The sequence below is a fragment of the Rhinoderma darwinii genome, chromosome 5, assembly GCF_050947455.1.
Source record: "Rhinoderma darwinii isolate aRhiDar2 chromosome 5, aRhiDar2.hap1, whole genome shotgun sequence".
NCBI classification, from domain to species: domain Eukaryota; kingdom Metazoa; phylum Chordata; class Amphibia; order Anura; family Rhinodermatidae; genus Rhinoderma; species Rhinoderma darwinii.
The window spans coordinates 112,807,488-112,878,356 of record NC_134691.1 but is presented as its reverse complement, the minus strand read 5'-3'; the positions used below and the strand labels follow the sequence as shown (position 1 = coordinate 112,878,356).

General features: G+C 43.2%; 1 protein-coding gene across 1 annotated transcript; it reads left to right on the top strand.

Moving 5' to 3' along the window:
• Positions 1-16,400: 16,400 nt before the first annotated feature.
• Positions 16,401-69,322, top strand: LOC142651553 (acetyl-coenzyme A synthetase, cytoplasmic-like). Its single transcript, XM_075826416.1, has 18 exons — positions 16,401-16,764; positions 17,189-17,384; positions 36,218-36,309; positions 43,221-43,324; positions 46,985-47,057; positions 48,710-48,785; positions 50,395-50,473; positions 51,648-51,785; positions 54,766-54,936; positions 55,344-55,477; positions 55,738-55,870; positions 58,019-58,075; positions 60,315-60,395; positions 61,403-61,511; positions 64,463-64,531; positions 66,149-66,325; positions 66,693-66,767; positions 67,266-69,322. The coding sequence occupies exons 1-18, from the start codon at positions 16,611-16,613 to the stop codon at positions 67,379-67,381; spliced, it is 2,034 nt and encodes a 677-aa protein (XP_075682531.1). The 5' UTR covers positions 16,401-16,610; the 3' UTR covers positions 67,382-69,322.
• The last annotated feature ends 1,547 nt before the right edge of the window (positions 69,323-70,869 follow it).

Here is a 70,869-nt window from a genome sequence, read left to right as displayed (position 1 = left end):
CAGACAGGTGAGCCCTAATCTACCCGCCACTCAGTCCCTGCCTACTTGCAACGACCCGTCCTAGGCGACGGGGTACAACTGGGCGACGGTCCCTACGCTCAGTAAGTGCACGACAGACAAACAGACAAGGGTACACAGAAGCTAGGGAAACGGGGCAGCTGCCCACGGAGACACCGTGAGCAATGAGAGTAGTGAGCGAGCCGAGTCAAACCAGGAGTGCACGAGGTACAAAACGCTGAGCAGGAGAGTGGTCAGTAAGCCAAGGTCAATAACAAGCAGAGGATCAGTAGTTCAAGCAGCAGCAGAGCCAGGAAACAAGCAGAGCAGAATCACAGGCAAAGGAGGAACAGGAGAGGCAGGTATTAATAGACAGTGGGTGGGAGCTAGCTCCGTCTGGCCAGGCTGTGATAGGCTCTCCCACTCCTAAGCCTGCCATCCTGAGTGGTGGAAGATGGAGTCAGTCTCACAGACATAGGAGCAGGTGCAGACTGATTACCCACGGGCGTCGACACAGAAGCTGTGTCTGGCAGATCCTTTACAGTAAGACGCCTAAAGGGTTAAGAAACTTTCTAAATGCTGTTTTAAATACTTTGAGGGGTGCAGTTTTTAAAATTGGTGACTTATGTGGGTTTGTATTGTATAGGCCCTTCAAAGCCACTTCGCAACTGAACTGGTCCCTGAAAAAATAGCCTTTTTCAAATAAATATTGATCCCCTGGTGATAGGTCCTCTTTAACTGTTAGGGTTGAGTCCAGTGGCGTAGCTATAGGGGTCGCAGCGGTCGCAGTTGCGACCGGGCCAGTAAGCCAGGGGGGCCCGCAGGCCCCCCTCGCCACACTAACGCTGACTGCAGGGCCGGGCTGCCTATCTGGCAAATGCCAGATGCCGGTGTATGTAGTGGGCTGCTGCCCGCCCACATCTTTATCCCCAGCGGCGGGCCCTGCTCTGTAGTGTGACACATTTCCCCTCCCTGAGCAGTGCACAGCCCACTTGCTGGACGCTATACTAAGCAGCCTGCTGCAGTCCAGCCAATTAGTGTGGGTCATACTGATTGGCTGGGCTGCACTAGGCTGTGTACTACAGCAGCCAGCATGTAGACTGTGCACTGCATAGGGGGGAATTGTCGTGGTGCTAGCAGCAGGAGGTGCCTCATGAGTTGTTGTGGACTTAACTTTTCAACCCCCCCTCCCCCGGTCCCATCATATTGCATCACGGCTCACAGAGCTGAGCAGAGAAATAGTCAGACTCCAAGGTAAGAGCCAGGGAGCCCTGCAGCAGCTTATGAGAAAAAAGTGTCCCCAGTACTTTGCAAAGAAACTACTGTCTGTTATGCCCTTCCCCTGCATGGGGAACTATAACTCCAAGCATGCCATGATACCTGTAGGTTTTCAGGACCTGCTGTGAGTTGTAGTTCTCCTCAGCAATTGTATTCAACAATTATTTTATTACTTTCTTAAAGAGGTATTCCTATTTACAGTATATGCCATAAGTACCACCCACTTGCGTAGCTATAGGGGTCGCAGCGGTCGCAATTACGACCGGGCCCCGAAGCCTGGGGGCCCACAGCCCCCCTGCACCACATCAATAAAAAGTTACTATAGTAACTCGGGTCGCGGGCCCCTGTTACTATAGTAACAGACTGTACTTACCTTCCTGGTTCCGGATTGCAGCGGAGGCCCTGACGTCACAGCGCTATGCGCCGCGCACAGCATCGAGAGGACAGAACTACCGCCGCGGCTGAAGAGGAAGGTAAGATTAGCCCTGACTGGCGGGGTCCGACTCCCGGGACCCTCAATCAGCTGTTTTGAAGGGGCCGCAGCACTCGTACGAGAGCTGCTCCCGTTCATTCCGGTCACACTGTGAATCGGTGTCGGCGATTTACAGTGTGAGCGAGTAGTGAAATGGAGGGGAAGCAGCTCTCGTACGAGTGCTGCGGCCCCTTCAAAACAGCTGATTGGCGGGTCCCGGGAGACGGACGCCGACACATCAGCTATTGATTGCCTATCCTGAGGATAGGCCATCAATGTTTAGGGACTGCACAACCCCTAAGCCTACGATGTAGCAGGCTTAGGGGGCCCATGAGACAGGATCACAGATTGTGTGATGCTGTCTGCTGGGCCCTGTATCTAAGCCAATCACATGGTAGGCTTAGATACATGGCCCATGTGTGATCCTGTCTGATGGGCCCTGTATATAAGCCAATCACATGGTAGGCTTAGATACATGGCCCATGCGTGATCCTGTCTGCTGGGCCCTGTATCTAAGCCAATCACATGGTAGGCTTAGATACATGGCCCATGCGTGATCCTGTCTGCTGGGCCCTGTATATAAGCCTACCACACTGTAGGTTTAGATACAGAGTCCCAGCACACAGTAATCTTATACTGTATAAGATTACTGTCTGCTGGACCCTGTATCTAAGCCTACCTTGTGGTAGCCTTTGATACAGGGTCCCACAGACAGTATCACACATGGGCCCTGTATCTAAGCCTGTGTTACTAATTGTTTTTTTTGTGTGTTTTCTTACAGGTTCGGTCGTTGGACTACGTCGGATTCCAGGACTACTTCGATGACGGCTTTTCTTTTTATTATCAATAAAATGGTTAATGAGGGTTGTATGTGTTTTTTTTATTTCAATAAAATATTTTTTCTATGTCTTTGTGTTTTTTTTTAAACTATATTACTACCGCCTTAGTAATGGCCGCCGGCTGATTGACAGTATCCATTGCTAAGGCGGGGCTTAGTGTTAGCCGGTGCAGAGGCCAACACTAACCCCCTTTATTAGCCCGGTACCCACCGCCACAAGGGGTGCTGGGAAGAGCTGGGTACGATCCAGTACCTGACCATCTGTAGTGATGGTCGGCCACTGGGGTGGCCGCAGGCTGGTATGATCAGGAGGGGAAAAACCAAAAACAGTGGCCCTTCCAACCCTGGTAATGCTAGGCTGCTGCTGCTTTATTGTATCTGGCTGGTCATGAAAAATGGGGGGACCCCACATCATTTAAAAAAAATAAAATAAAAAATAATTGGAAAGAACGATGTCGGGTCCCCCCCAATTTTCATAACCAGCCAGATACAACACAGCAGCAGCAGGCAGCATTACCAGGGTGGTAGGTGCCACTGTTTTTGGCCTTGCCCAGCCTAATACTACCAGCCTGCAGCCGCCCCGGTGCCTGCCCGTCACTACAGATGGTCGGGTACTGGCTCGTACCCGGCTCTTCCCAGTACCCCTGGTGGCGGTGGGTACCGGGGTAATAATGGGGGTTAGTGTTGGCCTCTGCACCTGCTAACATTAAGCCCCGCCTTAGTAATGGAGGTTGTCAATCAGCCAGCGGCCATTACTAAGGCGGTGATAATAAAGTTTAAAAAGATACAAGCACATAGAAAAAATATTTTATTGAAATAAAAAACACAACCCTCATTAACCATTTTATTGAGAATAAAAAAACGCCGTCATTGAAGTCCTCGTATCCGAAGTCCAACAACCGAACCTGTAAAAAAAACACAAACACACAAAAATAATCAGTAACACATAAAGAAGCAAAATTATTATTCTTACCTTTCCTGGGTCCAGCGCTGGAGCCGCAATGTCAGCGAGCTGAGCCCTGTATCTAATCCAATCATGTGTGATACAGTCTGCTGAGCCGCTGTATCTAATCCTATCATGTGTGATACTGTCTGCTGAGCCACTGTATCTAATCCTATCTTGTGTGATACTGTCTGCTCAGCCACTGTATCTAATCCTATCATGTGTGATACTGTCTGCTGAGCTGTGTATCTAATCCTATCATGTGTGATACTGTCTGCTGGGCCCTGTATCTAATCGTATCATGTGTGATACTGTCTGCTGAGCCGCTGTATCTAATCCTATCATGTGTGATACTGTCTGCTCAGCCACTGTATATAATCCTATCATGTGTGATATTGTCTGCTGTGCCACTGTATCTAATCCTCTCATGTGTGATACTGTCTGCTCAGCCACTGTATCTAATCCTATCATGTGTGATACTGTCTGCTGAGCTGTGTATCTAATCCTATCATGTGTGATACTGTCTGCTGGGCCCTATATCTAATCGTATCATGTGTGATACTGTCTGCTCAGCCACTGTATCTAATCCTATCATGTGTGATACTGTCTGCTGAGCCACTGTATCTAATCCTATCCCTAGTATAGGGTCGTAGTGCTATAGATATGCTATTTCCCCTGACATTTTAAATCCTTAGTGACGCCCCCGGCTGCTAGTGCTGCATTGTTGTGTCACTTAGGAGACCCAGCGATGCAGCTGAAAGCTGCGGACCGTTGGCCATGAGAAGTTTGCGCGGGGGGGGCCCAATAAGAACTTTTGCATCGGGGCCCATGAGCCTTTAGCTACGCCCCTGGTTGAGTCTCTTGACAATGCCGGACATTACCCAAACTGAGGATAGGAAGGTCCAAATTTGACTGTATATCTGCCAAAATGACGATCCCTGCTGACAAAGGTGCAATCTGAGGTTCAATTTTCAGATTGCCTTATGGATTTGTACCTCTGATACCAATAATTTATGTCCCTGTTTTCATATTACATACTGTTATTATAGTGGCACCAGCCATGGACCGCCATTCATTTGCCATGTAATACTACATTTCCTGGTCCAACGATCAGCTGATCAGCTAAAAACCCGGTAACCAGCTGATTGTTGGGCCAGTTTCTTTTTAAGCAGGGTCTGTCTTTTAAAAAACGTCTTTATTCCATTAATTATTTTTATGCCAAAAATCCAGAAATGCTATTAATAGCTGTTTTAACCTATTAGTGACTGCCAATTCGCCTTTTCACGGTGGCCACTAATGAGCTTTATTCTTATGCATAAGCCTTTTCACGGCGCTGCATCAGAATAAACAGTTCAGGGAGCCATTAAATCTCCCTGCTCTCAGCTACCAGATGTAGCTGAGGGCATCCCTGCTGGAACAGGTGAGAACGATATTAGTATCGATCTCACCCGTTTAACCCATCAAATGCGGCGTTCAATAGCGAGCGCGCATCTGAGTGGTTTTGGAGAGAGGGAAGGAGCTCCCTCTCTCATTGCACCGACACCCGGCAATAAGATCGCCGGGTGTCGTGTCTTCTATGGCAGCCGGGGGCCTAATAAAGGCCTGTAAACTTCCTGTAGTGTATGCCTGCTAGGTCATGCCAGAGGCATGTCCTAGAAGATGCCTGTCCGTGTTAAACGGACAGGCAGTAATACATTGAAACACAAAAGTATTGCAGTGTATTATAATAGGGATCGGATGGTCGAATATTAAATTCCCCTAGTGGGACTAGTAAAAAAGTTTTAAAAAAAAGTTTAATATTAAAAAATAATTAAAAACCCACTTTTTCCCCTTACAAACTGCTTTACTATTAAAAAAACAAAACAAAGCAAAAATGTACACATATTTGGTATCGCCGCATCCGTAACGACCCCGACTATATAGCTATTACATTATTTAACACGCACGGTGAACGCCATAAAAAATACAATAAAAAACAATGGAAAAATTGTTTTCTGTGAATCTTGACTTAAAAAAAACGTGATAAAAAGTGATCAAGAAGTCGCATCTACTCCAAAATGGTACCAATAAAAACTACAAGTTGTCCCGCAAAAAAAAGCCCCCATACAACTGCATCGGCGGAACAATAAAAAAGTTATGGCTCTTCAGATATGGAGACACAAAAACAAATAATTTTAAAAAAAAAAGCGTTTTTACTGTGTAAAAGTAATAATACATATAAAATCGATACAAATTTGCTATCGTTGCAATCGTAACAACCCGCTAAATAAAGTTATTGTGTTATTTATACCACACGGTAAACGGCATAGATTTAGGACGCAGAAAAAGTGGCGAAATTTCCATTTTTTTCTATTCCTCCCCCCAAAAAAAAGTTAATAAAAGTTAATCAATAAATAATATGTACCCCAAAATGGTGCTATTAAAAAATACAACTTGTCCCGCAAAAAACAAGACCTTATACAGCCATGTCGACGCAAAAGTAAAAAAAAGTTATAGCTCTTGGAATGCGACGATGGAAAAACGTAAAAAATACCTTTGTCATTAAGGTCTAAAATAGGCTGGTCATTAAGGGGTTAAAGTACCAGTGTTACCAGCATACCTTTCTCATCTCTTTTTGCTTCCCTGTGTCCCCCTTGGTGCTAATCTGTGCTGCTATGGGAGAAACCTTGAGCAGAATCATTCTCCTTCCCTCTTTGACAGCTGACTTTCCCCGCAGATAGGTAACATGGGGTCCAGAGTAGTGAAGACATACACATGCACTCAGGGCCGCCATCAGGAATTTCAGGGCCCCCTACAGCGAAATTTTCTGGGCCCCCCTACCGTGGCATCGCCTGTTAACGGTATTCCGTCCAGCACTATATCATGGTACCCAGGGCCGCCATCAGGGGGGGTATTAGGGGTACTGATGTGAGAGGCCCGGCCAAACCTAATTGAAAGGGGGGCCCGGCAAACTGCCGCGACTTGCCTTTGGTAGAAAAAAAACAGGCCTCTGCAATGGGGCCCGTTTTTTTCACCAAAAGAATGTCATGAGCTGCGGGCCCCCCTTTCAATTAGGTTTGGCCGGGCCTCTCACATCAGTACCCCTAATACCCCCCCTGATATCGGCCCTGGGTGGCATGGGGGCCGTCAAACACCGCCGCCCGTGCGACCGATCGCGCGCACCCGCAAACTCTCGCGCATGCGCACCGGCGACCGCCTGGAACCGCGCACCGAATTTTGAGGCAGATTTTGACCTGCCCACACTATCTTGCCGCGTTTGTTGCCCGTGGCGATTGAGGACAGCAGACAGAAAACGCAGCGAAAAATGAATTTTCTGCCTCCCATTGATTTCGATGGGAGGTCAGAGGCGGAACCGCGGCAAGAAAGGACGTGCTGCTTTTTCTTTTTTCCGCGACTGGCTCCCATTGATTTCAGATTAAATCAATGGGAGGCGGTTTTGGAAGTTGTTTCGTGCTGATTCTGACGCAGCGTCCGAGTCAATATCAAGGCCCAAAAACTCTGTGAACTGGGCCTTATTGTTAGGGCTTATTCAGACGAATGTGTAATACGTCCGTGCAACGTGCGTGATTTTCACGCGCCTCGCACGGACCTGTGTTACTCTATGGGGTCGTGCAGACTGTCAGTGATTTTCATGCAGCGTGTGTCCGTGTGTCCGCTGCGTAAAACTGACGACATGTCCGATATTTGTGCATTGTTCGCGCATCACGCACCCATTGAAGTGAATGGGTGCGTGAAAATCCCGCCCAGCACTTCCGCAGCCGTATAAACTATGAATGAAAACAGAAAAGCACCACGTGCTACAAACATACAAACAGAGTGTCATAATGATGGCGGCTGCGCGAAACTCACGCAGCCGCGCATCATACGCTGCTGCCACACGGAGCTGTTATGGACCTTTTGCATGCGCAAAATGCCAAGTTTTTGCGCGCGCAAAAAGCACACGCTCGTGTAAATCCGGCCTTAGGGTAGGAACACACTAGGCATGAACGCTGCGGATTTTATGCAACACATTTTATTGTGGACAATCCGCAGCGTATCACAGTGGCGGCCGAGTGGAGGAGATATGAACAAATCTCATCCACACGCTGCAAAAAAAAATGGACCTGCAGTGTGGCTTTTTAAGCCGCAGCATGTCAATGTATTCTGTGGAATCGCTGCTCCTCTGTTGCGGAAATGCTGCGGTTCTGCCACAAAAATCACAAATGAGAAAAAAAAAAAGGCACTTTTTTAAATTTATAAAAAAGTCTAGACTTGCCCCGGCCGTAGTCCTGGTGACGCGATCCTCTATTCTTAGTGCAGCCCGGCCTCCTGTCATGACATTTCATACCATGTGACTGCTGCTGCGGTCACATGGTCTACAGCGTCGTCCCAGGAGGCGGGGCTACGTTCAGAAGAGAGAGACGCGTCGCCCTAAACTACGGCCGGGGCAAGTCTAAACTTTTTTTTCCCTGCAGGATTCCCGCAGCGGACAAGCCTCACGAAACCTGCGCCACTATTTGGTGCGGTTTTGCTGGCAGAATTCCCTGCGGCTACCAGGGCGGATAAGCTGTGTAGTTTTACTCAGCATATCCGCCTAGTGTGTCCCTTATGATGTCGCTCCTGGAGCTGCTGCCGGTCTCTAAATAGGCAGTTGGTCCAGTAGAATTTGGAATTATTTTTTTTTGTCAACCAGCTTAAAAAAATACAAAACTTTTGTGTTAGGGCCTGTTCACATCACCGTTCGCTTCCACTCAGGGGTTCCGTCTGAGGTTTCTGTCGGGTGAACCCCGCAACGGAAAGTGAAAGTGACAGCACAGCTTCCGTTTCCATCACCATTAGCGCAGTCGACTGCGATATTGATTCTGTCCGAAAACCAGCCGGAATGGTGACGAACGGAAACCATTAGCGATGTTTCCGTCACCATTGAGATCAATGGTGACTGAAACGGAAGCTGTGCTGTCACTTTCACTTTCCGTTGTGGGGTTCACCCGACAGAAACCTCAGACGGAACCCCGGAGCGGAAGCGAACGGTGATGTGAACAGGCCCTAACACAAAAGTTTTGTATTTTTTTAAGCTGGTTCACAAAAAAAAATAATTCCAAATTCTACTGGACCAACTGCCTATTTAGAGACCGGCAGCAGCTCCAGGAGCGACATCATAAGGGACACACTAGGCGGATATGCTGAGTAAAACTACACAGCTTATCCGCCCCGGTAGCCGCAGGGAATTCTGCAAGCAAAACCGCACCAAATAGTGGCGCAGGTTTGGTGAGGCATGTCCGCTGCGGGAATCCTGCAGGGAAAAAAAGTTTAGACTTGCCCCGGCCGTAGTTTAAGTGACGCATCTCTCTCTTCTGAACGTAGCCCCGCCTCCTGGGATGACGCTGTAGACCATGTGACCACTGCAGCAGTCACATGACAGGAGGCCGGGCTGCGCTAAGAATAGAGGATCGCGTCACCTAAACTACGGCCGGGGCAAGTCTAAACGTTATCAATTTAAAAAAGTACCTTTTTTTTTTCTCTTTTGTGATTTTTGCGGCAGAACCGCAGCATTTCCGCAACAGAGGAGCAGCGATTCTGCAGCATAAATTGACACGCTGCGGCTTAAAAAGCCAAAAGCCACACTGCAGGTCCATTATTTTTGCAGCGTGTGGATGAGATTTGTTCAAATCTCATCCACTCTGCTGCGACTGTAATACACTGCGGATTATCTACAATAAAATGTGTTGCATAAAATCCGCAGTGTTCATGCCTAGTGTGTTCCTACCCTAAGGCCGGATTTACACAAGCGTGTGCTTTTTTCACGCGCAAAAAACGTGGCATTTTGCGCATGCAAAAGGTCCATAACAGCTCCGTGTGTCAGCAGCATATGATGCGTGGCTGCATGATTTTCGCGCAGCCGCCATCATTATGACACTCTGTTTGTATGTTTGTAGCACGTGGTGCTTTTCTGTTTTCATTCATAGTTTATACGGCTGCGGAAGTGCTGGGCGTGATTTTCACACACCCATTGACTTCAATGGGTGCGTGATGCGCCAACCACGCACAAATATAGGACATGTCGTGAGTTTTACGCAGCGGACACACGCTGCATGAAACTCACGGACAGTCTGCACGGCCCCATAGACTAACACAGGTCCGTGCGAGGCGCGTGAAAATCACGCGCGTTGCACGGATGTATTACACGTTCGTCTGAATAAGCTCTAACAATAAGGCCCAGTTCACAGAGTTTTTGGGCCTTCATATTGACTCGGACACTGCGTCAGAATCAGCACCAAACAACTTCCAAAACCGCCTCCCATTGATTTAATCTGAAATTAATGGGAGCCAGTCGCGGAAAAAAGAAAAAGCAGCACGTCCTTTCTTGCCGCGGTTCCGCCTCTGACCTCCCATCGAAATCAATGGGGGGCAGAAAATTCATTTTTCGCTGCGATTTTTGTCTGCTGTCCTCAATCGCCGCGGGCAAAAAACGCAGCAAAAAAACGTGGCAAGATAGTGTGCGCAGGTCAAAATCTGCCTCAAAATTCTTTAAGGAATTTTGAGGCAGATTTTTATGTGCCTGCAAAATACTGTGTGAACAGGGCCATACATGATCAGCACTTTGAGATAATTTACTCACTGTCTGAAGAGCTGCTCCCACTCCAGTCCTCTTCCGGCGATGTCTTCCAGGCGAGGTCTTCGGTCCAGACGTCCAGTCCTTCACCTCCAGCCAGGCTCCAGGTAAGTTTTGTCCATGTGTTTCCATGGGTGCGCCGCGCGGGCGATCGCGGGTGCGGGTGCGCGCGCGGGCGTTCGCGGGCGCGGGCAGACGCGGGTGCGCGCGCGGGCGGTCTCGAGTGCGGGCGTTCGTGGGTGCGCGCTCGCGAGTGCGCACGCGCGGGAGCTTCCTTGTGCGTGCGATCGGGTGCGCGGGCGGACTGTTTGACGGCCCCCCATGTCGAGGGGAGGGGAGGGGGCCCGCAGCAGCAGCAGCTCACGACATTCTTTTGGTGAAAAAAACGGGCCCCATTGCAGGGGCCCGTTTTTTCCTACCAAAAGAATGTCGCGGCAGTTGCCGGGCCCCCCTTTCAATTAGGTTTGGCCGGGCCCCTCACACCAGTACCCCTAATACCCCCCTGATGGCGGCCCTGCATGCACTCCCTTAGAAACCAATGAAAATATAATGAAATGAAACAATAAAGGCTGAGTGGACATGTGCAGGGTTTATATCAGCTGTCAGGATAGAGAGCTTTACAATCCTAACAAGCTGAGAAGGAGTCTCCTCGGCTATACTGCCATGCTACTGCAGAGGCTCTGCTCCTTCCCTGACAAGCAGGGCATAAAGCTATTTCTATTGGCTGCTCTGCAATGAACAGAGGATCAATATGCAGAGACCTAACTGTGGGGAGAGTGACTGAGCATGCGTGTCCAGCAGCACTGAGATCATTAGGATCTGCACATTGCTATACACTTTGAACACCAGGTGGCACCATACTATGTAAGTAAATGTCATAACTCTTCACTGGTTCAGGCTTTTTTTCTACAGCATGTAATTGGTAAACATTGTTCATTTTTATGATCTGTACCATGAATATGATATTAAATGGTGAGACAACCCCTTTAAGTAATACAGACCCTTAGGGATCCGTGCAAGCAGTTTTGCCATGTGCAGTTTGAGTCCTAAAAGAAATTAAACCTACAATTGTTTTTGCATTGTATTTTATGCATCTCCCCAAATAGTAAAGCTGTATAAGAGTAAGTTCACACATAGCATAAATACTGCAGATTTTCCACAATGGATTAAGGCCCCATTCACATCGCGTTTGTGCTATCCGCCACTAAAAAGCTATTGAAACGTATAACTCGGCGTATATGTAGACTATAATGGGTGAAACATAGATCAAAATAGCATCCGTTTGGTCTATGTTTGTCATGGTTTACGTTGGGATACTGTTTTTTGAAAGTACTGAAAAGCAAAGTCTGCTATACTGTTCTGTACCTCAAAAAAACGTATACGCGACGTAACGTTTTATTTTAGCTTTGCTCTCAATGGACGACGTATGCAAACATAAAATGGTACACGTTTGTATACGTTTTCAATGGTCCACATTTTTATAAAATAAACTTATACGCTCGGCGGATAGCACAAACGAGATGAGGTTATGCCAAACCAGCCGGTAGTGGAGGCGTTGGAGACCGGACTGCCTGATTCTTCTTGATATAATCAACAAGCAGATGACTCTTTACTGGTAATGAACATACAGCGCACGCCGTTTTAAAAATAGATTTTACCCATGTTACTGAATCTGAAATAACAAGCAAGGGTATGGGTGGAAACATTGTCAGGTCCAGATTTTGGGTCCAGTGGCTGACACGATCAGGTAGGAGGGTGCTTATAGCAAGAGTAGCCAAGTAACAGTCCAGCGTCGGTACACAAATAAGGTTGTAGCGTGAGGCAGACGCATGGTCCGGAAACATTCCAAGTCTGATACACAGATAAGAGGCAACAGGTTGTAGCGTGAGGCAGAGACTTGGTCAGGAAACATTCCAAGTCTGATACACAGAGAAGTGGCAACAGGTTGTAGTGTGAGGCAGAGACGTGGTCAGGAAACAGTTCAGGTTACGTTCACAAATGTGCATTTTTTTGAGAGACAAGGAGCTAGACTACAGGCAGGAAACTGAATATTCTTGCAATCATGAAGTGCAGGGGCCAAACTTTTATATCAAGCCAAAAGGGTGAAACCAATCAAGGCAAGATATCTAGAGAGGTAGGACAACAGATTCAGTAGTAGAGCCGTCCAATATTCCAGATTTTTGGGATTTGAATCCTGACAACTTGTTTCTTATGTTAATTACTCCAGTGTCTCTAAAAGCAAACAGACATATCTTCTGAGACTTGCTGCCGACATGACAGAAATGTATGGGGACGAGCAATGGTAGTAACGAGCTCTCATCTCCATACATTACTGATCATAGCTCCTTGTGAAAGGAGCAAACAAGCGCCGATCAACAAGCTGTCTCATTGATCAGCATTCGTTGTTATGACCAAAATGGGCCGGCGTAAAAAGACCCGTACATTACATCATAAATATCTGTTCACTGCTTGTAACCTGTAAAGGGAAGTGTCCCATATATATATATATATATATATATATAAATATATATATATTTATATTTTCTGGTCATGAGAGACGGCCTAAAAACAAAGCAGTACAACTAGTCATTGTCCTGCTTTGCTTTAAACTGATGGAGACAGGGGATACTGGTTCTGATCTCCTGTCTCCTTATTTAAATTTCCCGCTTGTGTTATCACCGTGCTGACCCATGTTATCCAGGGGGGGGGGGGGGTGGCGCCACTCTCCTGCTCCCCGGCTGCATACCGCTAAGTATCACCTCTCTCCCCCTACACGACGAGCATTTCCCCTGATTTAACCAATACCTTCCCCTATACAACGAGCATTGCCCATTGTTAACCCTTTATACCTACATGCACATCCCCATGTCCCCTGGTTAACCCTCACACTACCTGCACATTCCCATATCCCTAATTTACCCTTTCCCACCTGCCTGTATATTCCTTGGTCCCTGAGTTAACTCTTTACCTACCTGCATTTCCCCTGGTACACATCCCTGGTTAAGCCTTGCTGACCTGCATTTCCCTTGAGTACAACCCTAGCTAACCCTTTCCCACCTGCCCATTGTCAACCCTTTACCTGATTATCTCCTGGCAACCCTTTATCCTCCACCACTCATGTTAACCCTTTAGTGTACAGGGACGGTTATATTTAGGAGAAAGTGGGACAGAAATAGTGAGCGTGTATGTATTGTAACGCAACGTATATATGTATAGATAAGCGGGTGGAGGTATAGATTAGGTTTGTTATACCTTGTTTATACTGTGCCCCGTGTAATGTCAGTGTATTCAATACATATTAAGTTATTATGTGTATTGGGATACACTGATACTATATAGTGATTATTTACTGTGTTTGGTGTATTTTATCTAAGTATTATTTACTGTCTGTAATAATAAATATTACCTTTATTACTACTATACAGTCTTATCCACTTAGTAGCAAAGAAAATAGATTTACGTTATACAATAAAAAGGTAGAGGAGCTAGGCATAACCCTAGTGACCCTGATATAAAAGTAGGTAGTAGTGGGTGACACTAGCCAGTGAACTCTGCTCTTACTACAAGTTCTTTTACATCACCATTGAACAGCCTGCCCTTAGGGATGCAGAATCTGATACCATTATTCATTAGTTTAGGTTGGAAATACAATGGTGTTTACCTATCTGGTTGGTTTAGAAGACTTTGGATATGGGATGATGAACTTAAAGAGGCTCTGTCACCACAGTATAAGTGTCCTATCTCCTACATAAGGAGATGGGTGCTATAATGTAGGTAACAGCAGTGCTTTTTATTTAGAAATACGATCTATTTTCACCACGTTAGGAGTGATTTTAGCTTTATGCTAATTAGTTTCTTAATGCCCAAGTGGGCGTGTTTTTACTTTAGACCAAGTGGGCGTTGTACAGAGGAGTGTATGACGCTGACCAATCAGTGACCAATCAGCGTCATGCACTCCTCTCCATTCATTTACTCAGCGCATAGTGACACTGCGCTGTTCACGATGTGGTGTCTTATACTGACATATTAACGTTACTGAAGTGTTTAGACTGTGAGTAGACATTCCTTCCATCCAGGACGGGATGTCTATTCACAATCCCTGCACTTCGTTAACGTTTGTCTGGTACTTACAGCAGAGCAAAGCGTAATCTTGCTGTAACCTGTCATTTACAGCGAGATCTCGCGAGATTACGCTTGCTCTGCTGTAAGTACCAGACAAACGTTAACGAAGTGCAGGGATTGTGAATAGACATCCCGTCCTGGCTGGAAGGAATGTCTAGTCACTGTCTAAACACCTCAGTAACGTTAATATGTCAGTATAAGACAGCACATAGTGAACAACGCAGTGTCACTATCCGCTGACTAAATGAATGGAGAGAAGTGCATGACGCTGATTGGTCAGTGTCATACACTCCTCTGTACAACGCCCACTTGGTCATTAAGAAATGAATTAGCATAAAGCTAAAATCGCTCCTAACGTGGTGAAAAATGATAGTTTTTCTAAATAAAAAGCATTACTGTCACCTACATTATAGCTCCGATCTCCTTATGTAGGAGACAGGGCACTTATAATCTGGTGACAGAGCCTCTTTTAAAGCGGCTCTGTCACCACTTTATAAGTGGCCTATCTTGTACATGATGTGATCGGCGCTGTAATGTAGGTAACCGCAGTGTTTTTTATTTAGAAAACCGATAATTTTTGACAGAGTTATGACCTATTTTAGCTTTATGCTAATTAGTTTCTTAATGAACAACTGGGCGTGTTTTACTTTTTGACCAAGTGGGCGTCGTGCAGAGAAGTGTATCTACATTACAGCGCCGATCACATTATGTACAAGATAAGCCACTTATAATATGGTGACAGAGCATGTCTTTGTAATGTCAGCAGTCATGTTCAGATACATTGTGTAGGGCTGAGTATATTGCTTACATGATGCATTTACCTTTAGACCCCCTGCAGGTAGAAACAATGTATCATATTGGTGTCTGCTCAGGATACACTGGATCATTCTTCTAGGAGGTAAATTACTCAGCAAATGGTCCAGTCTATCCTAGTTTATTCCCTATTGTGGCATAGGTTGAGAGGCTTGTGCGCCAGATGTCTTGGTGCCACTTGAAGCATAAGTGACACTGCACAGTACCGGGGAGGTGACTGATACTATGGGGTTTTACATATCCCTCCCCGATAGAAGAGACCAGCAATGCTAGATAACTGAGTATAAAGAGGGGATAGTTTTGTTGCTGAAAAACATGCAGTGTCGGATTGGCGTATACATTGGGAAAGCACCCGATATGTCAAACTTGTCCATCTGCCCACATTCAATCAGCGGAGACCAAAAGTACGTCGTCCTTCGGGCTGGAATATGTCGATAAACTTTTTCTTCCACTGTATGGAATAGCGCAGTCTGTGGATGGGCTTCTCATACAGCTCTTTGTATATGGGACGTGGGCATGTTCTTGTATGGGTTCTGCGGAATTACTTCTTCGTCTTCAGAAGCCGGTAGATATACATTCCATAACCATCTCATTGTCCAGGACCTATGTGTTAATGGATTGTCCAAACCGGAGAGCCCATTTGAGCAAATCCCTAATATATATTTTCATAGGTTTACCGAAGGTGAGCCTGTCAGGGTCAAGCACAGTTTGTGTTCCTTGCGGTGCCCAGAAGACTGCAGTTGTTACTTTTACAGTGGGCATAGCAATCTGATTTCAACCAGCTCAGAGGGGTGGGCAAAGTAGTCATCAACTATAAACCAAAATATAGCGCCCAGCCCAGGATTATGGAACGCTTTGCACAAGTCGGCTTTGAGGCAGGGGCAGGAAGGGAAATCCTTTTCTGGGGTCGCCACATAATACAAATTTTGGGAGTCACTGTTCCCCCTTGTGGCCTATGTTAGAATCAGGAAGCGCTCCTGTGAATGGTTGTATGCTGCCTGCACATGGCAGTGAATGGCTCTTACACCTCTGTGTACACCTGTCCTGTCCACTACACAGCCTCCGCAGTCACAGTAGACCTGGTACGGAGTATGAAGCACATAATGACAGGTAGTAGTTTTGAGGTATACCTGTCACCAGAGCCCCTTCCCCATATTGCCCTCTGACTCCAGCAGTGCCCAGCCCTCCCATATAGCGCCCTCATCCTCCGCCCGCTGACTCCACCGTCTTGCGTGCGCACCATCTCCACAGAGTCCAATGGCAAGAGATGAGCCGAGCGCGTCGCAGCCAATCAGAAAAAAGGAGTGTGAGCAGGGCGTGCACTGATTGGATGGCGACATATGACAATACAGACACGGGCGAGATTCGCAAATCGGGTCCTGCTGCAAAACAGAGCGAGCTGCGAGTGAGGAGGGATTACCCGCTGCTAAATCCCATGTAGCCCAATCCCGCTGTCACCGCTATTTACACACATCTGCCAGGGGGCACCTCCACTCACCAAGCACCTCCAATCACCCATTCCAAAAATTCGGATTAAGAGGTTTGAGCCGCAAACATGCCAAGCCAGGTGAAGGCAACGGCTCGAGTAGCTCCAGAAGACGAGGAAGTCGTGATCTATCATCCCGCAGAACCCCTGCAAGAACATGCCCACGTCCCAGATTTAAGAACATACAAAGAGCTGTATGAGAAATCCATCCACAATCCTCAAGGTATTCCTTCATAGAACAGAATCTATCCTTTCACCAGCTAGTATGTTGATTGGTGTAGCAGAGAGGTGTTTGTCACATGTAGGTGAGTTTACTTTGCCAGATGTAGAAGAGCTGGGTTTGACAGTTTGTATAACTCATTATGATACCAGGGTGCACTATAAATCGTTTTACATAGGACTGCAGGTACAGCCTGCTGGATTATTGGCGCTTTAAGAAATATACCCAAAACAAGTTCTGCACAAGCACAGCAGACTCCAAAAGCTAAATAACAAGTGTAGCTCTGCTACATAATGTACAAATACAATGAGCTGTATTATTAAATAATGTAAAAGCAAGTAGTGAATGGAAGGGTCAATGAGGGAGAATAGCAATGTGATCAGAATTCTACCTCCGTGCTTCCCCATAATGTCCTCTTTCTTCTCAGAATTCTGGATGGATGTTGCCTCAGAATTTTATTGGAAATCTCCCCCCACTGGGAAAATACTGGATTATAATTTTGATATCACCAAAGGCAAAATATTTGTGGAGTTCATGAAAGGGGCGAAGACCAATGTTTGCTACAATGTTGTGGACAGAAATGTAATGGAGAAGAACCTTGGGGATAAGACAGCATATTTCTGGTAATATAGATAGTACATACTGTAAGAACGTGACAAATGATTATGAATGGATGTGACGGAGCCGGTCTGGGTTGTGTACACAAGTACCCAATGACCGGACAACCACCTGCTGAATTATTGCCAGTACTAACGTCTGAATACCCCTGCAGCGAAATACAAGGGCTCTTCCCATATCCACAAGCTTTCCATATTTCCCATAGACTTGACTGGAGAGAGCCGCTCACATACATGGCCACCTCTTCATTCGATCTCTATCTGGATGCAGCGTCTGGTGGATGGGGACAGAGAAGACCCATTCTTCTGATAGACGTGGGGCCCTCACCTATCGGGCATTGATATCAGACGTTTATATCATTATATGATTGATACCAGATGATTGATATGCTATAAATGGATATGGTGGAAAAATCCCTTTAAGCATAACATGGTGCTGGCGCCCATCAATAGGGCCAACTTAGGTCCCGCTGGGGCAAAGCTGCCCTTTGCAGCAGCTTTCCTCTCTGACTAATAAGAGGGAAGGGGTCCCAAGTGGGGGATCCCCCTATTACATCCAGAGGTCATAATAAGGCCTATGGATATGTGTTCATTTTTGACAATCCTTTTTACAGTTTCTTGTATGGTTACCTTATGAAATGTGCAGTTTTTAAATAAGCAGTATATGCATTTTGTATAATCTATTCAAGTGCAACAGTTGTTTCAGATTTTTTCCTATAAATCAATAGTACAGGTCGTGATAATAAACTTTCTAATATATGTTATTACAGAAAAATGCCTCTTTCTCCACTTCTCAGACTCCTCTACTTCTGCCCCTGCCCCCAGCACTGACCACCTACTCTGAATTCACTGGTAAAATGTGTATTCAGTTTGGTGGAGAAGAGGAGAAGACGGATTATCAAATCACCTAGGGCTCATGCTCACGACCGTAGTAGTATGTACGGCCCGTGATTTGCGTCTCGGACGACCGCGGAGTGCCATCCACAGGCCGCCCGCAAATCACATGTACATGGCCGTGTACATTCATTTCAATGATCCTGGACCGCAAAATGCAGCGGTAATCAGACATGTCCTATCTTTTTGCGGTCCGGGCTCCTGGGCAAAGCACGGACATTGGAAACCACGGTTGTGTGCATGGGCCCATAGAAATGAATGGGACCGCAATTCACCCGCAGTTTTGCAGGTGAATTGCGGCCCCAAAAACACGTTCGTGTGCATGAGGCCTTAGGGGTCAGGTTACAGCTGCTGCTCATATGTCTATGGAGGAGGAGGGAGCTGCTGGAGGAAGACCGAGAGAGAGACACACAGACAGATGCTGCTACTGCTTATAGAAAGTGTTTTACTAGAATACAGCACGGGGGGGGGGGGGGGACAGTAAAATACTCATTAGAAGCAGCATGAAGAACATTTCACAGCGGTAAGGAGCAGTGTAGATGTGATAAAGCACTGGGATGGGACAGATAACCTACTAGAAGCAGCAGCAACTTCTCTGTGTGTTTCTCTGCCTCTCTTACTCCCCTCTCCATAGACTTCTATGGGCAGCAGCTGGAACCTAATCCCTTAGAGAGCTGTCTACATTACTGAAGACAGACTTTAGGCTGGGTTCTCACGTAGCGTAAACGCTGATGAATTTCTGCAACAGAATTCTGTGCGGACAATCCGCAGCATTTACAGTAGCAGCAAAGTGGATGAGATTTGAACAAATCTCATCCACAGGCTGCAGAAAAAAAATCAGCTGAGAAAACGTTCACAAATTGACCTGCGGTGTGTTTTTTTGTTTTTTTTAATACGCAGCATGTCAACTTATGCTGCGGGATCATTGCACTTTTGTTGCAGGTTTTTCCAATTCAATTTAATAGGGACGTAAAAGCAGCAACAAATAGCAAATGTTGCTATTTTTTTGGCGGAAAAGTTGCCATTCTGCTGCAAAAAAATTGCAAGTCTGAAAAAAACCGATATATATATATTTTTTTATTTGTTTAAATTCAATGCAAAAACGTCTATTCTGCCTTCCTGGCGTTGTCACAGCGACAGCTCCTTTTCTTCCAAGCTACAGCAGTCAAATGGGCTGCAGCGTCATCACAGGAGGCCGGGCTACGCGGAGAGCAGAGGGACGCGTCGCTATGGCAATGCCAGTGAGGTAAGTATTGGCTTTTTTTTCATCTCTGTTTTCCGGTTTTTCATCCGGAATTCCCTTCGTGTTCTAGGTCTGATACACTGTGTACTTTTACGCAGTTTCTACGACCTGTGGGAACATACCCTTAGGCCTCATTTACACGAGCGTATTATACGCGCGTGCGACGCGCGTGCTTTTCACGCGTGTCGTACGCACCTATAATAGTCTATGGGGCTGTTTAGACGATGCGTGAATTTTGCGCAGCGTGAGTGCGTTGCGTAAAACTCACGACATGTTCTATATTCTTGCGTTTTTCACGCAACACGCACCCATTGACTTCAATGGGTGCGTGAAAACAACGCATGCCACACTGACGGTCCTGCGTTGCATGCGCGAAAATCACGCAAGAGCTGTCAAACTCCTGAATGTAAACAGAAAAGCACCACGTGCTTTTCTGGTTACAAACATCCAAACGGAGTGTCAAATTAGAGATGAGCGCACCGAACTTCACCGGGTTCGGCCGAACTCGTTTTAACCGAACCCGGCAAAAAATGTTCGGGTACGCGACGTCAGGAGACAGTCACTGCCCACGGTGCTGAAAGACTTAAACTGTTTCAGCACCATGGACAGTGACTTTCGATCACAATATACATATACGTGTAAAAAAAAAACAGAAGTTCTGACTTACCGATAACTCCCGGCTTCTTCCTCCAGTCCGACCTCCCGGGATGACAATTCAGGCCAAGTGACAGCTGCAGCCAATCACAGGCCAAGCACAGGCTGCAGCCAATCACAGGCTGCAGCGGTCTCATGGCCTGCCACGTCATCCTGGGAGGTGGGGCCGGATGACAAGAGAGGGACGCGTCACCAAGGCAACGGCCGGGAGACCGGACTGGAGGAAGCAGGCAGTTCATGGTAAGTGTGAACGTCTTTTTTTATTCACAGGTTGGTGTAGATTGTGATCGGCATTCACTGTCGAGGGTGCTGAAAGAGTTACTGCCGATCAGTTAGCTCTTTCAGCACCTTGGACAGTGACGGGCGTCGACTACCTCATCTCTATGATGGCGGCTGCGCGAAAATCACGCAGCCGCGCATCATACACGGATGACACACGGAGCTGTCAATTGCCTTTTGCGCACGCAAAACGCAGCGTTTTTTGGCGTGCGCAAAACGCACACGCTCGTGTAAATGAGGCCTTAGAGTGAATAATCAGTCAAAGAGGCGGGGGGGGGGGGGGGGGGGAATAAGTGGAGAGAGACGCATTTTTCTTTTATAAGATATATTACTTTTTTTTTTTTTAGCACCACTTGTACTATAGATTTATGAGAAACAAATTTAAATGACAGTTAGGGTATGTTCACACGTAGTGTTTTCAGCTGTTTCTCGGGCCGTAAACGTCCCGAAAAACGTATGAAAAATCGGAAGCAGAACGTGGTGGTTTTTACGTGGCCGCTTTTCAAAATGGCCGTGTAAAAAAACGCCAGCGAAAAAGAAGTGCATGTCACTTCTTGAGCTGTCTTTGGAGACGTTTTTCATTGACTCTATAGAAAAACAGCTCCGAAAATGGTCGTGAAAAACGTGAGTGGCTTAAAAAACGTCTGAAAATCAGGAGTTGTTTTCCCTTGGAAACCGCTCCATATTTTCAGGCGTTTTTGATTTTGTGTGTGCACATAGCCTTACACTTTAAGATCACATACAAAGCAGGAAACATTTATCCTGGGTGAACCAGATCCTGGGTGCAGCAATCAATATGAAGAACATTTCCTTATTCCTCTGGCAAGTCACAACTTTAGAAAACAACTGTTGCACTCAACCAGGGATCCTACAATGCAAAGTGAGGGAGGGTCTCGCCTTTTCACCTACGGCTTCAGGAATAATAAGCCGATTAGATCAGTTACCTCCAAGCCACACCTGTTTGCTCGCCCAGGTAGTCTAATATGCCTCTGAAAAGTCCGAATAAAAAACGCATGTATGTCCAGGTTATCTCTAGGTCTTTCTCGTCCGACTCGAGCTTTGCCTACACCGGCTTCTTTCAGGGCGTAAGATCAGAAGTATTAAAAAGTAACACAAACCCTTAAGATGAAATGATATTACTATTTTATAAAGTAGAAGGTGCTAGTGGAAAAAAATCTAGACTGACGTTCCTCAAGTGGTGCTATTAGTCAGTCTGTGTGTAAGGCGGCATTCACACGAGCATGTCAGATTCACACGTGTAAATCTGGTCCGTGTGCGTTGCGTTACGCATCAGTGTGCTTTGCGAGTGACATGCATTTTTCACACACTCGGACAGCACATCTTTTCTTATTTTTTTTTAAATGGAATTGATGTGCAAATAACGCACCGCACACAGATGTGCATCCATGTACGGTTTTCACGCACCAATATAGGACATGCAGTGAGTTTCACGCAGCGCACTCTCGCTGCGTGAAAACTCACGCATGTGTGAACGGCCCCATTGAAATCAATGAGTCCGTGTGCTGTGCGTGATTTCCATGCGCAGAACACGGATGAGATTCACGCTCGTGTGAATGGGCTCTAAGGCTCTGGTCATATCTGCGTCGGAGGCTCTGATGGGGACCTCCATTGCAGATTCCGTCTTACGGCGCTAACTTGTCCTTCAAAATGACGGAAACCCAACAGAACCCATGAAATAGAAACTCAACAGAGCCCAAGGGTTCAATCGGCCGCCGTTGTTTCCGGCAATTCTGTTTTTTCCATTATTCTGTTCCTCTGACTGAAAACAGTAACGGAAATTGTATCTTAGATGTAAACAGCCATATATAATCTTTCCCACAAGTGCAGTACAGTATGTCAGTATTTCTGAACATCAATGCTCCAATGTAGGTTGTGTTCACATGCGTGTTTTTGCAGTCTTTATTTTCTGTGTAATTTAAACTGATGCATAAGTGTAGTAGTGTGAGTCTTCATTAGTTCCATTAGGATTAGTCTTGTCATAATGTCTATCATGAAGTCAATTGGTTTTTCAATCAGTTTAGATCAGTTGCAGAGCAAACATACTGCAAAAAAATCTCATCCAAAATCTTTGTTCACATTAATGCTATGGCTTCTGTTCTTAGGCTGAGTTCACACGGGGCAGATACCTTGCGTAACTATGGTGCCGTTTTTTCGCCCAGAATGGCCGCTGCGAAAAACTGCAGCACTTAGCCGGCATGCTAGCAAGCTGTCCTCCTGGGATGACGTCTCAGCCTGTGATTGAAGCGTAATCCCAGGAGGCCGGCCCTCTGACGTCATCCAGGCCGGCCTCCTGACATGACGTTTCATGCATGTGACCACCGCTACAGCCTGTGATTGGTTGCAGCGGCGGTCACATGGGATGGAGCGTCATCCCAGGAGGATAAAACACAGACTTGTAGGTAAGTTTTACATTTTTTTTTTTGTTTTCGCAGTTCCGTTTTTTGCGATGGGATCGCTGTGAATCCACTGCAAAAAACGGAACAACTGCTATTTGATGCAGGATTTACATCCCCATTGAATTCAACGTTTATGTAAAAACAATTGACATGCTGCGGAATGAAATTCCGCACCGCAGGTCAAATTCTGAGTGTTTCCGCTCAGTATTTACGCAGCGTATGGATGAGATTTGTTTTACCTCATCCACTTTGCTGCTACTGTATTTGCTGCAGATTTTCCGTAACAAATTCCATTGCGGAAAATCTGCAGTATTTACGCAACGTGTGTAACGTAGTGACAGACATTTTACACATATCTCTATTTGCACAGTAAGGGTATGTGCACACGATAACTGCAATTATGTCTGAAATTACGGAGCTGTTTTCAGGAGAAAACAGCTTCTGAATTTCAGACGTAAATGCATGTACTCGCGTTTTGCGTGGCGTCTTTACGGCTGTAATTTGGAGCTGTTCTTCATTGGAGTCAATGAAAAATGGCTCCAATTACGTCCCAAGACGTGACCTGCACTTCTTTTGACGAGGCTGTATTTATACGCGCCGTCTTTTGACAGCGAGGCGTAAAATGACAGGTCGTCGGCACAGTACATCGGCAAACCCATTGAAAGTAATGGGCAGATGTTTGCCGACATATTGGAGCCGTTTTTTCAGACGTAATTCGAGGCGTAAAACGCCTCCATTACGTCTGAAAATAGGTCGTGTGAACCCAGCCTTATAGGGAGACATTTGTCAATCAGCGGGGAGGCGGATGAAGTGGGCATATTATGCATATCATTGGACTCCAAGCTGCAGCGCTGACCACACGCTGCAATATATAATGCAAGTTCTCAAAGATTACTGCAAATTACTGACTTATCGATAGACCGCTGAAATCTGTGTGTCTGTCACTACTTTATGCTGCCATCAGACAGGCAGCATAAATTCTGTCAGATCCTCTTTAATGGAGCCATGACTGGTACGATGGATCCATTTTCAAAGGAATCCAAGCAAATCCTCACGGATCCCATTGGCTTATAATTGGTTTCCATCAGGCTTCTGGTATTTTGACGGCAAGTATAGTACTAAAGACCACACTATTCTTACCATCAAACACCGTGGAACTCCCTAACTGAATGAGTCCAGTTTGAAGAGCCAACTAAAGCCCATTTCAGTATTCAAAACCAACAGTTTGTAGGGAATTGTGCCTTGTATAGAGGAGTGTTTTTGTCCGATATACAAGATCTTTATCTCATGAAAAGTGAAGAATGGATAGTGCTCCTTCGTAAGATCTATGTGTGCACTCACTGGAGCTGCACAGAGATACCAAGAATGAGCAGATATCTTACAGACCATCTTTACCCATCTATATTATCATCTCTCGCTGTGTCTGTACACTGACAGATCTAGCAAAGCCATTATAAAATGTGCTGTACCACTCATAGGGATGTCATTCAGATATAAACATCCAACAATCCTATTCCATTCAGGTAAGGCCTCATGCACACTTCCATCACCGTTTTCACGGCCGTTTTTCACGGATCCGGGTGTCCGTGATCGGATCAGTGTGGTTCCCGCGTGTACTCCGTGTACACTTTCATGTTTCAGTTTCCGAGCGCCGCACATGGTTCTCACAGTCCAGCGGTAGTCACTGTCCAGGGTGCTGAAAGTATTACGATTAGTGCTGGATAGAGAGAAGGGGCTGCACTGATCGGCAGTGACTACCGCTGGACAGTGAGTACCATTTGCGGCGCTCACAATATAAATTTCCTTCAAAAACCCCAACTCAGAAAAAAATAAGTTTATACTTACCAAGAACTCCCTGCTTTTTCTTCCCAGTCCGGTCTGCTGGGATAACGTTTCATCCCATGTGACCGCTGCAGCCTATCACAGGCTGCAGTGGTCACATGCACTGCTGCGTCATCCAGTGAGGTAGGACTGGATGTCAAAAAAGGGACGCGTCACCAAGACAATGGCCGGGGTACGTATAAACTTTCTTTCTATCGCTACCGCTCTCTATCCAGCACTGATCAGCAGCCTCTTCTCTCTATCAGTGATGGGGCTGCCGATTAGTGCAGTGCAATATCTCTCTCTACGTGTACTTCTGCCCGCCTGGCCGTTGCTAGGCAATGGCTCTGTCACACACGGACAGCACACGGATGGCTTCCGTGTGCCTGCAGTTTTTTTGACGGACCCATTGACTTGTATGGGCCCCACAGTTACTTTTGTCGGAGCGGGACCGTCCAAAAAACTGAAGTGTGCGTGGCCCCATTGAAATGAATGAGTCAGGGTGCTAGCCGTCAAAAAAACGGCTAGCACCCTGAAGGAAAAAACGGAAGTGGACATGGGTCCTTAGTTGTATACTTCAGAACTCCAGCACAGTAGAATATTTCCTTTTGAGTACATTCTTCATACTCTGTGTATAACCAGACACTGTGGATGTTCAAGTGAAACTGGTTGTTCAAGTGAATCTACTTTTCTATTCCAGTCATTGTCAACTGACGGTATGAAGCTACAAGCCTACGTTGTAGCGACAAACCTTGTACACAGTGTTTAGCTTCCCTTTTAAGCATTTGAGGAATTTGTCAGATCGAAACCTGTGCTTGGAAACTTTATGGTTTATAAATTGGGCCACATCATAACCAAAATGTTGTCCCTTTCTGTATTTTCCGATCTGACTTTACATTTATTAGAAAATAACCATAAATTGGTTATTGTGAAGTAGAGAGATGAATTCATGAGTAAAGTTATGAAGACTAATATTTTGTGGCATTGCTAGAGAACTTGGTTGTCTCATCTATCTTATATACTGCTATAGCATCATGGCTAATACAATGTACACAATCCCAATTACTGCATCCATATTCCTTGTCTTTCTCCAAATTATCCTAAAGACTCGTTTACATTAGCCAATAATGGTTGCAATTGCTTGTTTCTGAGGGCCAATTCACACCTGCGCTCGCCATTCCATTGTTCTGCTCTTTTAGAGGAGTAGAACAAGGGAATAACCCGAGGCACCGATTCCGTTGTTCCACGGACATTACTGGCGGCCGACAGAACTAATTTTCGACTGGATCTGTGACAGAGGCCCCTAGTGGAGCCTCCGGCGCAGGTGTGAAACGGCCCTAAGTCATATCGATAATGGCCCAATGTGAGTGCAGGAAAAGATCCATAATAAAGGACAAAACTATCATAGATCTTTGACAATGACGCAACAAATTATTCTCATCAGCAACATGATCGGAAAATATAAAAACTGCTTGTAGCCACATTTACAATGCACCCTGCCGGGCTATGGGGAAACTTGGTGCCTATGAGGATTGTAATCCTGGAAATGTTTAACTAACCCTCAGGGACAATTTTTCAAAGCACTGCCAGTGGTATGAAAAAAATTGTTATGTGCAAACAAGCCTTGACACTATTATTTGTCCATACCTACTAGTACAGATGTAGCGATTTAGCCTAACCCGGCCTAATGTTTCAGATTAGAAAAACAAAGCTATTAGAGGGGTAGGTATCTAAATAACAACATAAAATGGCTGGATTATGAGTATAATATAGGGGGCTGTGTACGATTTGTGAATGAAATGATAGATAGACTTTAAAGGGGTTTTCCGCCAAAACTGTGGTATTGCTAGGATATTTCATTTACTTACTGATCGATGGCGATCTGACTGCAGGACACCATAGAATGAAAGAGCAGCAGCACTGGTTGAGCGCTACTTCTTCACAAATTATCCCTGCACATTGCCACCGGCAGTGCAAAAACTGCAACACAGCCCCTGGTGCGCCGCTGTGCAGGGACAGAGCCAAAGGAACCACAGTTTCTTAGGTCAAATGCCCAATGATCATAATGTTATGGCATATCCTAGAGATATGCCATTATATTATGAGATCACAACACCAATTTATGATAGTGTAAAATATTGAAATTCACAAAAATATGTTTAGTGCAATACGTTATCTCAAAACAGTCGAATAGCAAATGAAATCAGGTGTTTATTTAGTTTATATCCTTTGTTTCACCTCCTTGGAGATGTGTACCTTTTGACTCTTTAATTGACTTAAAGGGGTTATCCTGGGACCAAAAATTGCATTGCAATAATATATTTATGTTAAACTAAGTAACTTACTAATATATTTTAATTACAAATTCTGTGTTAAATGGTGCAGTTCAAACCTCATGAATTATTCAGGAAGTGCTGGAGCTTTTCTGATAATGATGACGCTCCGACACGGCCCCACGTGACTGAGCTCTTGCTTCATATGCTGTTGTGAACATGATCGCAAGGGGCTGTCACATTGCCTATTGCTTGAGTCCCGAGCAGAGCATCAGCTAGCGCTTTGCTTGGGACTCCAGCACTGCTCCCGACGTCCATATTTGGTCAATTCAGGGGTTTCCTATCGCTGGAGTCCCCGAGCAGAGCATCAACTGATATTCTGCCTGGGGACTCCTCAACTTCTGCCCACGTCATTGTCACTGTCCATATATGAACAATGATGTCGGCAGCACTACTGGAGTCCCCCGAGCAAAGCATCAGTTGTTGCTCTGCCTGGGGACTCCACAACTTCTGCCCACGTCCTTGTCACTGTCCATATATGGACAATGACGCCGGCAGCACTACTGGAGTCCACAAGCAAAGCATCAGCTGATGCTTTGCTTGGGGACTCCAGTACTACTCTGCCGATGTCATTGTCCATATATGCACAGTTACAATGACGTGGGCAGAAGTTGTGGAGTCGCCAGGCAGAGCATCAGCTGATTCTCTGCTCGGGGACTCCAGTGATAAGAAACCCCTGAAATGACCAAATATGGACATCAGGAGCAGGGCTGGAGTCCCGAGCAAAGCGCTAGCTGATGCTCTGCTCGGGACTCAAGCAATAGGCAATGTGGCAGCCCCTTGCGGTCATGTTCACGAACCGCATATAAAGCAAGAGCTCTGTCACGTGGGGCCGTGTCGGAGCGTCATCACTATCAGAAAAGCTCCAGCACTTCCTGAATAATTCATGAGGTTTGAACTGCACCATTTAGCACAGAATTTTTAATTAAAGTACATTAGTAAGTTAATTAGTTTCACATAAATATATTATTGCAATGCAATTTTTGGTCCCCGGATAACCCCTTTAAGCAGTTTATAATAGCATCATATATTAAATAGGCTGCTTTCATTATTGGTATTTCACTTAGATTGATGAGTCACATAGATAACCCATATAAAGTACCTATAAGGGCCCATTAACACGAGCGTGAATAACGTCCATGTGCTGCTCATGGAAATCACGTGCAGCACACGGACCCATTGATTTCAACGAACTCCACCACTGTGACAGAAGCAGCATTTCTTTATTTCTTCACCCATATGCTTCTATATTTCCATATATGATTATTATATAAGTTATAATGTGAAGATTTATGCCGTGACTTTTACATTATGACGCAAGATCACACATAAAGATAAAGCGTGTATCTTCAGGGCATCGAGTGTTTGCTTATGTCTTGGAAGTAATTCATACTGTGCATGACCATGATTGAATAGACCCAACAAAGTGATTCCCACTATTTGCCTTGGTAAAGACACTGAACTAGTTGATATGTCCCACAAAATGCTCCAGAGCTTGAAGAGATCTGATCAAACAATAGGCGTAGAAAAGATGTGTAATTAAAGCCCTGGAATCTAATTTGGAGGTGACCCAGATTTTGAGGATAATTTCAGTTTTAGGCCAGTCAACATTGCAACGTGTTATTAAATGAAGACTACATTCTGTCCTCATTACAAAGGAACACGGCTTGTATCCCATTCAGGGATATTCTTAGTTCCTATTGGTAAACAGGGCAGATATTGAATGACATAAAGCACATGCTGATAGATCTGAATGACCTGTGGAAAGGACAGTGACAAACAGGGAGTACAGTTGTGAAGCTCTGCCTGAACACATCTAATGTTGCATTCATTCATTGTTCAGATATATATCTCATGGAAGGTACTGATTCTTCTTATGGAGATCCAGCCGGTAGGGAGTCTTTATTGCGGTGCTCCGCGGTGTACTGCGCTAGAGACAACGTTTTCTTCTGCTATTTTACTTTTTTAATTTATCTAAGAAATTGCCTTGAATATGTTGCTATACAAAGCTTCATGAATCTGGTCCACATGAGCATTAGGCTGGAATCACATATGCCGTTTCTTGTGACTCGTATAAATGAGCCAAACACCAGAAGTGGATCCAAAAAGAAGGAAGAGAATAAAATAAAGACTTATATGACTTCTCACTTTTGTATTCACTTCTGTGTGTGGGTCAAAAAACTGCCACAAAAACGGCATGTGTGATTCCATCCTAATGTTTTTGCAGTGGGTTATCAGTTCTTAAGCTGACCATAGACATGCCATTTGGCCAACAGCTATCGCCCCTTCCACCATAAACGTGCCTGTTCAGGTCAGCTGAAGCGTTATGTTAGTTTTTAGGTGGGAGCTCGGATTCTTTGGATAAGCTGCCGCCATTCACCTCTGGCAGTAATTATTTTTAAGGGAAACTGTAGGAATGAGATTGAAACCCAACCTGTCTGATCTTTGTTCCCCATCCCGACTGCCGACTTTAGGAGGTGGTTTACGAACATTGTTAGTGAAAAGAATCTCATGGCCAGTTTTTTAACTGTGAAAATGGGCTCCGGTGAAGCTGGGTTACAACTGGTCTGTATGCGTTTTCTTAGTATATACTCTGCTATGCTCACAATACGGTGTAGAGGTATAGCAGTAGGTCATACACTTATGTAGCCCGATAATTGCTTTCCAGCATTGGTCTATATACTTGTTATCCCTAAGGCTGCTCTGTAGACAAAATAAATATATCGCTCTTACAGGCATCTTGTGGTGTCCCCGAGCCTAGATGATCCCTGACTCTAAACCTATGGACATGAAATGTAGTTTTGCCCATCCCTCTGACGACATCAGGAATTTTAGGGGCGACTTCCAATATTTTTGCTTCTCTACCTGTCCCAATGGATACCCCAGCAAAGTGGGAGATTTCTAGTCTTTACAGAACTATCTCTAGGACAAGGGTCTTCCATATAAAAAGGGATTTCCTCTTCTCTGATGGCTTTGATGGCTCTTCTTACACACTCCGCAGTACATGGGAGCACTCTAACTTCCTACAATTATTGCAGCTTTCTGATATTGCTCTTTCAAATTGGCGGGTTCAGACGGCCCTTGTATCTTTTCACTTCAGAGGACCTTCAGGCAAACTGGTCCCTTAGATTATTAGGAGAATCCCTCAGTAAATATAGGCTGTGCCCCAATGACAATCACCGGCTATTCTTACTTAAAGGGTTATTCCCAACATAAAGTTCAATGTTCCAAGCCCCAGAAATGTAAAAATAAACCTCTTTCTAAATCCCTTCTGTTTTCTGTAGTGGAGCGTTTGTTACATATGCCCTCCAATGAATCGCGTCTGATGTATTTAGTTGTGCTGGTCGTTTCCGTTCTTAGCTATGATGCGCTATGAATCGTGTATCATAGCAGTCTCAGGAGCGCGCAGGTACAGCAGGCAGCGTTGTCATTTTATTACAACGCCGCTTTCTGGTCAACAGTGATATAAAGGGAGATATTTAGTAGAAAAACATTTGTGATTGAAAGTGATGAAATAAAAAATATGTAGGGGAAAATTTTAAAAAAATGAAATGGAGCGCTGGCAGAGCATGCGCACCAGCACGCAATTCTCAAGGAGCACACTCATTCCCCCGTTCTCCTCATCTCTGGGGGTCGCAGCGGTCGGACTCCCAGCGATCACACATGTATCCTTTATCCTGTGGATAGGGGATACATGTGTTTTGTGGAAAAACCCCTTTAAAAGCAGTCAATTACATTACTGAAGAATGATAGGTGAAGCCAGAGTCAGTCTACACATCATATGATCACCTTTATAAAAATTGTCTCCCCTGCTGTGCCTCACAAACAGCTAGTGGGTGCCTCACAGTTTGAGAAGCACTGCTGTAAAGCAACACAGTCGACCACTGAACGCCCATACACTGAGCGCAACGTCAAATATTTGCAACTCTTCTGGCGTCCATGTTTATTGCTTTATATAAAGTGTACTTTAGTATTCGCGTTTTTTTTTTTTATATGTTGGTCTTTGTTATTTCTTCAGTAATAGTTGTACTTTAAAGAATGGAACATTATCTTATAGTCTATATACTTCTTGTAATAAAGGAAGTTTTTTCTACGGGTTCATTAGCTTGTTTTGTGTTTAACAACATATTTCTAGAACATCTGGTTCCATGTCAGTAAGGCAGGGCCGAGGGCATGACTTGTGTACACAGCACTTCGTAAGGATCTACGTCCCTTTAACTGCTCAAATGCCTGACAGCAGACTTTAATATGGTGTATTTAATACACATAGTCTATATACGTGTGTGTGTGTGTGTATATATATATATATATATATCATCTAAACGTCTTTTTTTTAGCAAATTTAGTTTCTGGCTTTTATTAACTGGTGGAATTCATAGTTTTATAACCGTAATAACTAGGCAGAGGCTTTTACTGAAATGTTATCAATGTTCTTTCTTCTGATAAATAATAAAACAATAAGTCTGATGAAAAAAAATAGCATTTTTAGTCGCATGTAATATCCTATGGGCCGTAGCACTTTTGTAACTAGGGACTGAGATAATTGCATCATTTGGAGGATTCACTCTTGTATAGTATTGGAATCCGACATAAAAACAGCATGAAGCACTTCTACCTCCCTCATTTTCCTTGCAGCACCAAAATAGTGCACCTGAATAGTAACATGGAGTCATAGAAAATGATGAATCCTGTCATTACTTTTAGGAAAAAAATACGCCATCCCTAGAGTTTAGGACGTATTGTTACCTGTCACTAATTGACATGGAAATGCAACTGGTGAATGGCAAAAACGATACGGCACGCTACTGCTCGCTTACCTGGGGTGGTTTTCTGCACCTCGGACCACTAGAAAAGTATAACTTTCATAGAAATATAATTATATATGTCTTCTGTAACATACCTTTTTTTACCTCTATGTTCTATATACAGTATTTGGCTTCTTTCACACAAGCGTCTATATCTCTAGAGAAAAACTCTAAAGAGATAAAAAGTAAGAAATAGGCAAGTGTGAAAGAGGCCTTTATATGTAAGATAATTTACCATTAAAGGGGTTGACCCCTATTAATGGATAAAGGGTGATCTCCTATCTAACCACAAATGATCGCTGGGAGTAAGGGTGTATTATCACGTTGCCATCATATCACATTTTTGCTCTGATTATGCAAAAAATGCAGTATGACCACAACATGTGAATACAACCTTACAGCAACCGGGCCTGGGTGATCAGCTGATCACCAGGGCAGATGCATTTAGATTCAGCACGCATCAAGTGTTTTTTTATAGGGGCAATACAGGCTCTCACCTAGCTGGGTGTGAGTGTTATGTCCAATAAAAGAATACTGGATAGCATGATCACGTATTTTTCATTTTATATTGATTCAACTGAGGGTGGAGCAGCCATATCAGATAGACTTTTTGCAGCTATCTGGATTGTGAATTGGACACTTGTTGTTTCCCTTGCTCTTTTTGTTTCTAACCCCCGGGAATTAAGAAATGCACATACAACCTTTATATATGCAGTAACATCGTGGTTAGACTAAGTGTCAATTATATGAATTATAAAAGAAGATATACACCTTAAGTATTATGGATATGTCACTTGGGTCGCTTGTTATAAAAATGCAGGGCACTGCATACAGTGTCCACAGAGTCTGGTCTACCTCCACATGTACAGTTAGGTCCAGAATTATTTGGACAGTGACACAAGTTTTGGCGTTTTAGCTCTTTACCAAAACATATTGAATATACAGTTATATAACCAATATGGGCTTAAAGTGCAGACTCGCTTTAATTTGAGGGTATTTACATCCTAATTTGAGGAAGGGTTTAGGAATTACAGGTTTTTAATATGTAGCAGCCTCTTTTTCAAGGGACCAAAGGTAATTGGACCATTATCTCAAAAGCTATTTAATGGACTGCATGGGCTATTCCCCCGTTAATCCATCATCAATTAAGCAGGTAAAAGGTCTGGAGTTGTTTCCAGGTGTGGAATTTGCATTTGGAAGCTGTTGCTGTGAACCCACAATATGAGGTCAAAGGAGCTCTCAATGCAAGTGACACCAACCGTTAGGCTGAAAAAAATGAAGAAATCGATCAGAGAGATAGTACAAATGTTAGGAGTGGCCAAATAAACAGTTTGGTACATTCTTGATAAAAAAAGAGCGCACTGGTGATCCTGTGAACTCCAAAAGGCCTGGACGTCCACAGAAGACAACAGTGGTGAATGGTCACAGAATCCTTTCCATGGTGAAGGAAAACCTCTTCAACATCTACCCAAGTGAAGAACACTTTCCTGGAAGTAGGTGTATCAGTATCTAAGTCTACAATAAAGAGAAGACCTCATGAGAGCAAATACAGAGGGTTCACAACAAGGTGCAAACCATTAATCAGCCTCAAAAATAGAAAGGCCAGATTAGACTTTGCCAAACAACGTGTTAAGAAGCCAGCCCAGTTCTGGAACAGCATTCTTTGGACAGATGAAACTACATGTACATGTACCACAATGATGGGAGGAAGAAAGTATGGAGAAGGCTTGGAACGGCTCATGATCCAATGCACACCACATCCTCTGTAAAACATGGTGGAGGCAGTGTGATGGCATGGGCATGCATGGCTGCCAAAAGGCACTGGGTCACTAGTGTTTATTGATGATGTGACTGAAGACAGAAGCATCCGGATGAATTCTGTATTGTTCAGGGATATACTTTCTGCTCAGATTCAACCAAATGCAGCAAGGTTTATTGGACGTCGCTTCACAGTACAGATGGACAATGACCCAAAACATGCTGCGAAAGCAACCGAGGAGTTTTTTTGTAAGGCAAAGAAGTGGAATATTCTGCAATGGCCAAGTCAATCACCAGATATCATCCCTATCGAGCATGCTTTTCACTTGCTTAAAGGGAATGTGTTGCCAGAAAAACATGTTTTTTTTAAAAAAATTAAACATTTAGTGTGTGGGTGATTAAACATTGTTCAAATTTTTTTTATTTTTTTGCACGAGTCCAGGAAATATTATAAATTATTTCTAATTTATAATACTACCCATTTTTGGTCACTAGATGGAGCTGTTCCCAAAATTGCAGCATTGCAACATTGGGTTAAAAGCCCTCGCTCTAGTGAGCTCTCAGCATCGCCCCCTCCTTTATCCTGGCTAGTGCCGGGATAAACGAGGGGTTTGAGCGATGTAACCTCCTACACTGTGTGTCGCCATTTTTTGAGCTAACCCACAGTGTAGTAGGTTTACATACAGTAGTAAACACACACAAACACGAACATACATTGAAATCTCTTACCTGCTCCTGCCGCCGCGGCTCCCTCCGGCCCGTCCGCTCCGTTTGCTGTCGCTGGTGCAAGTGCACAAATCCGGAAGCCGCGACCGGAAGTAGTAATATTACTGTCCGGCCGCGACTTCCGGTCCACAGGAAAATGGCGCCGGACGGCGCCAATTTCGAATAGGACTGTGTGGGAGCGGCGCATGCGCAGTTCCCACACAGACGCCGTACACTGCAGTCAATGGGACGGGAGCCGTTCGCAGTCCCTATGGGACTGTGGCTGCCGTATTCCATGTCTGTATGTGTTGTTAATCGACACACACAGAAATGGAACAAAAAATGGCAGCCCCCATAGGGAAGAAAAAGTGTAAAAATAAGAAAAAGTAAAACACAAACACACAAATGAATATAAACGTTTTTAATAAAGCACTAACATCTTTAACATATAAAAAAATAATTTGTGATGACACTGTTCCTTTAAGACAAAACTTAAAGAGGCTCTGTCACCAGATTTTGCAGCCCCTATCTGCTATTGCAGCAGATAGGCGCTGCAATGTAGATTACAGGAACGTTTTTATTTTTAAAAAACGAGCATTTTTGGCCAAGTTATGACCATTTTCGTATTTATGCAAATGAGGCTTGCAAAAGTCCAACTGGGCGTGTTGAAAAGTAAAAGTACAACTGGGCGTGTATTATGTGCGTACATCGGGGCGTGTTTACTACTTTTACTAGCTGGGCGTTGTGTATAGAAGTGTCATCCACTTCTCTTCACAACGCCCAGCTTCTGGCAGTGCAGATCTGTGACGTCACTCACAGGTCCTGCATCGTGTCGGCACCAGAGGCTACACTTGATTCTGCAGCAGCATCAGCATTTGCAGGTAAGTAGCTACATCGACTTACCTGCAAACGCCGATGCTGCTGCAGAATCATCTGTAGCCTCTGGTGCCGACACGATGCAGGACCTGTGAGTGACGTCACAGATCTGCACTGCCAGAAGCTGGGCGTTGTGAAGAGAAGTGGATGACACTTCTATACACAACGCCCAGCTAGTAAAAGTAGTAAACACGCCCCGATGTACGCACATAATACACGCCCAGTTGTACTTTTACTTTTCAACACGCCCAGTTGGACTTTTGCAAGCCTCATTTGCATAAATACGAAAATGGTCATAACTTGGCCAAAAATGCTCGTTTTTTAAAAATAAAAACGTTACTGTAATCTACATTGCAGCGCCGATCTGCTGCAATAGCAGATAGGGGTTGCAAAATCTGGTGACAGAGCCTCTTTAAGGCAGAAAGACCCACAAACAAGCAACAACTGAAGACGCTGCAGTAAAGGCCTGGCAAAGCATCACAAAGGAGGAAACCCAGCGTTTGGTAATGTCCATGGGTTCCAGACTTCAGGTAGTCATTGCCTGCAAATGATTCTCTACAAAGTATTCAAAAAAACATTTTATTTCTGGTAATGTTAATTTGTCCAATTACCTTTGAGCCCCTGAAATGAGGAGTCTGTTTAGAAAAATGGATGCAATTCCTAAACGTTTCACAGGATATTTTTGTTCAGCCCCTTGAATTAAACCTGAAATTCTACACTTCAATTGTATCTCAGTTGTTTAATTTCATATCCAATGTGGTGGCATGCAGAGCCCAAATCATGAAGATTGTGTCACTGTCCAAATAATTCTGGACCTAACTGTATATGAATGAACATCATAACGCCGGGGGTGTTCCTAGTTCTTTTGCGGTCTGTAATTTAATGCTGACCCTATACAGTCAGAGAAGAGTGACCCCTGAGAAAATGCTCTCGCCTCACCCATGAATGGTGCACCCCTCCACATGAAGAATAGGGCAACTATGGCCTCATATCAAATGTTCATAAACAGTAATGGGAACAAAACTGACATATTCCTTTTTATTTTGTATTTCAGGGAAGGCAATTCACCCTCTGATTCTTCAGTGATTTCCTACGCCGAGTTACGTAAACAAGTTTGCAAGTTGGCAAATGTCTTGAGGAATTTAGGTAAATGATGTGATATGTCTAATATTGCTGCAGATCCACAGTTAATTCAACCTTACAAATGTTGTAAAATATTTTTCTGCATATGATTGTTGTTGTATATACTGTATATACCATGTAAATGGTAATCTGCTCCATATCTTTGTTCATGGAAAATACAATAGTTATCATAGGAAACGTGTAGCAATAACAGGAATAATGTCGCGTATACACAATATTAAAATAACACACTTCTGCATGTCTGCTTATAAGGTTGGGTTCCCACAGTGCAGATTTGCTGCAGATTTTGCATGCGGTTTTTTTTTTCCTTGCCAAAACCAGAATTGGATCCAGTAGAGCAGATATAAGGCCTTTCTTTATATATTTCTTCTGTTTAGGTTCTGATCCTGGTTTTGGCAAAAAAAAAACATTCAAAATCTGCACTGTGGGAACCCAATCTAAAGCCCTGTTCACACTGAGTTTTTTGCAGGCAGAAAAGATTTTGACCTGCCTGCACGCTGTTTGCCGTGTTCTTCGCAGCGTTTTTCGGCCGCGGCCAATGAGTGCCACGGGCAATAAAATGCAGCGAAAAATTCTTTCTCTATCTCCCATTGATGTCAATGGTAGGTCAGAGACGTAAACGCCCGAAGATAGGGCATGTCGCTTCTTTTTCCCTCAAGCGGTTTTTAGTACTCGCGGGGAAAAAACGCCTCCACCTCCAATTGAAATCAATGGGAGGCGTTTTTGTCCGTTTTTTGGCTCGGTTACCAACGCAGTTTCCGCATCAAAAAACGTGCTAAAAAAACCCTTTGTGAACTTCCCCTAAGGGTATGTTCACACGGCTTCGCAAAATACGTCTGAAAATACGGAGCTGTTTTCAAGCGAAAACAGCTCCTGATTTTCAGACGTTTTTGTAGCAACTCGCGTTTTTCGCGGCGTATTTTACAGACGTTTTTGGCGCTGTTTTTCAATGGAGTCAATGGGAAACTGCTCCAAAAACGTCCCAAGAAATGACCTGCACTTCTTTTTTATGCGGCGTCTTTTTACACGCCGTATTTTGAAAACGACTAGTAAAATTACTCCTCGTGGGAACAGAACACCGTAAATCGAATTGCAAGCAGTGGGCAGATGTTTGGAGGCGTAATGGTGCCGTTTTTTTAGGCGTAATTCGAGGCGTAAACGGCCCGAATTATGTCTGAAAACACATTGTGTGAACATACCCTAAGAGTACAGATTGTTTACAGAAGAAACCAATAGGCTGGCTACATATAGATCATGATATTTTACAAATAAAATTCTATAGTACCCAGAAAACAATGGAAAATGATAACGTGCCATTCAGATTCCCATGCAGACCCGTTTTCTTTCTTTTTTATTTAAATTTTTTATTATGTGCCTCTTTTATGTGAGGTTGTGGTAGTATTCTTTGGACATCAGCCTTACTTTATTCTATACCAAATCCTGCATCGAAAACTCAATGTGCATTTCCGGCCTTACAGATCCTGAGTGTATGTTCACACTGCCGAAAAATCGGAAGCAGAACGCCTCCAAACATCTGCCCATTGATTTCATTGGGAAAAACGGATTTCTGTTCTGACGGGCCGTTTTTTTACGCGGCTGTTTTGAAAAACGGCCGCGTAAAAAAACTGCAGCGAAAAAGAAGTGCAGGTCAATTCTTGGGACATTTTTGGAGCAGTTTTTCATAGACTATTGAAAACAGCTCCAAAAACGTCCGTAAAAAAACACAGCGAAAAACGCGAGTTGCTCAAAAAACTTCTGAAAATCAGGAGCGGTTTTCCCTTGAAAACAGCTCCGTATTTTCAGACGTTTTTGAGTTTGCGTGTGAGCATACCCTTACAATGAAGGGGGTCTGTCACAGTTTTTCTGCGCTTCCATCCACTCACTGTCCTGGGAACTGCAATATGACTCCTTTCACTTGAATGGAGCTGTGTCACCATTTCCTGCACAGTGGATAGATGGAAGCACTAGTGTGCCACGAAAAACGGAAGGAGCTCCTTCATTCTCAGGCTTACAGGGTGGGGTGACCCCCACAATCATTATATAATAGAAATACCCCTTAAAAGGAGCTGCGGCAGCAATTGGTCAGACATTTCCCCTGCAGCAGTAGCATTACACTAATATTCTGTTAGGGCGGGTTCACACATGGCGGAATTCCACTTAAATTCCGCTGCGGACACTCCGCAGCGTTAATCCGCAGCGGAGCCGTTTCTCCATTGACTTTCACTTTAATTTAGCAGTGTTCGTTTACACGATGCGTACAATTCCGCTGCGGAGCATAGGCTGCGGAGCGGAATTTGGTGTCCGCAGCATGCTCTGTCTGTTGCGGAGCAGTGGCGGACTCATGGCGGAATTTCTCCATTGACTTCAATGGAGATTCTAAGTTCCGCAATGAAGTCCGCAGCTGTCATGCACATGTCATGTGTGCTGCGGATGCGTCTTGCTTTTTTAACTTGACATTTCTTCATTCTGGCTGGACCTAGGTATTTCTAGGTCTACAGCCAGACTGAGGAAGTCAATGGGGCTCCCGTAATGACGGGAGCGTTGCTAGGAGACGTCTGTAAATAGTCACTGTCCAGGGTGCTGAAAGAGTTAAGCGATCGGCAGTAACTGTTTCTGCACCCGGGACAGTGACTACCGATCCCAATATACATGTATCTGTAAAAAAACATATAAGTTCATACTTACCGAGAACTCCCTTCGTCTGTCTCCAGTCCGGCCTCCCAGGATGACGTTTCAGTGTAAGTGACGGCTGCAGCCAATCACAGGCCAAGCACAGGCTGCAGCGGTCACATGGACTGGCGCGTCATCCAGGGAGGTCGGGCTGGATGCCGAAAGAGGGACGCGTCACCAAGACAACGGCCGGTAAGTATGAAAATCGTTTACTTTCACTAGGGAAAGTGCTGTCCCTTCTCTCTATCCTGCACTGATAGGGAGAAGGGAAGCACTTTTCCCGCAGTCTGCAGCAGCTAGTCCGCATCAATGTACTGCACATTTTGTGCAGATCCGCTGCAGAATCTGCAACGCAGATTCTGTGCGGCATCGATGCGGACAGTTGCGGAGGAATTCCGCCATGTGTGGTCATGCCCATACATTGGACCAAAGTCTTCTTACTCATAGAGGGGGGACTCGGGCGGGAGAACCCCCTTTTTTATGACATCCATATGCTTTAATAGGACATGTAAATGGGGTTGCATTCCTGTCGATAGTTGCAACTAACATTCTGTACATTTGCCATGGAAGCCACATTATTGGGTCCAAAACGACAGCAATTTATAACAAACCATGGCTGGCACAATTACATATCCCATGGCACTAGAACCTTGTTGATGTCATACTTATTTCGTTTTGTCCCGAAGTACAAAACATGGCATAATGTGAACAGCAACATATAAATCCTGTGATACATTTACAGACCGTAGAACACATTGATGTAGATATGGCCTCCTGTCAATGGTTTACACGGTTTATAACCATATCCAGTTAGTCATTTACCGCTAATTGTGCCCGGCATTGTTTGTAATAAATTGCTTTAGTTTTACACCCAATGATCTGGCATCCATGGCAAATGTCAGTTGTATATCCAAGGGTAACATTCCTTACCAAGACTGGCACTCAAAACAGAGACCTCACAAAAGATGAGACTCTATTAGTCCTCACAAATTATCCCCAAAAACTCTTGTATAAACTTTACTACTGTACTACTAACCACACTCCGTTATGGGAAAGAGACCTTGGCAAATCTTTTTTGGACGAGACAGCAAAAGCTATTTGGAAATCTTTCCATGGTCCGACTCATTGTGTAATAGTCAACGAGAATTCATACAATGTCATGACTAGATGGTACACTACACCAGTTGAAACCCACAGATGGTTTCCTAATATACAGTGCTGGAGATGCAATGAAGACAGTGGGCACACCTATATATGTATAGTGCCCAATCCTCCAACCTTTCTAGAAATTCACATTGGAAAACATTTCGTCAATTTACCCAATAGTACACCAAATAAATCAACAGATTCATGCAACATCTACTGGCTGGAACAAAACGACTGATATCACCCAATACAAATCCACGTCTAGTCTACCTTTATCCCAATGGATGAGCAAAGTTGATCAATTATACAGAATTGAAGAAACAGCAGGTCAAGCGCACCACAATTATCCTTTGTTTCTGCGTACCTGGAAACAGTGGCAAGATTTCCGCACATTTCCTAAATATTACTCTATGGCCCCATGCACACGACCATAAAATCGCCCGTAATTACGGGCTCATTCATTTCTATGGCCAACGGACACCTTCCCGTATGTCTGCAGGAAGGTGCCCGTGCCGTAGAAACCTGCCGAAAAAAATAGGACATGTCCTATTTTTTTATTTTACGGATCGTGCTCCTATACTTTATAACGGTAGCACGGCGCGTAAAAACGGCCAGCTGTCCGCCCGTAATTACGGGTCGTAATTACGGGTCGTAATTACGGTCACGATCGTGTGCATGAAGCCTTAAAGACTACCTGAACTTTCACAAATTGTTTTATATGTCATAAAGACATATCCAAAGTTTTGATCAGTGGGGGTCTGGGTGCTGAAACCCCCCATTCTCGCTGAAACAAAATTGCAGAAGCGGTCAGCTGAGCGCCCTCCACCTTCAGATGTGGTTAGTGCTCCTTTTGAGGCTGAAGATAGCTCACGTAGAACATCTATGAGGCATCTTCAGAAATCTGAACGTTCTAGATTTTTGCGAATGTCGTGTTGCAGTCACGGCAAACCTGCCACATTCACTTTCATTACTGCAATGCAGGCAAAGCGACACAGCAACCTTTAGTCGTGCGACCGGTGTCGCTGCCAAAATCGCCGTGTAGCCTTGGCCTTATAGGAAAAGTTTGGACTCTTCGATGACGTCTTCTGTGATGAAAGTCTATAGCTCTACCCTTTCTCCTCGAACCGGCCCAAACCTCCATGATAACTTCTTCCAGCCATGATTTGTTAGTGCCCCGGTCAAAATGCATTTTTTTTTTTAATGAATCACAGCATTTTGACCGCGACGTGAAAACCCAGCCTTATGGTGCAGACACATTTTGTTGCAGAAAATTTCTGCGACTAAAAATCAGTTCCATTCATCTAAACTTGCAGAACTCCATGCATCTATTGCAGAAACAACCCTATTCAGATGAATGGAACTGATTTTCTGTTGCAGAAATTTCTGCTTGTCCACCTTAAGGCTTTGTTCACACAGTGCAGATTTGCTGTCGATTTTTCATGCATTTTTTTAAGGCGAAAGCAGAATTGGATTGGGGAGAGCAGACCTATAAGAGTATATTCACACGCACTGTTTTCAGACGTAATTCGGGCGTTTTACACCTCGAATTACGCCTGAAGAAATGGCTCCATTACGCCGACAAACATCTGCCCATTGCTTTCAATGGGTTTTACGGTGTTCTGTTCCCACGAGCCTTAATTTTTTTACGCGTCGCTGTCAAAATACGGCGCGTAAAAAACGCCCGCGAGAAAGAAGTGCATGTCACTTCTTGGGACGTTTTTGGAGCCATTTTTCATTGACTCCATTGAAAAACCGCTCCAATAACGGCCGTAAAATACGCAGCGAAAAACGCGAGTTGCTTCAAAAACGTCTGAAAATCAGGAGCTGTTTTCGCATGAAAACAGCTCCGTATTTTCAGAAGTTTTTGGTCACTGCGTGTGAACTTACCCTTATCCATGAGCTGTGTCTGGTATTGCAGATCACCCCTATTCAAATGAATGGAGCAGGACTGCAATACCAGAAACAGCCCATGGAAAAAATCTGTCCAATAAAAAAAAGCAAACCTGACAGATCAATTATAAGGTAATGGGATCCATTAAGATCCATCAGAATACGCATTAAAGTCGATTTTTTTTTTTTTTTATATTCATCATGGATCCTTTAAAAACAGAACCCTTTGCTGCAAGTTTTATGCTTATGGAAGGAAGCAGACAGAAAATGCTCCTAGATAAGCTTGAGATTGCTTTCAGGTATCTCCTGGCAATTGGTTATGCTTCACAATTTCTAGTAATAAAGATAGAAAACTGCAATCTTTTTGTTATAGGGAATGGCAGTGAATAAGTGTATATAACCTTCCTATACAATTTACAAGAAATTAGTAGATGTTTCGCTAACGCTATCATTGCTTTGCTTAACAATTATGAGGAAGTACAAGTTTGACATAAAGTTCATACATTATTTATTATTCCTAATTACAGTACTCACATTATGTAATTTGGTATACAGGTAAGGCTAAGTTGACCGTTGAACTTATGGTTTCTTATACAGTCGGCCACCGTAAAAAAAATATATTTTATATATGGATAGTGACGTCAGGGCCTTCTCCAGGAGCGGAATCCCCGGCCAGAGCGTCAGCAATGCTATAGCCTGGGATTACGCTCCAGGAGGAGCCCCTGATGTCACTGTCCATATATGGATAGTGACATCAGGGGCTTCTCCAGGAGTGGAATTCGCTCCTGGATTAGCCATGACGGCAGCGTAAAAGCACCTGGCGGCCGAGTGAGCCCCTCCCCCAAGGGTACCGACGCAGGCCCTGATCACAAGCACGAAAGTGTGACATAACTGTGCCATAGTAGTAATTCTCTATGGAAGAATAGCTCAGTAATATGGCATGCATAAACTAGGAGTAATATCCTCTGCATGCTTTTGTATGAAATCAAAGTCATAGAGGCATACAGTACGAGCCCATAGATTTACAATGTGTGCCGTATTATAGATCCATACAACATAGGTTCATAATACGAATGGGTGCAAGATCCTTGCATCCAATTAAGATCTACTCCAAACGTCAGCAATCTAATGCCATAAAAGTTTTTTTTAGTGTATTATCTCGATTCCTAATTTATTAACTCATATCATGTGTTGTTTTTATTTCAAAGGAGTGAAGAAAGGAGACATGGTGGCCATCTATTTGCCAATGATCCCAGAGCTAGTGTATACCATGTTGGCATGTGCAAGGATTGGTGCAGTTCACTCTATAGTGGTAGGTATCTCTTTTAGGGGGGATTCACACGAGCGTGTATTGGGTCCGTGCGGGTCGCGTGGTTTTCACGCGCCATGCACAGACCAATACAAGTCTATGGGGCAGTACAGACAGTCCGTGCTTTTTGCGCAGCGTTTGTCAGCTGTGCAAAAAGCGCGACATGCTCAATATCTCAGCGTATTTCGCGCATCACGCACCCATTGAAGTCAATGGGTGCGTGAAAACCACGCAGGTCGCACGGAAGCACTTCCGTGCGAACCCACTGAAACAGCGCACCAGCTGTCAAAAGGATGAATGTAAACAGAAAAGCACCACGTGCTTTTCTGTTTCCAAACATCCAAACAGAGTGTCTTTGAGATTAGCGAACCCGGACAACCGAACCGAACTTCACCGGGTTCGGCCGAACTCGTTTTGGCCGAACCCGGCAAAAAAAATTCCGGTACGCGACGTCAGGAGATAGTCACTGTCCAGGGTGCTGAAAGAGTTAAACTGTTTCAGCACCCTGGACAGTGACTTCCGATCCCAATATACATGAACGTGTAAAAAAAAAAAGAAGTTCTGACTTACCGCTAACTCCCGGCTTCTTCCTCCAGTCTGACCTCCCGGGATGACAATTCAGTCCAAGTGACAGCTCCAGGCAATCACAGGCCAAGCACAGGCTGTAGCGGTCACATGGACTGCGGCGTCATCCAGGGAGGTGGGGCCCGATGTCAAGAGAGGCGCGTCACCAAGGACGCGTCACCAAGGCAACGGCCGGGAGGGAAGTTCTCGGTAAGTACGAACTTTTTCTTTTTTTTTTAACAGGTTTCTCGATATTGTGATCGGCAGTCACTGTCGAGGGTGCTGAAAGAGTTACTGCCGATCAGTTAACTCTTTCAGCACCCTGGACAGTGACTGACGTCGACTAGACTCATCTCTATGATGGCGGCTGCGCGAAAATCACGCAGCCGCGCATCATACACGGATGACACACGCAGCTGTCAAGTGGTTTTTGCGCGCGCAAAACGCCTCGTCTTTTGCGCGCGCAAAAACGCAACGTTCGTCTGAATCTGCCCTTAGGATAAGTCCTGAGCAATCCCTAAAAAGTGCTTTTTCTACATGCAAATTGTGAATGAGATTTTTACAAATCTCTTTTACATGTAATATCTGGATGCTCATGTTTTACAAAGATACTGAGGAGAAAAATACAAATTGGCTAAATGCTTAATGCATACCTAACTTGTCAGGTGTCTTTTCAGAATGAGCTGTCATATGTGTGTATATGAGGAATAAAACTCTTTCTGGCCATTATATAGACTTGTTTGTGGCCTTTTTTTTTTTTTAGCAGAGCCCCACAGGCTCTGTCTCTAATTCTCTAATTCTTTGTATTTTCTGAGCTAGTGGGCAAAACCTAATGGATATTATGTCTCCCATACAGCACGCACAGAGAAGAGGAGAATCCTGCTCTCCTATCCCTATATATAGAAGCTGCAGCAGTATAGAGGACATTATACAGCAGTAATAAGCAGTGTAGCCGAGAATATAACATTTACCAAGAGGCTGCTTCATGTCTGTGTGTGTCTTTCTCACTCTGCTACTGTTCCCCCTCCCCTCTCCATAGACTTCTATAGGCAGAGTCTATGTCTCCTCTCTGCTCCCCTCCCCTCTACATAGACTTCTATGGGCAGCATTTGTGTGTCTATTTATGCTCTTTTCCCTCCTCCTGCCCTCTCCATAGACTTCTATGGGCAGCATGTTTGAGTCTTTCTCTTTCACTTACTCTGCTTCCTCCTACCCTCTCCATAGACTTGTTTGGGCAGTGTGTCTTTCTCCCTCCTCCTGCTCGCCCTCCCCTCTCCAAAGACTTCTATGGGCAGCATATCTGTGTGTGTGTGTGTGTGTGTGTGTGTGTGTGTGTCTCTCTTCGCTCCCTCCTCCCCTCTCCATAGACTTATATGGGTAGTGTGTGTCTCTCTTACTCTGCTCCTCCCTATGCTCTCCATAGAATACTATGGGCAGTGTCTTTCTGTCTCTGCTCCCCTCTCCTGCTCCCCCTCCCCTCTACATAGACTTATATGGCCAGCCCGTCTGTCCTTCTCTCCCTGCTCCCTCCTTCTGCTTCCTCGCCACTCTCCATAAACTTCTATGAGCAGCGTGTCTCTTTCTCTTACTCTGCTCCTTCCTCCTGCTCTCCCCTTTCCTCTGCATAGACTTCTATGGGCAGCATCTGTGTCTCTGTTTCGCTCCTGCTTCCCCTCCATATATTGGCTAATAGCAGCTAACAAAGAATACTGTAGACACAAAGTCATGACTCCTCTGTATTTATGGGGGGGAGGAGCACTCCTCTCAGCAGTGATTGATGGCTGCTGTGTACACATTCAGATACAAAGGCAGCGCGCTTTAAGGCTACTTTTACACAGCAGTATTCTGCATCAGTATTTGTAAGACAAAACCATGAGTGGGTCCAAAACACTGAAGAGGTGCAAATCTTTCCTTTATACTTTTTTTCTCCACTCCTGGTTTTGGCTAACAAATGCTTAGGCCGGGCTAAAATCACGCTGCGTGTCCGACCTGGAGCCCGCAGGACATCCCGTCCGAAAAATCGTACCACATTGTGGTGCGATTCTTTAGACGGAAAGGAAGCCGTTCATACTTATCCCCTCCCTCCTTTGATGTCCGCTCCGGCCTCCCTGGATGATGTTGCAGGCCATGTGATGCTTCAGCCTGTGATTGGCTACAGCGGTCACATGGGATGCAACGTCATCCTAGGAGGCCGGACTGCAGGAAGGAGACCGTTCTGGGTAAGTAGGATTTTTTTTTTCTCCGGTGTTATGATTTTTGCGGCATAACCGCTGCGATTACGTAGCAAAATTCGCAACACTTGGCTTTCTCTTGCGGGTTTAGCATCCCTATTGAATTCAATGGGGAAAACCCGCAATGGAAAATCAACAAAAACGCAGCATAAATTGACATGCTGCGGAATTAAATTCCGCACCGCAGGTCAAGTTATTAACGTTTACGCTGCGTTTTTTTTCCGCAGCATGGGCATGAGATTTACTAAATCTCACCCACTTTGCTGCTACTGTAAATGTACAATTCCGATGCAGAAATTCAGCAGCGTTTACGCTCCGTGGCAACCCGGCCTTACTGATGCAAAATGCTGATCAAAATACTAATGTGTGAAAGGGGCCTCAGACATAATCCTCCTAAAAAGTGAGTTTCAGTTTAAGCCTTTTATATGGCACTCTGAGTTATTTTATGGGTTTTTGGAGGAAAGTCAATGCTTTTACTGGCATGGAACATCGACCTACAGGGGAATCTGCTTCATCAGTTGTTATCATGACTTCATGGCGTGTAGCTCTAATCAGCATGTGAAGATCTGGTAAAGCTTCTCCACTAGAACAACGAGATAAAGCAGTTTGGAATAAAAAGTATAACATCAGATTTTGCTTTTCTAGTTTTTATTCTCACGTATTGCCAGAATCGACCATTATCACCTATCTACAGGATAGGTGATCATTGTATGATCGCTGGGACCCCCACCGATCATAATAATGGGGTGTCCCGATTAAACCGTGTTAACATGGTTCATTTAAATAGTAATATTTTCTTATTTCCGGCTTCAAAATGCATTTAGAAATGTAACAATGACAAGTAAGTGTTTGATTTATATTGTTTTAGTTTGCAGGATTTTCTTCAGATTCACTCTGTGAAAGAATCTTGGACTCCCAGTGTGCGGTCCTGATTACTGCAGGTATGAAACACCTCAGAGAACTGCAGATTGCCGTCTAAGGCCTTTTTCGCATAGTGCAGATTTGCTGCAGATTTTGCATACATATTTTTAAGCCAAAACCATAATTTGGATCCAGGAGAGCAGACCTATAAGGCCTTCCTTTATATATTTCTTTTGTTTAGCTTCCGTTCCTGGTTTTGGCCTAAAAATACATGCAAAATCTGCAGCAAATCTGTACTGTGTGTACAAGGCCTAAGTGTATGAACAAATCCCAATAATATGCTGCTCTACATTTGCCGGATGGAAATCGGAGCATGCTGCGGATTTTCAAATCCTGTCTTATTTTCGAATCCACTCTTATTATGTATTGGATGTTTACGGCGCATTTCAACCTTTGCAATGTAGAAGGGAAGAAATATACTGCAAAATCCACACGTAACACGTGCAAAAATGCTGCAGAAACACTGCAGAAAATCTGCAGCGTTTTTTTGCCACAATTCGATTGAGGCAAAACTGTGGCAAGTTTTTATAAAAATGTTGCGGATTTGCTGCTTCCACTAAAATTGTGACGAAAAGCCGCAACAAACACGACTCAAGTAAATTCACCCTAATGGATTTTTGATTCGTAATATTTCTGGGGTTTTTTATATTTGAAAAATTGTTGCCAATACAGTTAAATGGTTTTATTCACATTTTAATATGCAGCATGTTCCAAAGGATCCATATTGGTACTGTTTTTAGCCTGTAGAAGTCAATGGGTAGAATTTAAAAACTCATGTTCCAAATTTGCATAGTTTTACATGTGTGTATTTATTTCGTTTCTTTACATCAAATTTCAGCAACATTACAATAACAGCTTAAAAACAGTTAAAGGCTATGTAAATCTTCGAAAGTGATTTTTTTTAAAATAAAAATATCAGTCAGTGTGTTTGGTGTGACTTTCAAATTATTAGTTTATATTAAAAGTTTGTTTTTTTTGGGATACAGCTGCTTTGTATACTGTATACAGAGCAGCTGTATTGTTCGCTAAATCCTGTTCCCAACAGGTCCGCGGGACTGACAGGTTTAGTGTCAGCGGCTCCTGCGTGTCTCTGACATGCAGGATCCACCTGTTATCCATCACATCTAATTTCATAACTTATATGTGATCAATTACAGGTGAATCCTGCATGTCAGGATGCACGTGTAAAGGAGCCCTTAGGCTATGTTCACATGATGCAGAATTGTTGCTGAAATTTCTGCAACGTAAAAACATTTTATACCTTTGAATGAGGTTGTTTCTATCGCATGCACACGACCATAGCCATGTGCACGGCCCCTGATTGCGGCACGGACGGCTACGGAGTATCATCCGCGGGCAGCCCGCATTTCACGGACCGTGCACACATTGATTTAAATGAGCCGCAAACCCGGACTGTGTAATGACTTGTCCTTTATTTTTGCGGTTCGGCCATTGCACGGACCATGGAAACCACAGTCGTGTGCATGAGCCCATAAAAATGAATGGGTCCGCAATTCACCAGCAGATTTGCGGGTGAATTGCGGACGCAAAAACACGTTCGTGTGCATGAGGCCTAAGATGAATGGGACAAATCTGCCATATGTACATACAATTTGTGATATTTTCGGTCTGTGTTGTGGTCATCAGTCATGAATAAATGTCTATTTTTTAGATGGTGTATTCAGAGGAGAAAAACTCATCAACTTGAAACATATTACAGATGAGGCTATGCAAAAATGCAAGGAAAAGTATGACTTTTAAATCCTTTTTTTTTTTTGTTTCAATTTATTTACTTATTTGGATAAATAGCGGATATATTTTGACATATGAGGACCAGAACATTTCAATAATTTTACAACAAGGACTTTTCATAAACATAAACTTGACAGACACATTATAAGGCTTAGTTCACATCTGGGGTCCCGTTCTGAAGTTCCGTCGGAGGTTTCTGTCAGAACGGGACCCTGAACAGACACAAACTGACAGGAACGGAAACCATTTCCATCACCATTGATTTCAATGGTGACGGATCCGGTGCCCGTGGTTTTCGTTTGTGTCTGTTGTGCACCGGACGCGTCGTTTTGCCGGAAGCAATAGCGTAGTCGACTACACTATTGCAGAGACAAACGGAAACCACCGGATCCGTCACCATTGAAATCAATAGCATAACCTTGGCATGCTGGTAGTCATGATGTGTTTACGTGCTGGAATACGAGGTGCGTTCCAAAAATAATGAGAATGTTTTTTTACGCCCCCCACGAGGGCTGCGTGAGGAAAGTAATGGCGGTTGTTGCGGGGGTATTTCAAGTATAAGGCTGGACCATCCTCAGTTGCGCTTGAACCTTTCGAAGCGTCGGTACATTACAAATGTCCACCCTTGTTTTTCCCTCTCATCATGGACAAAAATGCAGAGGAGCATCGAGCAGCGTTTCGCAATCAAATTTTGTGTGAAAGTTGGAAAACCAGCTTCAGAAACCTTAGAGATGCTGAAGAGAGGGTATGGGGAAGCGGCTTTATTATCAGCCCAAGTTTTCAGATAGCACAAAGCCTTCAAGAATGGAAGGGAAGCCGTTGAGGGTAATAAATACTGCTCAGGGCGAACTTCAATGTCAAGAACCGACAAAAATGTGGCCGTTATCAAGGTTGTTTTGGATCAGCACCGACATTTAAGTCAGAAACGTGCAATCAGCCGCAATGAGGGTTATGAACAACCTCTCACATGAAGCCTTCCAGCACTGCTATAAAGAATGGTGGAATACTGCCGCTGGAATCATTGTTTTCAGTCCCAGGGACCTACTGTGAAGGTGATCAAGCCTGAGGGTATGTTCACACGCAGTGTTTTCAGACGTAATTCGGGCGTTTTACGCCTCGAATTACGCCTGAAAAAACGCCTCTAATACGCCTAGAAACATCTGCCCACTGCTTTCAATGGGAATTATGATGTTCTGTTCCCACGAGCCTTAATTTTAGGCGTCGCTGTCAAAATGAAGGCTCGTCAAAAGAAGTGCAGGACACTTCATGGGACGTTTTTGGAGGCGTTTTTCATTGACTCCATTGAAAAACAGCTCCAAAAACGGCCGTAAAATACTCTGCGAAAAACGCGAGTTGCTACAAAAACGTCTGAAAATCAGGAGCTGTTTTGGCCTGAAAACAGCTCCGTATTTTCAGACGTTTTTGGTCACTACGTGTGAACATACCCTTATTGTATTGGATTTTTTTGGAACTCATTCTCATTACTTTTGGGACACACCTCGTGTATATATATATATATATATATATATATATATATATATATATATATATATATATATATATATATACTGGATGTTAACATTGTATTTTTTTCCTGTTACATAGAGCACACACTGTGAAGAATTGCATAGTGGTAAGACACCTCAGTGGAAGGCTAAACAACCAAAATAAATCAAAACTTCAGGTAATTCACTTAATAATATTCATTTTAGAATACATTTCTTTTTTTTGCCAGAGACCTATAACAGAGACTTTCTCAGCCTTTCTTCTCTTCCTCATTGTGTATGGCAGTCCGCTCCTTCTCTATTCCGATTCATTTTTGTCTTTATGATCCCATCTCCTCCTTAGGGCTGGAATCACACATGCAGTTTTCATGGCAGTTTTTTTTATGCCAAAGCCAGGGATAGATCCAAAAAGAAGGAAATGTGTAAGGCCTGGATCACACACACAGTTTTGATACAGTTTTTGGCTCAGTTTTTTTTAACCAAACACAGGAATGGCTACAAAAGGAAGGAACTGCATCAGTCTTTTCTACCTTTCCTTCATTTTGGATCCACTTCTAGCTTTGGCTCAAAAAATGAAGCCAAAAACTGCATCAAAAACTGTGTGTGTGATCCAGGCCTTACACATCTCCTCATTTGTGTGTCCACTCCTGTGTTTGATTAAAAAAAAACTGCCTAAAAAAACTGCATGTGTGATTCCAGCCATGTCGAATAGCCGCTGATGTCTGTGTCTTTTGAGTCGTCAATGCTTGCTGAGACCCCTCTGACAATGAATAACTATATATAGCTGATCGATATATGGGCTTGTTTACCGCCTATCTATTATGTAGCCACTCCATTCCAAGGAGAGAATAAGGGTATGTTCACACGAGGGCGTCCGTTACGGCTGAAATTACGGGGATGTTTCAGCCTGAAAACATCCCCGTAATTTCAGCCGTACCGGCATGTGCAGGCGCTTGAACGCCGCGTCAATTACGGCCGTAATTAGCGCTGCTATTCATTGGAGTCAATGAATAACGGCTCCAATTACGGCCAAAGAAGTGACAGGTCACTTCTTCGACGCGGGCGTCTATTTACGCGCCGTCATTTGACAGCGGCGCGTAAATATACGCCTCGTGTGAACAGACAAACGTCTGCCCATTGCTTTCAATGGGCAGATGTTTGTCAGCGCTATTGAGGCACTATTTTCAGACGTAATTCGGGGCAAAAACGCCCGAATTACGTCCGTAAATAGGCCGTGTGAACATACCATAATAATCGTGTAGAATTTCTATTTTTGACATCCGCGCGCAGTCAGTTATGTTTTGCAGCTGTCGGTAGCGCTGGTCACTGATAATGTTTTGGCCGTGTGTGTAGACTGCCTGGAATCCAGATACTGACAGGTGGCTGGACGAGCTGATGGCGGAGGCCGATGAGGAGTGTGAACCCGAGTGGCTGGATTCAGAAGATCCTCTTTTCATCCTTTATACAAGTGGCTCCACTGGAAAGCCAAAGGTAATTATATGATCCCATGGCTGTAATATAACCATTGAAAATACTGCAAAGGTATATTCAGACGCGTGGTCACATTGCGCTAATTACCGCAACTACCGCAGTAAACGCCGCATTATTTGCAAAACCGTGTTATTAAACTGATTTGACCACACAGTCTGGATATACTCTTATTATTGCAATCTTTTGCTACATTAGCATAGACTGGATAATAAAACATATTATAAATTCTCAGAGAAATGGTACGGCATTAAAAGGGGTTTTCTAGTTTCAGCAAATTAATGTTATTTTTTGTGTAATCAAACTGGTAGTAAATAATAAATGTTCCTACTGAATAACAACAAGCAGAGATCTTGAAAACCGTGAGAAATGAATATAGAAAATATATTGGAAAATTGTATCACTTTTGACTACACAAAAAATAAAATTAAATTACTTAACTTACTAACATCGACTGCATTTTGTATTGACTGCACTTGCAAATTAGTCCTATGTGTATGTGTGTATACCTACTACTTGTTCTGTCCATGAATGATCAAGAGCAGTCAGCTAACATTTTTCCCCACAACAAGCAGCCACGGCGTCCCCCCCCCTACAACAAGCAGCCACGGCGTTTCCCCCCCCCCCACAACAAGAAGCCACGGCGTTCCCCCCCCCCACAACAAGCAGCCACAGCGTTTCCCCCCCACAACAAGCAGCCACGGCGTTCCCCCCCCACAACAAGCAGCCACGGCGTACCCCGTCCCCCCACAACAAGCAGCCACTGCGTTTCCCCCCACAACAAACAGCCACAGCGTTTCCCCCCACAACAAACAGCCACAGTGTTCCCCCCCACAACAAGCAGCCACAGCGTTCCCCCCCACAACAAGCAGCCACAGCGTTCCCCCACAACAAGCAGCCACAGCATTCCCCCACAACAAGCAGCCGCAGTGTTCCCCTATAACTGGCAGTCAAAATGCCCTCAGAGCAAGCAAAAAAGTGCCAACCGCAATAACCTTCCCCTTGTTTTCTTGTGCCCCTGCATCTTTGTAATTGACCATAGAATGTTAGTTGGCGAGCTGCCAATCACCAGCTGTTCACATACAACTACCCCTCCCGTGTCCTAGAGAACAATTCAGACCCACCGATTTGGCAGTAATGCAATAACCAGTCTACCTCAAAATGCCAAATGAAGTCCACCACCTGTTAAAGGGCCTGTATGGTGGCTTTATCTCAACACCTCCTTCAGGACTTTGGGCCATATCAGTTTAGTAGGGCTGCTGATCTTTTATTCTAAATCCACCATCTTCTATGTTTCCTTATTAATAAGTGCCAATTGTCGTTAAAACCTAATCTGAGAGCCAAGTACCAGGAAACTCAGGCAACAAGTCTTGTAAGAAAATGTCACGTCAGCCTTGTCCACGTATGTGGTGTCATCTATAAATACATTCTTTGTTTTATGACATAAAAGCAGCGCCACTCCCTGACAAAACATTCCACCTAGTGCAGTATGACACTTGTATTTTCCAATACAATATCCTGGAAGGCGCACTGTTTGTACTGTCAATTGTATTTGCAACCACAGAACAACATTCTCTGCGGATGTTATTAAAGGCATAACCTGCTGTTTCTTCCGAAAACTGAACAATGGCAATTTATAATTGCAGGGATATCGTCCTCCAATATTTCTAAACAAAATACATATTTTACATCTTGTTTTCTCGGTGTCGTCTGTTGTAAAGAAATTGCTCCACCAGATTTAATGAAGGCGACGTGTACATTCTTCACCTTATTCGACTCTTTAAGCCTAAGGGTATGTGCACACGCTAGCTGGCTTTTACGGCTGAAATGACAGACTGTTTTCAGGAGAAAACAGCTGCTCCTCCTCGTATTTTGCGAGGCTTCTCTGACAGCCGTAAATTTTGAGCTGTGCTTGTTCAATGAAGAACAGCTCAAATTACGTCTGAAAGAAGTGTCCTGCACTTCTTTTGACGAGGCTGTATTTTTACACGTCGTCGTTTGACAGCTGTCAAACAACGACGCGTAAATGACAGGTTGTCTGCACAGTACGTCGGCAAACCCATTCAAATGAATGGGCAGATGTTTGCCGACGTATTGTAGCCCTATTTTCAGACGTAAAACGAGGCATAATACGCCTCGTTTACGTCTGAAAATAGGTCGTGTGAACCCAGCCTAAGGAGGAAATGGAAGATGCAAATTTTCCGCAGCAAATTACGCGACGTGTGCATGTAGCCTTAGCGTCGGACTTCCGTTCATCGGTTCTATTTGACCTCCTCGGAGGAGGAACCGATGAGCGGAAAACCAAGCAGAAACCATAGCTTCCGTTTGCATTACCATGGAGTTCAATGATAATGCTTCCGTTACAGTTGGTTTCCGTTTGTCTCTGTTCCGTAAAATCGAATACGCTGTTGTTTCCGCTAAAAAAACCTGAAACTTTACAGAACGGAAACAAATGGAAACCAACTGCAACAGAAGCATTACCATTGAAATCAATGGTAATGCAAACGGAAGCGATGGTTTCTGCTTGGCTTTCCGTTCATCGGTTCCTCCGTCGGAAAGGTCGAACGGAACCAATGTACGGAAGCCCGACGCTGATGTGAACAGGCCCTAATTTAAAAAAAAAAGGATTTGATTTGTCTTCATGTGGTATTCGTTCGCTTCAGAGTTCTCTCCCTCCCCTCATAAGTAACAGATGCTGTGTGATAATGACACATAAGTCTCCTAAAGCTGCGTTATTCGTTTCATTCCTCCCTGCGTCCTCTCTTCTATTGCTCTGCCTGTGTAAGTGTCAGTCTGTACTCCCAGTGCATCGGCGGTTACAGAGATTTTCTTACTTTGTTTCACACTTTTGAATAGTAACTTTATCATAACTAATAAAATAAATTTTTTAATTGTAACTTTTTGAAGTTGCAACATTTAGTAAACCTTTTTTTTCATTATGCATATTCTTTTTTTCTAATTACGATGGTTTCGTTTGCTGCAGGGCGTTTTGCACACAGTTGCAGGATATCTACTCTACACTGCTCTAACCTTCAAGTACGTGTTTGACTACCATGAAGATGACGTTTACTGGAGCACAGCGGACATTGGTTGGATCACGGGTCATTCTTACATTACTTATGGTCCATTAGCTAATGGGGCCACAAGTGTGATGGTAAACTTTCTAAACTTTATAACAACCTAGAGGATGAAGGATCTAGAAGAAAGTTTTATATACTTTTATAGCACTGTCCAGTTATCCAGAATATTTAAAAGTATAATAACTATCAGGCCCAGTGAAAACTATATTGAATAAATTTTAGTATATAAAGTATTCTGAATCTAATTTGGCACCTTGACAGTTCAGCTCTCTCAGTAGCCTGCCGATCCTTTTCTGGCACAAAACTGCCTACTAAGCTGAATTTTACACAATGGGAAGCAGAGGACTGAAAAGATATCGGATTGTTAGTAGCATATTTCATGTCAGCATTATTTTATTTTGGGCTACTGACGCGTTTTCATTGTCAAATTCTTTTTTTGTATCTGAAATAAAATTTGAAATGCTCTTCCTGTGCTGTTTAGTTTGAAGGCATTCCTACTTATCCACATGTCGGAAGATTTTGGGAAATCATTGAGAAATATAAGGTGAATCAGTTTTACACTGCACCCACTGCCATACGCTTACTGATGAAATATGGAAATGATGTCATTCAAAAGTGAGTTTTTTACGTGTGGAAAACTATTATTTTATGATTGAACTCCATGTAAATCTTCCGACTACTTGTTGAAAACTTCAAGTCTTGTCTGCAATTCAATAAAATGAATATCTTGTATGTTCAAGATATATTGCGAAAATATTTGACCAGTTTTATTATTATTTCTTTGTTATATTTACTTCTCTACTCATTTAGTTTAGGTTTCCATTACCTTTTTTATTGTTTATATCATTATCCCTAATATTTCTTCTTTTCCCCAGGTATGATCTGAATTCTTTGAAAATTCTTGGTACTGTAGGAGAGCCAATAAATTCAGAAGCGTGGTTTTGGTACTATAACGTTATCGGTAACCAGAGATGTCCCATTGTTGACACTTTTTGGCAGACAGAAACAGTAAGTGTTTCTTAAATATAATCTAATGTTTAGGTATAAATGCTAAAGTCATACATAATGCAGAGAAAACATAAATGTGTAGCAGCAGTTCCTTTTCCAACTTTATTTTCACTACACCAATTGTAGGTTTAATAAATCCCCCACATACAAAAAAAAAAAGCACATATATCACACATTTATGAGAACTCCAATATCTCAGATCTCCGACCTTTTCGTGTGACTTTTCACCGCTTCAAATGTAGAATTGTCAGATATCAAAATCCGTTCTGTTATGAAGTTTTGTATTCTGGATATGTTCGTGTGGAAGCTACTCGAGCTCCCTGTATAATGTGTATCACAGTTGACGACTCGACTGTTGATGTTGAATATAGTGTGGTTGTATGAATGATGTGGAACACGGTAAACAATAGTAGAATTTTAATTTCTACAGGCCTAACGATTATCGTTCGCATTCCTAAAGGTTTTACAATGTTTTGTTTTTTTATATTATAATTTTTTATTATTGTTGAATTATATTCCATACTACATAACCATAAAAAACAAATACAATTTCCGATTTAACATTATATTAAAAAAGGTTTTACAATGATAAAAGCTGATTAGTGGCAACCAACTTCTATTGCAGCCAACCATACACACTTTTATGGGGCAATGTAGTATTATATGGTGCCCATTCAAACCCACCTGATTTGGAGGTGCATTTTCTTAGTGGCTCTTCTCTCTAGCTGCTAGAGCCCTGAGTGGGGGGCCCCAACAACATACGGATTGCAAAAAGTAGGAATATCCATCTTAGGGGGGGATCTTTCTATCTGTGGCTAGCCTAATTATTGCCTTTGGAAACTTGAGATATGTCAGGCTATCATTAAATCATTGTATATAATAGCTATAAAAATAAATTAAAAAAAAACAAAATACATTTTTAATCTTTATAATAAGAAAGCAAAAAGTAAAATCAACAATGTCATATGTTCAAAACGAATACAGTCTTCAGGAGCTGGACAAGGCGATGCAGTGCATAGGCAGATGAAGTAAATTGCCTCCCCCTGATGCCCAATTTGCAAGGTTTACAAAAAGATATGTACATAATAATAGAGTCATACAATGGGCACGAAATACCACCTTATGGTACTGAAATAATACCATACACTGTAAAAATATTGCCGCCATACACTACTCACATAACACTGACTTACTGTAGCCCCGTAATAACGCTATACAAAGATTAAATAAGTGGCACTACACTCAAATAATACCATTGAGATGGCAACTAGGGAAACGCCAGAGCTGTCGGTTACCATGTGCTGCTGTAACTTTGACTCGCCACTCTCTCTAATTCAGATCTTACATCTGACGCTGGAAGGCTAGTATTATGCAGCTACAGTTTTAACAGCTCCTGAACCCCATTGGAACTGCACTTTTCAGGTTAGACCAAACTCCTTCCCTTCACCTCACTCCATAAAATCTTACAAAGAGTCCTGCAACATACAAACCCTTGCCTGTTCCCTACACATTATGAGTGCTCTCATGGTACCACCCCTATCTTCAATATAATTAAATACCTGTGCTAGATTTCATTGGATCCATTGGAATATGTATATAGGTATACAGAAGACATGGTGACCTTTCCACCTCACTTTGCAGGCAATTATGTGACTTTTAAAACGCCCCTCCAGTCCAAAAATTCTTAAACTCTCAAAAAAAAAGACTATACATTGTAAGTGTATAGTGAACCTACCTGCGGCCCCGCTCTTGAATAATCCGGCCTCTGTTTCTGTGTTCCGTTCCCCCCGTTTTCGGTCCTCCAAAATAGTCTCAGACTTCCCTATGGATCAGTACTGGTCCTTCTGCGGTCAGTGGAGGGAGTGGGGGCGTGTCTCAGACTACCAAAGAAGCACTCCACAGGGAAGTCTGAGACTGCGGTAGCCATTTTGGAGAGCAAAAAACAGGGGACCAAAATGCAGAAAAAGGAGGCTGAATCATTCAGGAGCGGAGCAGCAGGTAGATTGACTATTTTTGCAATGTATAGTCAATTTTTATATTTGTACTGGAGGATTGCTTTAACATGACAAACTTGATTTGCAACAAGTTTATTAGGTTGTGCATAAACTGAATGGAGAAAAAAAAAAGACGTGTATTTTCTATTTTCAGGGAGGTCATGTGATAACCCCTTTGCCAGCAGCTACACCTCTGAAACCAGGATCAGCTGTAAGTTATTATTACCATAAAGTATATTCACTGTGATCGTCTGGTAGAGATATCCAACTATAGTGCTCATATCCACTGTTCACACCACCTTTGTCTAACTGCAGCTTAAAGAGGCTCTGTCACCAGATTTTGCAACCCCTATCTGCTATTGCAGCAGATAGGCGCTGCAATGTAGATTACAGTAACGTTTTTATTTTTAAAAAACGAGCATTTTTGGCCAAGTTATGACCATTTTTGTATTTATGCAAATGAGGCTTGCAAAAGTCCAAGTGGGCGTGTTTAAAAGTAAAAGTACAACTGGGCGTGTATTATGTGCGTACATCGGGGTGTGTTTACTACTTTTACTAGCTGGGCGTTCTGATGAGAAGTATCATCCACTTCTCTTCTCAACGCCCAGATTCTGGCAGTGCAGACACACAGCGTGTTCTCGAGAGATCACGCTGTGACGTCACTCACAGGTCCTGCATCGTGTCAAACGAGCGAGGACACATCGGCACCAGAGGCTACAGTTGATTCTGCAGCAGCATCGGCGTTTGCAGGTAAATCGATGTAGCTACTTACCTGCAAACGCTGATGCTGCTGCAGAATCAACTGTAGCCTCTGGTGCCGATGTGTCCGACACGATGCAGGACCTGTGAGTGACGTCACAGATCTGCACTGCCAGAAGCTGGGCGTTCTGAAGAGAAGTGGATGATACTTCTCATCAGAACGCCCAGCTAGTAAAAGTATTACAAACGCCCCGATGTACGCACATAATACACGCCCAGTTGTACTTTTACTTTTCAACACGCCCAGTTGTACTTTTGCAAGCCTCATTTGCATAAATACAAAAATGGTCATAACTTGGCCAAAAATGCTCGTTTTTTAAAAATAAAAACGTTACTGTAATCTACATTGCAGCGCCTATCTGCTGCAATAGCAGATAGGGGTTGCAAAATCTGGTGACAGAGCCTCTTTAAAGAAGATCTGTCACCTTTCCGTTTTTATATTATTTAAAAATTGCAATGATAAACCTGAAAATTGACAGGTTCTATTTAATATTGTGTTTTGCTGCTTTTGAAGGATATCAACTTAAATATTTTTTTGGGGGCTTTAATTAGATAGAGATTAGATGATTCACAATGCTGATATTGTCTTTGTGGCACTATTTATGAGCAAATGTATGAGATCATGACATGCTTGTAATTCTAGGCTCTCCAATTTAAGCCCCCATTGTCCATTATGCTGTTGTAGAGAGATTATCACACAATACATGTAGTCAGGATTCAAACCCATAGACTCGTGTGTCTAAGGCAGCAGCTCTTCTTGTTGATATATATATGGAAGGTTATGTCACTGGGGCTACCCCAGGGAACCTCCAATACCATAGCTTCCCTGGGCGAAAATAAGCAACCTGGGGCTCCGGCTGCTTTGAAGATGTTGAAGGGGGATAGTCGTGCTTTGTTCCTGCTTGCGCATGGTGGTGCTCCATGTGTTTAAGGGGCAGCATAGGGGACAGGGTAGAGGGAGAGTGTTGGGAATCCGTCAACCCCTTCAAGATCTTTAAAGCAGCCAGAGTCCCCAGCTTCTGATTTCCGCTTGGGGTAGCTATGTCACTGGAGCTTCCCTGGGTGGTTGGACCTGGGGGTAAAGGCTTGTGGCCTGTTTTGCTGGGTGTGTACATAGTTACCGAATATTGCTTTAGGCACTAAACGACCTAGTTAAATCTCTGTTTACGTATTTATTGTTAACCTTAGTGCTGCATATATATCGGGGACTGAAATGTAAACGCGTGTATATGGCCCCTCACGGTTAGAAATCTACAAACCTTTTACAGCTATTCGTTTGTGCCCAGGGGTGACTAAAAAGGTATTAGCATTCCTGATCTGTTCTGAGTTTTCCACCAGTATGTTTCCTATTATAAGGTCTATCCCCCACATATTATTTAGCTTTAGGTTTTATATCTGCAGGCAAAAGTTTTTAAAACTGGCACTTATTATTTCAAATAGAAAAAGACTGTGCCTCATTGATTCCGACATGTAGGTCTCCATTTCCATTCCTCACTTCTGTCATACTAATGGGACATTTTCAGTGAATATTATTATTTTATGTAAACCTCACTGGTGTTTTGTGAATCTTTCATTGCTTTTCTTAGTCTGTCTTATATTGGCGCACAGTTACTTCTTATTTCTATATTAACGCTGGACTCCTTGTAATGCTTCCTGATATGATGGGTTTAATAAAACTCTGGACTTTACAGACTTTTCCATTCTTTGGAGTGGTTCCTGCAATACTGAATGAACATGGAGAGGAGCTGGAAGGGGAAGCGGAGGGCTATCTGGTAAGTTTTCACCTACTTATTCTTATTTTGGTTTGTGCATTAAGGGCCTGTTTACATCTGCGTTAGATGCTCCGTTAGAGGCCTCCGTCACAGATCCAGTCTAAAATACCAAAAACAATAGCGCAGCATGCTGCGCTATTTTTTCTGGTATAATGACAGACACCATGACGTAAATCCAACGAAACCCATTAAAGTAAATTCCGTTGGGTGCCAATGGTGTCCATGGTGCAACCGATCCGGTGCTTCCGCTTTGTTCATTATTGTGCTCCTCTGAGCAGAGCAACGAAAACATCAAACGCAGATGTGAACAGGCAAATACTGTCACGTGAAAGAGACTTTGTTGCAGTTCTCTGCAGTGACTGGTCGGGGGTGTGCTATGTAGGGAACATGCCAAAGGGGCCACAAATCTTTTGTGATCCATCTCGATCGCAGTGGTCAGAAATTCAATGTTGAGTAAGTGATGGCATACCTGGTGGTTAAACTAACCCTTCAATGCCAATGTAGAGTTTGAAATGTGTCTTTTAGATTCTGGTATTGTGCTAAGATTTTAAACTTACTGGGACTGGACCGTGATCGGCAGTCATTGTACTTCATGGAATAAATTGTGTAACTGAACTGCACTTGCTTGGTGGAGTCCTCAGGGAGAGGTGCTTTAGCTGTCTCCGTGCCTGTCTGTGAGTCACTATTATGTTCGTTTTTTCCTTCATGTTAAAGCCGGCTCCAGTGTTTATATATATATATATATATATATATATATATATATATATATATATATATATATAACATTTTTATACTGAGCTGTAGTATAAGGACCTTATTTAATCTTCATTAACTCCTGTGAGTGTGACATAAGCTGAGTGACATTGGGTTTAACTGCAGTGATACCTGAATTTTCAGTTAAGTCGGGCTAGAATGGTGCCATATAATGCAGATGAGGCAAATAAGGAACAACTTCAGATTTATCACCAAATATCATCATCATATTTTGCCATTTTATCACAATTTAGGTCTTCAAGCAGCCATGGCCATCTATTATGAGGACCCTGTATGGCAACCATGAACGCTTTGAAAATACATATTTCAGGAAATTCCCTGGATTTTATGTTGCTGGAGATGGTAAGATACCGTTTAGGCTTCGTTCACATCTGTGTCTGTGCTCCGTTCATGGGTTCCGTCTGAGCTTTCTGTTAGGGGAACCCATGAACGGAAATCCAACTGAAAAAACGGAAACCATAGGTTTCCGTTTGCATCACCATTGATTTCAATGGTGACTGATCCGATGCAAAGGATTTCTGTTTGTCACTGTTGTGTAAGGGTTCCGTTGTTTTGACAGAATCAAACCATAGTCGACTACCGTCAACATTGAAATCAATGGTGATGCAAACGGAAACCTATGGTTTCCGTTTATTCAGTTTGATTTCCGTTCATGGGTTCCCCTGACGGAGAGCTCAGACAGAACCCATGAATGGTTCCCCGATGCAAATGTGAACGAAGCCTTACAAATGAATGCCTCAGATAAAATCCTGCATATGTTATTATGTGAGTGATACACAAAATTCAACGAGTTCAGGTCCTCTCAGTGGTAACTGATAAACACTATGATCTTTATATCTGCAGCAATGCATTTTAAGGATATTTGTAGCATTGAATTTTTTTTCACATGGAAAATCATTAAAAAAAATTAAAAATATTTGTGCAGTCATGCCATTTAATACCAGCTTTATCTTATTGAAAAATATCAGAATGCTGGTTAAATTGGGAACATAAATGTACATCAATAACCAGTGTAAAACGGATATCACATGCCTCACTGTGTCTGGAAATCTGAGTAACAACCAATATGCCTGTATAGTGTTCCCACAGGGGTTGTCACCTAACTTTCCTGGGGTGCTGTATAGCATATCTATCTAGTTATACAGGTATAATTCATGCATGCCTTTCTCTTTATCATTCTACAAACTTGTTGTACTCTAGGAAAGTTAGGTGACAACTTATTTCATAGCTGCAATGACAGACATATTGGTTGTTACTCAGCTTTACAAAAAAGATATGGAAATGTATGTGTTCTCAGCCCAGAGCTCAGGATCATTGCTTTCTACATGTTTTATGATGGTCGTACTGAAATCAAACATCAGTAATTTACCTACGTACAGGGAAAAAAAATAGACTACAACCAGAATTTCAATTTGAAATTACCCATAGCTGTACTGTAGAAAGAGCTGCATAGTAAAAGTGTATAGAATTATATATATATATATATATATATATATATATATATATATATATATATATATATATATATATATATACTACCGTTCAAAAGTTTGGGGTCACGCAGACCATTTTGTGTTTTCCCTGAAAACTCACACTTATATTTATCAAATGAGTTGCAAAATGACTAGAAAATATAGTCAAGACATTGTGACAAGGTTAGAAATAATGATTTTTATTTGAAATAATAATTTTCTCCTTTAAACTTTGCTTTCGTCAAAGAATGCTTCATTTGCAGCAATTCCAGCATTGCAGACCTTTGGCATTCTAGCTGTTAATTTGCTGAGGTAATCAGGAGAAATTTCACCCCATGCTTCCAGAAGGCCCTCCCACAAGTTGGATTGGCTTGATGGGCACTTCTTGCGTACCATACGGTCAAGCTGCTCCCATAACAGCTCTATGGGGTTGAGATCTGGTGACTGCGCTGGCCACTCCATTACAGATAGAATACCAGCTGCCTGCTTCTTCCCTAAATAGTTCCTGCATAATTTGGAGGTGTGCTTTGGGTCATTGTCCTGTTGTAGGATGAAATTGGCTCCAATCAAGCGCTGTCCACAGGGTATGGCATGGCGTTGCAAAATGGAGTGATAGCCTTCCTTATTCAAAATCGCTTTTACCTTGTACAAATCTCCCACTTTACCAGCACCAAAGCAACCCCAGACCATCACATTACCTCCCCCATGCTTGACAGATGGCGTCAGGCACTCTTCCAGCATCTTTTCAGTTGTTCTGCGTCTCACAAATGTTCTTCTGTGTGATCCAAACACCCCAAACTTCGATTCGTCTGTCCATAACACTTTTTTCCAATCTTCCTCTGTCCAATGTCTGTGTGATTTTGCCCATATTAATATTTTCCTTTTATTAGCCAGTCTCAGATATGGCTTTTTCTTTGCCACTCTGCCCTGAAGGCCAGCATCCCGGAGTCGCCTCTTCACTGTAGACGTTGACACTGGCGTTTTGCGGGTACTATTTAATGAAGCTGCCAGTTGAGGACCTGTGAGGCGTCTATTTCTCAAACTAGAGACTCTAATGTACTTGTCTTGTTGCTCAGTTGTGCAGCGGGGCCTCCCACTTCTCTTTCTACTCTGGTTAGAGCCTGTTTGTGCTGTCCTCTGAAGGGAGTAGTACACACCGTTGTAGGAAATCTTCAGTTTCTTGGCAATTTCTCGCATGGAATAGCCTTCATTTCTAAGAACAAGAATAGACTGTCGAGTTTCACATGAAAGCTCTCTTTTTCTAGCCATTTTGAGAGTTTAATCGAACCCACAAATGTAATGCTCCAGATTCTCAACTAGCTCAAAGGAAAGTCAGTTTTATAGCTCCTCTAAACAGCAAAACTGTTTACAGCGTTGCTAACATAATTGCACAAGGGTTTTCAAGTGTTTTCTAATCATCCATTAGCCTTCTAACACAGTTAGCAAACACAATGTACCATTAGAACACTGGAGTGATGGTTGTTGGAAATGGGCCCCTATACACCTATGTAGATATTGCATTCAAAAACAGACGTTTGCAGCTAGAATAGTCATTTAGCACATTAACAATGTATAGAGTGTATTTCTAATTAATTTAATGTTATCTTCATTGAAAAAAACTGTGCTTTTCTTGCAAAAATAAGGAAATTTCTAAGTGACCCTAAACTTTTGAACGGTAGTGTGTGTATATATATATATATATATATATATATATATATATAAAGGAAGATGTATTGGATTTAGTGATGTTTTCCGTTTTTCATGGATATGGTGATTTGCTATCTGTTGACCTCATCCAATACTCTCTCATCTGAATAATAGGATGCAGGAGAGATAAAGATGGATATATCTGGATTACAGGTCGCATTGATGACATGCTGAATGTTTCAGGTAAGTGTAATGGTTGTAAGCACAGCATACGTTCTCTTCTATACACTACATTTTCAAATGTGGTCCTTTGCGTATTAAACACTCCGCTCATTGCTACCATAGTCTACTGTATTTCACTTTAAGGCTGAGTTCACACGGGGTGGATACACAGCGTAATAGCATGCAGCGTATCTGCCCTGTGCGCCTAGGGAATTCCGGGTGAAAAAGCACACCAAACTACAGCACTTAGCTGGACTGCTACCAGGCTGGCCTCCTGGGATGACGTCCCATTCCAGGAGACCGCTGCAGCCAATCACAGGCGTCATCCCAGGAGGCCGGGCCCTCTGTTGTCATCCAGGCCGGCCTGGCTACCCATGTGACCACTGCTACAGCCTGTGATTGGCTGCAACGGGCAATTATATAATTCTAATGATATTATTATATTATAAAAAAAATTTTTTCTGAGTTGCGTTTTTTGCGACGGTATTGCTGCAAACCCGCCGCAAATAAAACGAAAACTTTCCCATGTGTACCATGGTATTCCATGTGTCAGTCTCTCATCTATTTGGTTTTTTTTTCTTGCTGCTTCTATCTCTATATATCAGACTGGTTGCTTAGCAGCAGTGTGAATCCGACTCGGTGACAAACTTTCTCTACTTGAGTCTATGGAGATCTGTGTCTCCCATCACAGGCTTCAGTAATTCCTGTAGCACACTATTTTTGCAAGGGGGGGGGGGGGGAGAAACTTCTATCATCAGCTACCACTCATACTTAGACAGGTTCCTGTAGAAGAATATAGTTCAGCCTCCCTGTCTGTATACTTATGGTTTCTCAGCTTATTAGGGAGACTATAGAGATAATCACAGTGTCCCCCAGCATGCAGAAATGGTATGGTCTTTAGCTGGTCATGTGATGCTGTGCTGAAGCATCTGAGGATTGATAGCAATGCAGAGAGGAAGAGAAAGCTGAGGAGATCTAAGATTTAAGATGGAGGCTTTTTTAAAGCAAAGACAAGGCAGCAGTTCAAACAGTAAGTACAGTATACATAAAAGTGCAGTGTGGTATACAGTGAGGTGGGGAATGCAGACATGGAAGGTTGTGTTTCCACTGCAAGTCTTCTTTAAGTATTATTGAATATCACTTTAAGTATTGCTATCCCACCATATTATCACATGCTAAACTCCTAAAACATTTGTTAAACACAATTCTTAGGTTGACTATTTTAAACTAGAGTCTACCATGTGCCGAAATTCCTGAGATTCCCACCCACCCCATAGCTACATCTCAATAATCACAGCCATAACAAAAACCTATAGCACCCGCATATCTGTACCCATTCCTGAGCACCACTGCATGATCTATATTCAGAGATGCACTTGTCAATCATCAGCTGTATCTTGTGCAATTTAATGGAAGCGGTTATTCATATTTACAAACCTACAGGAGAACCGGATTCATGTAACTTCAATCTTTAAGATGCAAATCGTGTAAACCAATCAGTATTTAGTTCCCATATCATTTCGGGCTATAGCACCCGCATTTCACATTTAAATGGGTTACAGTACTGTTTGTCAGCTTTGCTTGATAGAAATATGTTCAGCAATTTTCCTGTACAGTCAGCATGTAATATTCCTGCAGGTCACTTGCTGAGCACAGCTGAGGTGGAGTCTGCCTTGGCGGAGCACCCTGCGGTAGCAGAGGCAGCGGTGGTAAGCCGTCCACACACTGTGAAAGGAGAATGTCTTTACTGCTTTGTGATCTTAAAAGATGGGAAGACATTTACAGAGCGGGTTGTAGAAGAACTTAAAAAACAAGGTAAGTTGTTATATTGTGCAAACTATTCTGTTATCTTTTATTCTTTTAGGAAGTTGATGGAGCTAATAGCACCATCATTAGGGAAGTACAGCATTAACATTACCATTAAGGGGTCCTGTACTTGGCATGAAGAGCTAACACTTTATAATGTCTTTTCTGTTAAAATGTTGCCCTTTAGAGTAACTACAGAATGTACAGAGCAAGCAGGGAGCCTTTTTTCATAATTTTTTTTATTTGTTCTATCTTTGGTTGTCCTTTTTTATTTTTCAGATACAATTTGTATTTTAATTGACTGATTCTGTGTTATGTTTGTAATTACTTTTTGTTATATATGAGAATTAAAGAAAATTAATCTCACCATTTGCAGTTCGGGAGAAAATTGGGCCAATAGCAACTCCTGATTTTATACAGAATGCTCCAGGATTGCCAAAGACACGATCAGGTAAAACCCCTTTTTGCATTTTGTATTTGGTTGGCACTAAACTGCATTTAGTTATCTGAGTGAAATATTCAGGATCCGACGTGATCACATAGAAATCCTCAACACATTGCTTTTATTTTCACTGAATGACATAATAAAGTATTGAAAATCAGTTTCCTTAATTCTTAGTGACAAAGAACAATTACGGTGAAACATTTTTTATGGGCAATTTAGGAACGGCTGTACGCCAGTTGTCTGGAGTTAAATAGTAGCAGACTATGGTGCACACCATATTTGCGCAATAATATTCACCTTTTTGGCACTTTTTATTAAAAAAAACATGGTCTGACTCCCGGCACCCCCACAGCTGAGTAAAGGGGCCGCGGAACTACACCAAGCGGCGCATTTCCTTCATTATTTACCAGGCACGGTTCCATACTTTTAGTAGTGGCTGTGCCTGGTATTGTTGTCCAACAAGTATCTGCAGATCTAAAAACTATACTCTATTTTTTTTTTTAGGTAAAATAATGCGGAGAGTACTGCGACAGATCGCTCGAAATGAGAAGGATTTGGGAGATATCTCGACCCTTGCTGACCCAAGTATAGTTGAAATCTTGTTCAGCCAACGATGTTAAGCAGCAGCTTGACGGATCATCAGCACAATCCTGTATACAACAGTCTTTTTTTATTGATGTTTTTTATGGATTTAAATCATTTTATAGTTTATATATTTGAAAAATATTTCTTAATATAAAGATTCGTCCATGAAGAAATGTCCAGATCTGCCTTTAAAGCAAATTTCACTGATATCATGGTGGGATTTGGAGACGTCATTTGTTTTTTCGTTCCAAGTTACAAAACTAACAGCAATGAATCCTGGTTTGAGGTTGTAATATTGAAAATGCCTAAAAATAGCTGCATTGTACTTTAAATAAATGTGACTGTAAAAATGCGAACTATGCTTTTAATGTTGCGAAGTTGCTGTGTATATGTCATGTAGATTAATGTGACATGGATACCTGCCAATAAAACCCATTATATACGGTAATCAGGTGAATATAGGTCATACCAGCCCTGATGTGCATTCAACAAAACTGTTTGCCCCTGACCCTTTTCGGACAAGCATTGGCTTGTGTTTACTTCACGTAATGATACCTCAGGGAAAAGGGAATATCTATAGTTCCGAATCAATTTCTGAAATATTTGATTTCAATGATGAAGATACTATATCACATTTGTCCGATTTTCCTTCTCAACCAATCACATTTGTTTAATTAGTAAGTTAGCTGGCCGATTAAAAAATAGTCACTTTTTTTTTTCAGAAACCGCGCTACTCTTGTCGAACCACTTGAATGGAGCGAAGTTGCAATATCAGACACCGCACATGGTCATGAGTGGCGCGGTTTCTGGTGAAAAATCACACCCAGTTTTCTAATCTGTACAAACTTTTTAAGATTAAGATGAAAGAGTTTTTTCTTTTTAGCACCAGTCTTTTTTTATTTGCTCTCGATTCTTATTCTGATATCTTTACTGTTTTTATTTGTGCTTTATTAGTTCAAAACCTAATAGTGGCTGTGACCCATAAGAAAAAAATGTATCCGCTTGTAAGGTCAAGGCCAGACGATAGCTCGCAGTGAATTGGTAAAGTGATGTAAAAATATTTCAACTAAGACTAGGTTCACATCACATTTTAGCATCCTGTTAGAAAGTCCTTCTGTTTTTATAGTGGCGTTAAGTTGCAAATTCTGGCGCAATGATTTGCAACTTTTTACTGTTTTCCGTCACTCTTGCCACTTTTAACAAAAGCTGAAGGGGCGGCCCAACAAATTCACTATACCGGAAACTGGTGTCAGTTGTAGCATAAATCTACACCAGCTCGCAGCTGGCGCACGAACAGCAGAAGACACAACAAATTTAGTAAGAGGGGTGCGTAATAAATTAGTCGCATCTTACTCCTGCAGGCTTCATACTAATTCTGGTGTATAAAAACGCCAGTCTTGGTAAATCTGCCCCTAAAAGTAGCGGAATAATGTGCATCTTAAGTTGTCATCTAGGTCTAATAGAGCAAACGTGAAAGTAGAACTCTTCTCTATTCACTGCTGAGATCTCTACAAAGAAAGAAACCCATTACAGCACTTTACTATTTCTGTTCAAGTGATTTTGGTGTAAATGAGAATTGTTACAAATATGACATCCCATAAAACATCTGATTACTAATTTTAGGCTGGTTATAAGTAACAACCCGACTGGCACGTAAGGTAGAAGGAAGCATATGAGTGATTGTACATATTAATTTTATAGACAATATGACCTTCCATGTAAGACGTTCTTGCCCGGCTATGATACGTGTCATGTCACTGCACAGTTCAATTATTTGATTGGTTTTCTCAATGTATGTAATGTATTGACAATTTTATTTCTGTATGTACTATATATAAATCACATATAAATGACAAGGCCTGCAATGTAAGAATGGGACGTTTTATCCGTTATCAAAATGTTAATGCCTTTTTATGATTATAATGTAATGTGTTTACAAACTGGTTCACCGTTAATAAATACTGTAGAAGTAATATGCTGCCACATGCAGTTTTTTCATGTATTTTTGTTAACACAATATAGTCTTATACTTAAAATAGGAGAATACAGTTATAGGTCGCTTCTCTGAAGTTTAAATTGAATAGTTTTACAACTGCACATTTTTTACATCTAAATAATTATTAGTACCTCAATAAGGGTATGTTCGCACGACAGCGTCCGTAACGGCTGAAATTACGGGGATGTTTCCGCCTGAAAACATCCCCGTAATTTCAGCCGTAACGGCATGTGCAGGCGCTTGAACGCCGCGTCCATTACGGACGTAATTGGCGCTGCTATTCATTGGAGTCAATGAATAACGGCTCCAATTACGGCCAAAGAAGTGACAGGTCACTTCTTTGACGCGGGCGTCTATTTACGCGCCATCATTTGACAGCGGCGCGTAAAAATATACACCTCGTGTGAACAGACAAACGTCTGCCCATTGCTTTCAATGGGCAGCTGTTTGTCAACGCTATTGGGGCGCTATTTTCGGACGTAATTCGGGGCAAATACGGCCGAATTACGTCCGTAATTAGTGCGTGTGAACATACCCTAACAGTATTCTATCGTGGTCGGAACTTGGATGACGTCTTGAAGGTGGTGTGGAAGAGTTGCACAGCTTAGTGTGGCGTCTCAGGGATGGTGAAGGAGAGTTGCACGGTGTAGCATGACGTTTCAGGGATGGTGAAGCAGAATTGCACAGCATAGCCATCTGGAACAATGAATAACTGGGGAACGTTATTGAGTCAGCACAGGATAACCTGGGGTGTGGACTCTAAGGAATCCTCCGTTCTTCACCCTTAACCCCTGCAAAGAGATGTGGATAACATTCCCAGGTTGCAGGCCCCTAATAGAGGGTCGGGCTGCAGATGCCGGTTATTAAAAGGCTCCTAGTCAAACCGATACGAGTTGTCAACAGGTGGGCAGCGTCAGGTCCAGAAATCGGACAGTATATGGATGAATCAGCTCAAGCAGAGTCCAGATGAAAAACTAGTCAAACACAGGAAATTAACAGGAACAAACACCAGGAAACTCACCACCAGAGCTTATAGACAAGCACTGGAAGATTGGAGCGATTCCTCTTTAACCCCTTAAGGACACAGCCTGTTTTCGCCATATGGACCAGGCCATTTTTTTCAAATCTGACGTGTCACTTTATGTGGTAATAACTTCACATATCCAAGCGATTCTGAGATTGTTTTCTTGTGACACATTGGACTTTAAGTTAGTGGTAAAATTTGGTCGATACGTTCAGTGTTTATTGGTAAAAAAAACACCAAAATTTACTGTACTTGCTTGTAAGACAGATAGTTATACCACACAAAATAGTTACTAGTTCACATATCACATATGTCTACTTTATGTTGGCATCGTTTTTGTAACATTCTTTTCTTTTTCTAGGACGTTACAAGGCTTACAACTTTAGCAGCAATTCCTCACAATTTCAAGAAAATTTCAAAGGCTATTTTTTTAGGGACAAGTTCAGTTCTAAAGTGACTTTGAGGACCTTATATATTAGAAAGCCCCCATAAATCACCCTATT

Bases quoted from the DNA above. Each gene is read 5' to 3' on its own strand.
- LOC142651553 (XM_075826416.1), top strand. From the start codon at position 16,611: ATGCCAAGCCAGGTGAAGGCAACGGCTCGAGTAGCTCCAGAAGACGAG. The intron at 36,310-43,220 runs GTAAATGATGTG...TTTATTTCAAAG, and splicing joins AAATGTCTTGAGGAATTTAG to GAGTGAAGAAAGGAGACATG. The intron at 50,474-51,647 runs GTAATTCACTTA...CCGTGTGTGTAG, and splicing joins AAAATAAATCAAAACTTCAG to ACTGCCTGGAATCCAGATAC.